This window comes from Protopterus annectens, chromosome 2.part2, assembly GCF_019279795.1.
Source record: "Protopterus annectens isolate FY-2018-M chromosome 2.part2, PAN1.0, whole genome shotgun sequence".
Lineage (NCBI taxonomy): Eukaryota > Metazoa > Chordata > Ceratodontiformes > Protopteridae > Protopterus > Protopterus annectens.
This window is the reverse complement of record NC_056730.1, coordinates 386,961,699-387,033,787: the sequence shown is the minus strand read 5'-3', so window position 1 is coordinate 387,033,787 and position 72,089 is coordinate 386,961,699. Positions and strand designations below refer to the sequence as shown.

Here is a 72,089-nt window from a genome sequence, read left to right as displayed (position 1 = left end):
CCTATTTATTGATGGGTTAATAGATGTTCGTCTAAGGCACTACTTAACTATGTTATCTCCTAAATTACCACAAGTATTTGGTATACCTAAAATCCACAAAGGACCAACTGACCCACCTTTAAGAGCACTAGTGGATGCAAGACAGTCCATTACATACCCTTGTGCAAAAGTTGTGGACTTACTTAAGAGATATGTGAGTAAAGAAACACAGATTTGCAAAGACTTGGTCCTTTTTGGAACAAATAAACACATTGGTATTTAGACAAGAATTAAACTTTCTTACAGTTGATGTATGTGACTTATATTCATCCATACCCCAAGACCTACTCATAGAATGGGTTATTGAATTTATGATGAATAAAGGGGCAATTGACAATGACCTTAGATTGACAAAACAACTTTTGGATATTATTTTGAAAAACAACTATATTTCTTTTAACAATAGACTGTTCCTTCAAAAAATATGGAGTCCCCATGTGGGGCAAGCTTCTCCAATTTAGTGATGGCATATTGGGAAACTAACATTGTATTCACAAGTCAATGGAATGAAAGAGTAGTTTTTTACACAAGGTTCCTAGAAGACATTTTCCTTATAATTAACGGGGACAGTTCCACAGCCGATAGCTTAGTGGAATTCTTTAACAAAACAGGGACCTTTTTGAAGTTTACTAAAAATTATCAAGAACACAAGATTCACTTCTTAGATGTGGAACTGTACAAAAATAAACAGGAAGGCAGATACACTGCAAAAATTTACAGGAAAAGTTCCTATTCAAACTCATTTCTGCACTTTTCCAGTTCACATCCCCTACACCAGAAAAAAATCAGTAGTAAAGGGGCAACTGGTACGTGCAGCAAGAATGACAAGCATGGAAAAGGACTTTAGTGAAGAATGTAGGACATTATACGAGAACGTTCACACACAGAGGGTACCCCAATGGGTTTTTATCAAACATTTTTCACAAAGTAAAAGTGAAAAGAAATACAGGAGTGTACAAACCCATTTTGGATAACCACATTGTCACACTAACAAGTAGTTCAACTGCAGAAGAAGCACACATAGTACAAGAAGTGAGGGGGACTACAGAAGGGCTAGATCAACCCACAGACACCAGTAAAAGTTTCTCCCTTTCATTCATTTTAACATATAGTCCAGTAGCCTTAGATATTCAAGGAATAGTAAGAAAATATTGGTACTACCTGTCAATAGATAAAGACTTGTTTAATAAAATAGGTGAGTTTCCCATTATTACTTTTAGGCGTGGTTTCAATTTGAAAAACTTACTAGAAACACCTTATAAACCAAATAGGAACAATGCGGGTACACACAGATGTGGCACATGTAAGTACTGTAGATATATAGACAGCGAAAAATGTTTTGTTATTAGAAAGGAGAATTTTTACATTAGAGATAAATACAATTGTAATACCATATCAGTTGTGTATTTAGCCCAGTGTCAACAATGTCCAGTATTCTACGTCGGTAAAACTGATCATAGATTGAGGGACAGGATTTATGAGCATATTTATGCTATTAAAAAGAAAAAACAGACAATACTCTGGCTAGACATTGTGACCTTAACATTGACCATAGTTTCAAGTTTAAAGTTATTATTCACATAACCCAAAAAGTGAAAAACAAATATACAGATGACAGCCTGATTAAACTGTTACTAGAAAGAAGTGAACTTAACTGGCAACTACGACTAGATGCCTGTAGTGAACCAGGACTTAACGAAACATACTCCATTTCATGTATATTGAAATCGAAGAGGTTACTCAGGTGAAAGTGATAACTTTTAGGTCTTTCATCTAGGTTCATTTTTTACTTAGAGTTAGTAATAAGACTATACGTACACACATACTGTTTTACAGATGCTGAGAGACGCACTTAACACTGTTTAAAGACACTATTCAAAGATACTACTTTTTAAAATACCATTAAAATATGATTTTTAAAAAATAATACATAAAAACCTCATAAAAATTTTAAAGAATGTTATATTAAAACTTTAGAAAATGTTATAAGAGTTTGAAGGAATATTTAAGGACTTTTAAGAACTGGTAGCATGGTTTTTATCATATTGAGCATTTTTTGAATACTTTTACGTATGTACAGTATATATTTATTGATACAGACAAATTGTAGATGTTACTACCATGTTGACTGCATATTATTTATTTATTTAAGACATGTTTAAGACATAGGGTACTTTATTTATGTATTCACCTATATTTGACATCAATTATAGGAGCGGTAGACTGGTTGCTGAGTCAAAGTCTGTATAGACGTATAGAGTATGTCTAGGACAGTAGGCTCGATCTTACAATAACACAAACTGCATAACATAATATTATAAAGCAAACACATGATCTAACCGAACGTGCATAGTACAATAAAATCAGACTACAGTACTAGTTGATAAACAATGCACTCAGTGAAACAGTATGTGTTTTAAGGTCGACATCCAGTTTAGTATTGTAATAAAGACAATACTAACTTCAGGTTACGCTCAAACGAGCAGTAAGGAAATATACCTTTAAACTTGTAATGTTACAATAGAATAGACCTGATAGGTCCACACTACATGATGAGTGTATTTAAGTTACAATTTGAATGCATTTTGATTGTCTGAAGAAGTCTGGATAAAATCCGGACGAAAAGCGCTTAACACAACATAGAAGAATAATTAATTTGCCTGCCTTTGTGGTTTAAAGTACTTTTCAGTACTATTTATGTGTGGAATTTGACAATAAAGGATTGTTTTACTGTTGCTGGAGCGTGGTGACTGCTGCTTATATTTTTATTTACTTAATTTCCATGAGGCTTCTTCTGGATATTGCAGATGGCACTGCTCACCCAAAAGACAATGGTATTACGCATGCTTGGATGTGTTTATGAAACTCTATGGACTGCTTCATGGTGTCCTTTCTTAGTGCTTTCTTTGATGAATCTACTCTGTTTGGATCTAAAGTAAAAGACACATTGACCAGGACTGAGTTCTCCCCCAGAAGACTGGGAATCCATCATTCCCTTTCTATTTGTTCCAAATGAGAATCAAAGATCCTTTTCCATCCTGAGACTGAAGAGTAGTAGCAAAGAAAATCTAACTGCAGTTTTTGAACAAAGTCGTCCCAAAGGTCCCACCAGACCAAAGAGAATCCAAGGTCTAATTAAGATTAATTTTAATGACAAAGAAAAACAAGGACCTCAGGCCCATTGTGGACCTATGCAAACTGAGCCATTATATGAAACAGACCAAATTCTGGATGGTGATAATGAAGTCCATTCTCCTTCTTCTGTGGAAAAATGACTGGATGTGCTTGAAGAACCTCAAGAATGCCTACTATCATATAAAGATAGTGAGGTGTTCTAGGAGGTTCCTGTGCTTCCAGCTGGGAGCCAATCATTATCAGTTTTGAGTGCTGTCTCTTGGTCCCACTACAGCCCCCAGGTGTTCACAAAATGTATCAAAGTGGTAACAGCCTTTTTCCTTACCTGGATGATTGGCTTCTTACAGTGACCTCTAATGCAGGCTAGGGACTATCTGCCCCAATTATGCCTATCCTTTGGCATCACATTGGACTATGACAACTCCAACCTAGAACTAGTACAAGCTCTGGAATTCACTGGATAGCATCTGGACAACATCAACCAAATTGCCAAGTTGCTCCATTCCAGACATCTATCATTATGAATTCAGGCCAGTCAGGTTCTACCTTCTCAGAGGCCTTCAGCTTCTCTAGTTCTATGGCTCCATGGCCTGATAGTAGCTATTTGTCTTGCACCATTGGCCAGATTTTTCATAAAGTTTTTCAGTGGACCTTGTCTGTCCAAAGGCCAGTTTTATGTCACCCTACAAACTTTCCCATTTGACTTAGCATATGCTGTCAACAAATTTCTTGGTCTCTGGAGTCTCAGCAGGTTCCAGTGGGTCATCCTTTTGTTTTTCCTCAGCCCTAGGCCATGGTTAACACAGATGCTTCTCTTCTGGGGTGGTGGGGGACATTGCAAGGGGATTCAGCTGAAGGTACTTGGTCCCCATCAAAGGTCTGTCTTCACATCAATGTCTAGGTGATGAGAGCAGTTCTCCTAGCATTCCAAGCCTTCCTCCCCAAGGGTGTGACAGCCATTCAGACAGACAACATGACATTGTTTTGGTACATAAACAAGTAAGGGGGAACCCGATCATACTCACTATGTCAAGAGACCATAAAGGTGTGGCAGTGGGTGATGTCCTTGCAACACTTTGTGATAGCAGTGCACATGCCAGGTAAATCAAATGTTCTTGCAGACAGGTTAAGAAGGAGGATCCTCATGCATTACGAGTGGTCCCTCCACCTGGCAGCAGTGGCTCGAGTGTTAAGCTGTTGGAGGCAGCCCGACTGCTATCCATTTGCATCCCCCTCCAATACCAAGTGCAGCAATTTCTTCACCCTGATGCCTTCCAAGGGATAGTCACTGAGGGATGCTCTGCTCCATGCTTAGCCCCCTGGTCTCCTATATTCTTATCCTCGTATGCCCCTGATAAACTTCCTACAGAAAGTAGCCCATTGCAGAGTGACTGTGATCCTCATAGCCCCCTTCTGGACAAGACAAGTATGGTTTCCCTTCTTGTGGCCTCATCTATTTGACCTCCTTGTATTCTGGCTTCTGTTCCAGACTTTATATGCCATCCTTTAGGCAAGCCTCAGATAAATCTCAAATCCATCAGGTTGATTGCATGGTTCATCCAATTCCAGTTATGGTCAGATATCCTAGGCTTTTTAAGAGGGATATTTATATTCTTTCTCCCTCCAAAAATCTTCAACCAGAAAGATTTACAATAGCAATTGTAAGAGATTTTCTATTTTGGGCTACTGCTAAATGTCTGGACCCCTTTTCTGCCCCCTTAGATGCAATTCTAGACTTTATGGTGGATCTTTTCCATTCTGGTCTCAGTTATTCCACTATTAAAGTTCTGTTAGTGGCCACCTCACATTTTCTTGTGAGTATGAGTGATACACCTATTGCTTCCCTCAAGTTATCTAAAGCCTTTTTGAAGGGTACCTTTTCTGCTTAGACCACAGATTAGGGACTCTGTCCCTCCTTGAGATTTGTCTAAATTGTTGCAAGTGTTGACTGTTCTTCCTTTACAGCCAGCTGCTACCATAGAGTTCTCTTGGAAAACTATGTTTTTAGTAGCAGTAACCTCCCCCAGGAAGGTTTCAGAACTACAGATTTTGTCTTGCTTTCCTCCTTACCTTATTACTGTAAGGACAGTTACACTGGGGACTAATCCTCATTTCTTACCTAAAGCAGCCTCTGAGCTAAACCCAAATCAGTTAATCCACTTGCATGTTTCTTCCCAAACTTCCGTAGCAAAGGGGATTACATGCTCCATTGTTTGGATGTTCTTCACCAGTTGAGATTTTATATAGCTAGGACTAAAGCTATCAGAAAATTCAACCAACATTTTGTATCATTTTCTAACACTAGATTGGGTAAAGCTATTTCTAAGGTGACCTTGTCCAGATGGTTCTTATTGTATTTCCTTCATATATTCTGTGAAAACATTTCTTTATCTGGTAAACCTCAACCAGAGCTGTTGTTACTTATGCTGCCTTTTTTGCTCAGGCCTCCTTAGATAATATTTGTGTAATGGCACTTAGTCTAATTCTCATACATTTGTAACCAATTACAGACTGGATAGTCAGTCCAGATCGAGTTCAACCTTGGCTCTCCTTATGCCCACCCTTTTCAACTGGCTAGGATGGACAGAAAAACAATATTGGATATGAAAGTTATGTACTTACCCTAACACTAGGTCTGTGCTGTCTTCCACCCATCTCAAACAACATTCCTCCTTTCTCCCTTCAAATTTGTCATCCTGTTATCCTAGTAGACTGTGCAGACCATCCCATACAGTCAGGAGTAGGGCAAATGAGATCTCAGGAGATTCAAAGATTTCTTGGTGCTGAAAAGTCTAAGCTGCCAGCTTTGGATCTGCTTTAACCCATGAGTTGAGATGGATGGAAGAAGACAACATAGATCTAGTGTTATGGTTAAGTACATAACTCTCATTTTAAGTGTATCATACTCAAAATATGTATCAGATTCAGTTAATCATTTGTGCGTCTCTTTCCCTGACCCTCTTTGTCACTATACTTTCTTTACATATGTGACAAAGGGAGATACTGCCAGCCCAGCTATCTGGAATTTTGTAAATAATTGTATGTCATTTGTGAATATCAACATGATTCATATGAGAAGTTTGTGTTACAAATGCATTAGAGTTGTAAGTCATATAAGATAGTTTCTACATACATGTGTGCAGAAGAGGTATTTTATAAAGTATTGTTTGAAATGTATTCACAGTGTACCCTACTGGAATAGAACAGAAATTTACATACATTATTGTAACTGTTTAAATGAATATTTTAACAGGGGAAACTGGAATAGAGGAGGTTAACTTGCAAAACATCAGAAAAATAGCTAAAATTAAACTACTTTATGACTAGGCCATAAAAAAGATGTTGTTTTTCAGTTTCAGTGCAGCAAGGAGACACAATGTCAAAAAATAAGGAGATTTCTGTATTGTCTTGGAAGTGTTTTATTGTTTTATGACTTCCACCATTTGCCAAATATCTTATTTTCAGAGGTAGATGTGAAAGTTATGTTACACTAACACTAGTCTGTGGGTGTTTTGTCCTTGAAGTCTCCAACAAGTGTAATGAGCTTTTAAAATAATGGAATCCTGTCCTTTAATACCCAAGGCTTATACATTATCTAGTCAAGTATTCTCTGCATGGCAACAACAGAAAGGCTTTCAATGTTGGCAATTCTTTAACAGTATGCTTATTAAAGCTTACTTGCATCTTACGATCTCAGACAAGCTTATCTTATGGTCATTAAAGCATTGCTACTTAAAAACACAGAGCAACAGGCACTTTGAGTAATAAGCATAAATCAACAGTACAAAAATATGACAGAAACCAGACCATTCTGCAAAATCAAGGACAGATGAAAGCCACTGTAGTACTTATGCAGTGTGTCCTCCCCATCCAAGGCAGATACAACTACTCCTTGCCTTGCTTGGACACATCCAGAGTCACTACATGGGGGAGTGGGGTGCAAAAAGCATGTCACAATTTGAAATCTCACTGGCTGACTGTGATGGCCCTGACACATTTGTCATACCTCTCAACCTCAAGAGCAAGAAATCTGGACAAAGCCATACACAGAAGTGGGACAAAGGCCCAACAATAAGGACAATTTTAAATATTGCTCTAATAAACTTAGAAAGATAATAGAATAGGTCTTGCATTAGTATGAATTTTCTGAAGGGTATAAAATCTGAAACTCAAATGTCTGTCATTTTCTAACTTCAGTCTTTAGTGATGTCACTAATTTGCCAAAAAACACAATTTTATGAAAATGGACAAAAACGTGATGCAAAAATATAAAATAGACACACAATACAGCTGCTACCTGTCAAAGAAGGGACACTTTAATATTAGTACTGCTACCTTGAGCAGCTGACAAAATATAAAAGAATCTACATGCATTTCAAGTAATCTATAACTTTGATTATTACAGTTATTTCTTAATTGTAAACCCTCCATGTTTCTTCCAAAATTGCTATTTTATGGAGGGATTATAAGGGGAAGAGCAACATTTTGAGCCAAAATTGGGGACAGTTGAGAGGTTGGCTATGCCTAATTCTATAAAGCAATTTATTTGCATGTACCTCTCAACCTGTTAATGCAGTAAATCAGAACAAGGCCAAATATATTGGGGCACATATAAACAGTACTAAAATTGCTCTTGTATAAATTGAGACAGTTGATACAACAGCTCTTACTTTAACATGCATTTTTCTGAAGGTTATGAAGTCTGAAACTTAGAGTGACTTCTGGCAAATCATTTAGGAATTAAAACTACAAATTTTATGAACAAACCAAAAATAAGAAGCAAAATCTATTCATTCTTTGAAAATCTGGACAGTTGGTAGGTATAGTTCAGCTGGGCCTGTCTGAGTTTGCTGCCCTTCCCCTGACAAAACAATGGTTGAATGGAGCCTCTGCAGCCATTCCAATGAACCATTATACTTGGCTATTTCACTCCATTTACCATAAACACTAATGTGCATACTGCTTTACTTCTATGATGAGTTGGACTTCATTTGAAAGTTTTATTTTGTATTTTACAGCACAAACACTAAGTCATCTGTTAAACAAAGCAATGCAGTCTCACAATGAAAACTTAGCATTAAAACTTCTCTGCCCTTGAAACTCACATTCATTGAAACAGCATTGAAACCCACATTCAAAGAAAATACATTTTGCCAGTGGCAGATAAAGATTAATTTTGGGCTGTTTTCGAATCATAGGCTCCTTGCATATGAAACATACATGTGCTCTTTGATACACCTTCCTCATTGTACTAAAATTATATTCCTTGTACAATACAGTACACTTGTTACAGGATGTTTTAAATTTGTTTTGAACATTTTTTCCAGTAAGCAATGAAACAAACCATATGCACCCATAATGGCAAAACTGCCCAGTTGAGAACATTTATCATAAAAAGTCTACTCAGACTTCCACAGTCCACCATTATTAGTAAATATACACAATTCCACAGTCCACCATTATTAGTAAATATGCACAATTCCACAGTCCACCATTATCAGCAAATATGCACAATTCCACAGTCCACCATTATCAGTAAATATGCACAATTCTACAGTCCACCTTTATCAGTAAATATGCACAATTCTACAGTCCATTATCAGTAAATATGCACAATCTCTGAAGTCAGTCATCTAAATAATTCCACATTAAAGAAATCTGTAACTAATGAAGTGGTTGCTGCTAGCAATCACCTTTATATTTCATGGTTTCATCGAAAAATAAAGTGTCTGTTGCCCCAAAGAGGAATAAATTGTCTATATTACATTAAAAATGATAAGCTAGTAATAATATTGCAAAAGGAAATGGATGGCAAACTGATAACGAACTCATAGTTAGTATCTTCACCAAGGAGAACATTCTCAGTACGGCAGCATCTACCCCTTGTGGGAGTAGAACCCACAACCTTCTGCATCAAAAGCAAGTATACAGCCTGTTGTGCTATAGTATTAACTTGGCAAAGCACTAAACTTCTATTCCCTGCAGCTCTCAGTTCCTTGTAAAATCTACTCAATACTCAACTGCATCTCAACTTCGCAGCTCAAGAAAACTGGAAAAAGCCAAAATGTATTGGGGGGGGGTCAAAAGCCCAAAAACAGGGACACATTAAACATTGCTTGTATAATCTTGGAAAGTTGCTAGAATAAAATGTTGTGTTGCCACCATATATTTTACTGCCAAGGTCCCTGAGCAAAAAACAGTCAGAGTAACATACCACTACGCCACATCAGCTGCTTTGTAAAAAAGAGGAAGACTGAAACTTAAATGGCTATCATTTAGTGAATTCAGTTCTCACCATAGCCGTCAACCTCTTAGTACAAAACACCTGGACAAACCCAGTAATGAGGGAATACAGCCCTCAAACATATTCAGTGAATTCAGTTCTTGCCATAGCTGTCAACCTTAGCACAAAAACCTGGACCAGAAGCCAATAATGGGGGAATACAGTCCCAAAAATAGGGACAAATTTAAAATATTCATCTTATAAACTTCGAAAATTGCTAAAAAAAAAAAAGGTTGTGCTACTATGTATTCTGAAGAACATGAAGTTGGAAATTCAAATGCGGTCAATTTTACTGCGGACAGAACAAAAACAATTTTCAGCAGAGACGAGGGATTAAAACTGCAGACACATCTTTGTAAAATGGCAGGGCACCAGAGCAAATCCACACAAACACAGGCAGGAGATGCACACTCCACACAGAAGCCACCCCAACCAAGAATCAAACCAGAAAACCTATAGCTGTGAGGCAACAATACTACCACCACACCATCAATTATGCAAGGAATTAAACATTCAGAAACCTGAAGTCTGAAATTCAAATGCCTGTCAATTTTACTGCGGACAGAACAAAAACAATTTTCAGCAGAGACGCAGGGATTAATACTGCAGACACGTCTTTGTAAAATGGCAGGGCACCAGAGCAAATCCACACAAATACAGGGAGGAGATGCAGACAGAAGCCACCCCAACCAAGAATCAAACCAGAAAACCTATAGCTGTGAGGCAACAATACTACCAACGCACCATCAATTATGCAAGGAATTAAACATTCTGAAATTCAAATGCCTGTCAATTTTACTGCGGACAGAACAAAAACAATTTTCAGCAGAGACGCAGGGATTAATACTGCAGACACGTCTTTGTAAAATGGCAGGGCACCAGAGCAAATCCACACAAATACAGGGAGGAGATGCAGACAGAAGCCACCCCAACCAAGAATCAAACCAGAAAACCTATAGGTGTGAGGCAAGAATACTACCACCGCACCATCAATTATGCAAGGAATTAAACATTCAGAAACCTGAAGTCTGAAATTCAAATGCCTGTCAATTTTACTGCGGACAGAACAAAACCAATTTTCAGCAGGGATTAAAACTGCAGACACGTCTTTGTAAAATGGCAGGGCACCAGAGCAAATCCACACAAACACATGGAGGAGATGCAGACTCCACACAGAAGCCACCCCAACCAAGAATCAAACCAGAAAACCTATAGCTGTGAGGCAACAATACTACCACTGCACCATCAAATACGCAAGGAATTAAACATTCAGAAACCCTTAAGTCTGAAATTCAAATGCCTGTCAATTTTATTTAACATTTTTTAATCAGGACAGTCTGACTTGGAACAAATAAACAATTTTCAGCAGAGGCCCAGGAAGAAATAATGCAGACATGTCTTTGTAACATGGGAGGACACAAAAGCAAACCCACACAAACACAGGAAGAAGATACAGACCCCACAAAGAAGGAACCCCAGCCAAGAATCAAACCCAAGAGCCAGCAGTTGTGAGGCAACAATGCTACTACTACACCATCAAATATCAAGCATTGCAGCATTTACAAACCACAGATATTATGAGGAACAGATCAGATCGAATATGAGGCAAAAATCTGAAATTTTTTTACAAATGGTGGTGGGTAGGGAACTCAAGTCTTTAACACCTGCATACAGGGTTCAAGCCTGAGGCATTCCCTACCACACCACCATAAGCACCTGGGGCATTTTCACACACACACACACACACACACACACACACACACACACACACACACACACACACACACACACACACACACACACACACACACACACACACACACTCACTCCAGTAAAGCACAAGCACCATACACAAACTCCAGTAAAGCACAAGCACCATACACAAACTCCAGTAAAGCACAAGCACCATACACAAACTCCAGTAAAGCACAAGCACCATACACACACAAATAAACATTGTAAATTAAAAAGCACAAACTCAATAAAATTAAACATTGTAAATTAAAGGCACCTTACCTGAATGAATACATCCAGTTAACGACATACATCCTTCCCGCAACACTGAAGACCCGAGATCCCAATGCTCCTTCCGACGCCGACGAGATCCCTAAGGCTCTGTCCCGAGTCCCTGCTGCTCCTCTTGCAGTCCGGACGCGTCCCATAATCCTGGCAGGTCTGTGCACTGTAAAAGTGCACAGACGTCTCCTTGTGTCCCCTATGGGACGGCCGAACTGCCTTGAGCATGCGCATAGACCGATAAGTTGGGACTCGGTCTATGCGCATGGGTCCGCTAATTTTAAAAAAATATTTTTTATTTTTCATTTTTTCTTTCTTTTTTTATTTTTGAGGGGGCTGCAGTCCGGCAGCCCTATGCCACGAGCCGCCCCTGTGGAAAACTATGTTTTTAGTAGCAGTAACCTCCCCCAGGAAGGTTTCAGAACTACAGATTTTGTCTTGCTTTCCTCCTTACCTTATTACTGTAAGGATAGTTACACTGGGGACTAATCCTCATTTCTTACCTAAAGCAGCCTCTGAGCTAAACCCAAATCAGTTAATCCACTTGCATGTTTCTTCCCAAACTTCTGTAGCAAAGGGGATTACATGCTCCATTGTTTGGATGTTCTTCACCAGTTGAGATTTTATATAGCTAGGACTAAAGCTATCAGAAAATTCAACCAACATTTTGTATCATTTTCTAACACTAGATTGGGTAAAGCTATTTCTAAGGTGACCTTGTCCAGATGGTTCTTATTGTATTTCCTTCATCTATTCTGTGAAAACATTTCTTTATCTGGTAAACCTCAACCAGAGCTGTTGTTACTTCTGCTGCCTTTTTTGCTCAGGCTTCCTTAGATAATATTTGTGTAATGGCATTTAGCCTAATTCTCATACATTTTTAACCAGTTACAGACTGGATAGTCAGTTCAGATCGAGTTCAACCTTTGGCTCCACTCTTAATGCCACCCTTTTTCAACTGGCTAGGGACTCTGTACCACAGGTTACAATGGACAGAAAAAAAACAATATTGGATATGAAAGTTATGTACTTACCCTAACACTAGGTCTGTGCTGTCTTCTTCCACCCATCTCAAACATCCTTCCCTCCTTTCTCCCTTCCAATTTGTCATCCTGTTATCCTAGTAGACTGTGCAGACCATCCCGAAGCCTATCTTTAGGACTCTTTCCCAGGTCTCTTAGTTTTTATACAGTCAGGGTACTTCCCAGTGACCTCTAGAGTAGGGCAAATGAGTCTCTGGAGATTCAAAGATGGCTGTGTGCCATGGGTGAGAAGGCAGAGTCTTGGTGCTGAAAAGTCTAAGCTGCCAGCTTTGGATCTGCTTTAACCCATGAGTTGAGATGGATGGAAGAAGACAACATAGATCTAGTATTATGGTTAAGTACATAACTCTCATTTTAAGTGTATCATACTCAAAATATGTATCAGATTCAGTTAATCATTTGTGCGTCTCTTTCCCTGACCCTCTTTGTCACTATACTTTCTTTGCATATGTGACAAAGGGAGATACTGCCAGCCCAGCTATCTGGAATTTTGTAAATAATTGTATGTCATTTGTGAATATCAACATGATTCATATGAGAAGTTTGTGTTACAAATGCATTAGAGTTGTAAGTCATATAAGATAGTTTCTACATACATGTGTGCAGAAGAGGTATTTTATAAAGTATTGTTTGAAATGTATTCACAGTGTACCCTACTGGAATAGAACAGAAATGTACATACATTATTATAACTGTTTAAATGAATATTTTAACAGGGGAAACTGGAATAGAGGAGGTTAACTTGCAAAACATCAGAAAAATAGCTAAAATTAAACTACTTTATGACTAGGCCATAAAAAAAGATGTTTTTCAGTTTCAGTGCAGCAAGGAGACACAATGTCAAAAAATAAGGAGCCTTCTGTATTGTCTTGGAAGTGTTTTATTGTTTTATGACTTCCACCATTTGCCAAATATCTGAGGAAAAGCCCTTGTCTATGTATTTTCAGAGGTAGATGTGAAAGTTATGTACTTACACTAACACTAGTCTGTGGGTGTTTTTGTCCTTGAATAGAGTCAGATGGAAAGAGATGATGTCATTCTGCAAGCTATCCCAGCAGTAATATTTGAGATATTAATTTAAGAACTCTCTGAGAAAGACAGCATTCTGTAGTCTGTCTTGGACCTGACCAGAAGACCCTTTCACCACATATTTGCCTTGTTCTGAGTAAGTAAATCTATGGAACAGTATAATTCTCTAAGATATATTCAGGAATATACCAACGCTTAGCTTTGATATTTTTCTTTATTTATTTGAGACTGTCCTGCAATGTTGTTTTAAATATTTCTTGTGATTTTGAACTCTGATGTCACTGTAAATATATATTTAGTATTGCCTTGCTCTTTTATTATTAAATATATTTAAAATTTCATTGTGGCTGATCTTCCTAGAGATATTTAAGTTCTGAGAGTACTTGCATATTTATTTGGTGACACTGTGGGCCACTCCTAATAGCCTCGCTCTTGGTCAAACTACCATTTGTATTGATAGTAACATTACACAGTAAGATTGGACACCCTTTGTTAAGGGATTTAAAGTAGCTGATAAGGAGTGGTTGGTGGCACTGATAACTACACTATAGTCTGGGCAAAAAGGGGCATAGTTAGTAAACAAGTGCCAGCCTTTCCCAGGTGTGTGTGTGTGTGTGTGTGTCAGCTATTTGGGCAGGGACACGAAGCACTGGTTGGATAAAGAGGGTGCTGGAGGTCTTGGCATGGCCACTCAGCTGAGATTTCAACTATATAGCTTAGTGGGGAGTCTTATTAGGGATTTGAAGAAAGAGGGAGAAACCAGCCCTGGACTGACTGTGGTCTCTGTGTGGTCTTAAGGGAAATTGGACTTAATGCAGAAAGCTGCATCTGAAAATATTGTATGTGTACCTGTCATCCTCCCAATGTACGTCCCTCACTGTCACCAGTGGTGAGGATTGAGGCTCCTTGATTACTGGTCCAGTGGTGGGGCATCACAACATACATATTTGTTTATTATTGTGGTTCTCTTCATTTATTTTACTATTGTAGTCAGCAGCATCACAATCTTCATCCATCTCTCTGGGAAGGCCTGTTGACCTCCCACAGGTGATAGTCGCAGCACCACTACAGACAGCACCAAATCCCCCAGAAGCAGTCAGCACATCTGAGTCACAGCCTGCAACCATTATCTCTATGGCACCCTATAGAAAAGTCAGCACTGGCAACACTGAGTGCTGACACAGCAAAAAAAAAAAAAAAAAAAAAGACTGAAACTGCAGAAGAATGAAATCTCATAGATCTTCTCCTTTAAACTTATTTTTGCAGGGGGACTGATGAGTCAGTAAGTCCCCACTCCCCTCACACTTATATATATATATATAGATATGCATATCAACTCTGAGATTGTCACACCTTGCAGAAAAGGGGATATTCTGAAAAATGGCAATCTTGGGCTTGGTATATACAAGTCTGTTTTTTGGTCCTTCAGTCTCAGTATTTCAGAATTCACTCATGCAGGCCCAGACATTTCAAATGGTTACCTATTTCTATACCTCCTACCCTACCTGCACCACCTGCTTCAGGTAGCCTTTAAATGAATTTTGGGACAGCTGTACTTGCCAGTAGCAGTGCCAGTGGAGGTGATCCACTGACAGGTGGCAAACATTGTGGTGAGATTATCAGTGGGATGTTGGATGCCTAAGTCAGCCAGATGAAGAAACCTCTCTGGCAACCTCTTGAGTTATATCCCCATGCAGCACATATCTCTACCATTTGAGATGGGGCCCAGTGGCAATGGTACTGAGGATGGCTAGTAACCACCCACTGGATATACGCTGGATATAACCTGGTGTTCCTCTCACATTTGTGTCCATGCCTACCCCTGTTGGTTGTTCAGTCTTCCACTCACCATTGTGTTCTCCTCCCTTATTGTCCCTTTACATCCCTTAGTTCCTTCCCCAACCGTACTTCTCTGTATGGATATAAAAATGGAATCCTGTCCACAACAAAACATTTACCTACAAGTTTCCCACCTCCATGCTGCTCATTTCTTAGTTGCTCACCTTCTATTCTACCCTCTACTTTTTTCCACTTTTCATCATTTTCCTATAGTCTCATTTCCAAATTTAATATGGTCAAAAAAAAAAAAAAGAACAAAATGAATAGACACACCTCACAGATGGCCATATATGACTTCCAGATCTTAAGATTGTTCTGCATGCAATGGTCATGAGAACACCATCAATGACCATGTGCAAACAATGAGGACTGACATTACTTATTGTATAGCAACTACTAGTACTGCTATTATCACACACTATATGTACTGGCTTCAGCTGGCATTGGTCATGCAAATGAGCTGCGTGTCATCATGTGGCAGTGTGAACATAAAACATAAGGTACAACTATTGCTGTTGGTGGGCTTCTTCTGTAGTTCAGCCTATAAAGGAAGTGCTTTGCACGGTGTAAGTGGAGAGGGCTGAGGGTTCAAGCTTCACATGGGTGTTGTAAGAGTTTTGTCAGTTTTATTTTTTATAGTCTGCAATTATGCAACAGACAACTGCTATGTGCTTCACTGAAACCTCTTGTGTGACTGCTTTGTTAGCCCAGATTGTAAATGAAGTGTTTTGTACAGTGTAAGTGGGGAGGGTTCAAGTCCCATAGGTGTTCCATATAGGCACATCATTATTACAGTAAAGTGTTTATTTCCTGACATTTACATTACAGTATAGGTACAATGATCATAATCTGCAGATGATATAATTGCTTTTGAGTGATATGTTGTTACTTTTCTCTAACTCGCTCATTATGTGTTGTTTTATGTTTTTTTACATTCAGTTACTGGACATTAATATCTGTATGTTTCTTAGCCCCTTATCTATTGTCTTCAACATCCCTGATTGACAAGACAGCAAAGGGAGATGGTGACACAACGTTGTATGCTTGTTTATTTGTTTGTATGGCCCTACCTCTTCCCCTACCCTTCAACCTTAATCATACTTCCTTTACAACTCTTCCCTTGCTACCTTCCACATGTTTTTCTGCATATATGTATCTTTGAGTAAAAAAAAAATACAGCTGCTCACAAGCCTTATGAGAATATAGGCTGGCCACATACCTTCTTTTCTTCACATAACTACATGCATGAGATTGCAATAAATAACTCTGATGCTCCTGCTCAGCAGAAAAGCGCTACTGCTTTCCATACTTTGCTGCAGCTGAACCATAGTCCTTAATGATCTTACCACAGGTCCCTGTTGTGGTCACAATGAAGATCATTCTTCACAAACTTGCCTGGCCACATTCATTGGTAATGCGAATTAGGGCTCATCATGCACATACATTAAATAGAGGAGCTGGTCTTGATTGCATCCGCAATGTTTCTGAATTCCTATACATGTAATTCTACCAATTTCAGCTTCTTTTAAATATCTGTATACATTATTAAATAATAAAGAAATGAAATGGATTGCACTGACAGGTGATTCTTTTGAACCAAGAATTAATATTTTTTTATTAACTGCTACATTTATTTAAGTTATTAACTAATAACATTACATTTTTTGTAATCAAATTTTTTATTTCTTTTTCATTTTCTGTGTGTGTGTGTGTGTGTGTGTGTGTATATATATATATATATATATATATATATATATATATATATATATATATATATATTATATCTATATGGTTTACCTTCTTATGTGCGTTTTGCACAAGGGCGAACAGCAGCTGTCCGAAAGGACATTTGCAAAGTTTGCAAATGCCGAACAGAAAAAGGTTTGAATGTGCAATGAGCGAATGCACAGTGACATTCGCTCATTGCAGATTTGGCATTTTGGGGCGGATTTCACTATAGTGGGGATCGGAAAATGGTCCCTTTCCCCACTGTAGTGTGATCTCGGAGTTAGAATATTAAAGTAGGGGGATATGGGGGTGCAGGGGGGGCTTGCCCTCCTATTTTACACATTACATTTTCTTTCTGACATTTATGTTCGAAAATCAACTAATCTGCTTTTCGATTTACTGATTTTCGAACATCGAAAACTGTCTCGGTTTTGATTTTCGTTGTTACGATTCGCTCATATGAGCAATCGCACCAGTGTGTTTCACTGTTGTAAAGCTAAACCTATATATATATATATATATATATATATATATATATATATATATATATAAAGAGAGAGAGAGAGAGCGCGCGCGCAAGAGAGAGTGGATATAAAAAGTTTACACACCCCTGTTAAAATGCCAGGTTTTTGTGATATAAAAAATGAGACCAAATTAAATCATTTCAAAATTTTCCCACCTTTAATGTGACTATTAACCTGTACAATTCAATTGAAAAACAAACAAATCTGTTAGGGGAAAAATATAAAAAATAAGCTGGTTGCATAAGTGTGCACAGCCTTAAACTAATACTTTGTTGAAGCACCTTTTGATTTAATTACAGCATTCAGTCTTCTTGGGTACACACCTGCCATCAATTAAAGAGACTGTTATTAACTACAAATAAAGTTCAGATCTCCCTAGTAGTATTTTCCTGACATTTACTCAGTTGCCTGCTACAGCAAAAGCCATGATTTGCAGAGAGCTTACAAAGCATCAAAGGGATCTCATTGTTGAAAGGTATCAGTCAGAAGGGTACAAAAAAATTTCCACAGCATTGGATATACCATGGAACACAGTGAAGACAGTCATCAAAAAGTGGAGAATATGTGGGACAACGGTGATGTTGCAAAGAACTGGACATCCCTCCAAAATTGAAGAAAAGACAAGACGAAAACTGGTCGGGGAGGCTGCCAGGAGACCTACCGCAATACTGAAGGAGCTGCAGGAATTTCTGGCAAGTACTGGTTGTGTATTACATGTGACAACAATCTCCCGTATTCGCCATATGTCTGGGCTATGGGGTAGGGTTGCAAAATGGAAGCCTTTCATTACACAGAAAAACATCCAGGTCCGGCTAAAATTTGCAAAACAATACATTGTCTCCCAAAAGCATGTGGGAAAATGTGTTATGGTCTGATGAGACCAAGGTTGAACTTTTTGGCCACAATTCCAAAAGGTATGTTTGGTACAAAAATAACACTTCACATCACCAAAAGAACACCATCCCCATGGCAATGCATGGTGGTGGCAGTATCATGCTTTGGGGTTGCTTTTCTTCAGCTGGAACTGGGGTTTTAGTCAAGGTGGAGGGAATTATGAACAGTTCCAAATAAAAGTCACTTTTGGCCCAAAACCTTCAGGCATTTGCTAGAAAGATGAAGATGAAGAGGAATTTCTTCTTTCAACTGACAATGACCTCAAGCATACATCCAAATCAACAAAAGTATGTCTTCACTAGAAGAAAATTAAAGTTTTGGAATAGCCCAGCTAGAGTCCAGATCTAAATCCAATAGAAAATCTGTGGGGTGACCCGAAGAGGGCTGTGCACAAGAGATGCCCTCGCAATATGACAGATTTGGAGCGCTTTTGCAAGGAAGAGTGGGGAAATATTGCCAAGTCAAGATGTACCATTATGATAGACTCATATCCAAGAAGGCTGAATGCTGTAATTAAATCAAAAGGTTCTTCAACAGAGTATTAGTTTAAGGGTGTGCACACCTATGCAACCAGCTTATTGTACATTTTTTTATTTTTTTATATTTTTTTTCCCCTAACAGATTTGTTTGTTTTTCAATTAAATTGTACAGGTTATAGATCACATTAAAGGTGGGAAAAGTTTTGACATGATTTATTGTGGTCTCATTTTTTATATCACAAAAACTTGGCCTTTTAACAAGGGTGTGTAAACTTTTTATATCCAGTGTGTGTGTGTGTGTGTGTGTGTGTGTGTGTGTGTGTGTGTGTGTGTGTGTGTGTGTGTATATATATATATATATATATATATATATATATATATATATATTTGTTTGTGTCTTTCAGCTTTTTCCCGGTTAGGGGTCGCCACAGCGGAACTCCGGCCTACTAATGATTGGTAGTGGATTTTTTACGTACCGGGTTACCAGCCCTGATGCACAACTTTCAACGAAGGCACGCCCCATTCACGTATGCCTCCAAACAGAAGACGCTCTAGCTGAGAATCGAACGGGACAACATCTTGCTATGTGGTGACAACGCTACCGCAGCGCCACCACCACAGTCTATATATATATATATATATATATATATATATATATATATATATATATATATATATATATATATATATATATATATATATGGGTCTACTACTTTACAACGAATTGTCACTTAACTGAAAACAAAAAGTAGAACCCCACTTCAACGAAACTGCACTTTCGCTGAAGTCTAGATGCTCGATCACCTCACAAATAAAAAAAAATAACAAAAACATGTTTTGTAGGGGGGTAGCCCCCCTGCACCCCCCATGTGGGTGGCTGTGCCCCCACCCCCTACTTAAATATTCCAACTCCGAGATCGCACTACAGTGAGGAAAAGGGAATATTCCCATTCCATGCTATGTTGTGATCTCTGTAGTCAGTTTTCGAAGTTTCAGTACTTCAAACAAGTGGGTTTGTACAAGTAAAGTTCGAAGTACTGAAACTTCGTCCAATAACAGTAAACTCATATAGATATATGTGTGTGTGTGTGTGTGTGTGTGTGTGTGTGTGTGTGTGTGTGTGTGTGTGTGTGTGTGTGTGTGTGTGTGTGTGTTTAGGGACATTTGATTCAGTCATGTGACCTACACTAGAGTATGTAAGTATTTTCGACTGGCTTATTTTTAGATAAGTACTGCTGATGCCATAGGGTATATATTGCAAAGCAGTTTACTGATTTTTATTCATTATTAATTTTCATTACATAAATATATATTGCCTCATCATATAAATATATCTGTGTGTGTTTTTTTTTCTGCATGTTAATTCCACTGTTATTTTCAATATGATTATCTGCTCCTTTTATCTGCTTTTGCGTGTGTTGTATAACCTTTTGGCCTGGATAGTTGTTGTAAAACCACAGAAACTTGTGACTTGTGATAATTTATTCCTGCAGTAGAATACAGTAAAGAAGTATGTCATTCTGTGTCTTTACCTTATATGTGATTAGAATAGACCTTGAAGAGTCAAATAACTGAGTAATTTCTGTACTGTTTTCCATATACATGACATGTGTTGAAACAATAGTTTAAAATGGTTTTGAAATCTAACTTTTTCTGTCAACTGGCATCAACACATTAAATATAACACGTTATACACTATTTATTTGATAGCAGTTAAGTGTTAGTTAACATTGAGTTCAATATAAGATCCGGTGCTTTTCTCTTGCTCTTCATCCTCCACAAGCAAATGTGCACATATAACTGAAAAACAGAGCAAAATGCAGAGTACTGTGAGGATGCTTGACACAGGTAGAGACAGAGAGAGAGAGAGAGAGAGACAGATGTACTTCTAAATTTTCCTTGTGACAAGAAGTGCAACTATGTTTTCCCTGAAAATCACATTGTTTCTTTCTTACCTGTGTCTAAATGAAAAGACCTGCCCATTCCTCATCCCGACAGACAAACCATACCGCTCAACTTCTTTGCTCAAGAATTTTAGCACAAAGACAAACAACTTGGGGACAAAAGCCCACAATCAGGGACAATTTTTAAATATCATCCTAGCTTACTTGAAAAGTTAACAAAACAAGTTTTGTATTAACATGTATTTTCTGAACAAGAAATGTGAAACTCTAATGATTAGCTCTATGGAATGACTGATTGTAATCCTGAGTGATTTACCAGAAAATCAAATATTTTACAAGGGATGGCAAAATATGTAAGACACAATCAGTGATGTTCTGCAAAAATCTGGATACTTGAGAAGCATGAGACAGGCACTAAAATATCATGAAGATTAAACTTTATAATTGATTTTGTATATCTGAAGTATTGCATCAGAACTGGCATATATGCACAGATAAATCACACATTTCAAACCTGACTCCATTTTCTAAGGATTTGCTTTGCTCAGTTGTCTCTAACTTGAGTCTGCTATTGAGTGGTATGAACATAAAGTCATTGTGTGGGCTAAACTGCAGTTCTCTAAACCACAGTGCCATCTAGTGATACATTATAGATATTATGGATCTTCATTTAGGAAAAAGGATCCTTTATAATAGCACATTGTGTTGATTAATTAAACAGAAAAAATATAATGTTCACTCCGATATCAGTAAGGAGGACAGTTAACAAATGAGTGTATTTAACAATGTAAATACAGCTAAATTAAAACACTCCTGTACATCTGTAATTTTACCACCACTTAGAAATTGAATAAATGAGTTGGAAAGTTACATTTCAACCACTGTTCAGATTTTATAATGTTAGTTTCAATAAATATGGAAGGCAGTAAAAATAAGATCAATACCCAAGCACTGAAGCAATACATGCTACTTTACTGATAATTCTTTCATGAATAAGTAGTAAACAGACTGTAAGTTATAGTACTGCAACTACACAGACACATAACTATTCTTCTGCAACCAAGTAAACAAATCAGAGTATGCCAAACATGAGACACTCTATGACTAATTATCTATATCATCAGCATCGACATGTTCAGCAATACTGTCCCTTATAGCTAATGAGATAACTTTACTAGGGAATTTGTTGTTTGTTACAGCTTTAATTTTGCAATTTTATATGAAATGTGTGTGAATATGGGTCAGATTTGGTAAGGTTTGGGGAATCTGGCTCATTATGCCAATATTAGCTCAAAGCTGCAGATAATGTAATATGTAAATATGCCACAGTGAACTTCGAATATCTTGGCGCACAACAAAGTATCTTAGAAGTACTGGTGCACTGTACGTCACTCGCAAGTAATTCATAAGTAACAAAAAATCGCAGTGAAAGCATGATATACATTAGCAAAGTTACAGAAAGAATGTCACAATCTAAGCAGCCTGACAGACATAAATACATATATATAACAGAATCTCTGCAGTAAGCTTAAGGATGACTACAGAATATCACCGTAACTCTGTTATTATTAAAATATGTTAGCTATCACTTACAGATTCTGACTGAATATGTACATTTTCTAATAAAAAATTAATAAAGGCAAAGGGCAATTATGGCCACATTGCCACAGCTAACATTAGTTAACAATAGGTGTGCGACATCTGTGGGGAACAGAGGTAACTCACAAAGTCAAGGAAACTGGCATATAGAAAAGAAAACATGGGGCGTGGGTGAACAAGAGGAACACACAAGAGATATATTGGAATAGAAAAATCTGAGGGAAAGTCAGAGGGGCATGGGCAATCCCCCTCTCTCCCTTTGGTGGTAATAGTCTTCATTTGTTTTTTTAAGAATAGATGGAAAGGTAAAGATAGGGAAAGAGGAGAAGAAGGCCATCACAGCTTGGATACCCATAGAACAAATATCACAACACATGACAAACAAAGGTTGGGAAAAAAAACAGTAAGGACAGGTAAATTACACAGGCAGCACAATACACAGCATGGCAATGGAAAGTTATTAAATGTAGAAGAACTTATTTACCTATGCACTATTGTGTTATGACATGTTGCAACTTGTGAGGTAGTCATAACTGATTGTGTATGACCAATGGCAGATGTGTGTTGTAGGGTAATAAATAAGAATCACAGTACACACGGGATAAATAAACACATATCCAACTAGTCTGTCAGCAGTGTAAGTGTAAGCCAAGCAAAATCACAGATGAACAAATGCAGATCTAGGTATGCTAGATAATTCCAACAGAGGGCAGAACAGAACCTCTGACAATGCATGTGAAAGGCAAGCAACCAAGCACAGTGCCAAAGAGTAGTACTGCAACAAATCAGCAAAATAGATGATAAAATACACAAGTAGGTGTACACAACTCAAACAATGTGTAATAGCAATACATAGTTGTAGGTGTATATGTATGACTGTCAGTGGCCTAAATGAAATGCACATGAAAGCAATGTTAATACACATACCAATGACATGTGAGAATATTTGCAGAAATCTAACACTACAGCTTAAAAAATATGTCAGGTTATGTACATGAATTTCGGAAATGTACACTGGTTAACATGCAAGCATAATGAGGGCAAGGATGTGTTGAAAGCAGTAGCCAGCGATTTATGTGCAGATGTCTTGCATCTGTTAAATAGCCATACAGTTGGCACATGTTGACCACATCAACAATGTAATACATGACAATAAACAATAACTGCAACAAAGGCAAACATATCTGCAAAATATATTACGTAAATATGAAAGTGGAAATGAAGTGGACAACCTGGGCCCACATCAAAGAAGACAATAATAAAGCAGGACAACAAGGTTAGTTTACACAGTGCAAATGCACTGGTAAACCACACAGGGTGCTGTTGAAGCCAATCTAAAATACATTTAAGAAAATGGCAAATGTATGTCATATGGGCAGACTAGATCACCGATGTCCACCAAAATGGGCATGTAAAAATCACACATAGACAGTAATATACAGTCATGTAACATCAATAAGCATAGGTAAGCAAGCTACGAATTTCAATCACGTACACATACACTGTCATGCCAATATGAAATATACAACCGCAGGTGTATGTCATGCACCTTGCTCATTATTAAGCAGAAGACAGTCCTGTGAGCATCATAACAGCACATCACATGTCACTGGTACAATGGTATTTCTCTATCAATCAGACTATGTTTACAGACATGTACAATTATCAGTTAATATGTACAGGTATTGCAGGAAGATGTGAACTTATGTGAATAAGGAGTGAATGTGGAAATGTAACATGCAGCAAACACGGCATACTGTACTGTTACTGAATAAATTATACTTACTACAGAGTATGCATTAGTGTTAAAATGATGCGTGATGCAGTCAGAAAAGGAGTACTGCCCATGGGTATGACATACCTTTATATGACCCTGCATAGAATCAGCATTGACAACACATGGCACACAACATGACATCATGCCCATGGGACAGCATGACAACTGTCATCCAAAACATATGAGTAAAGATATGTCCTTCTGTTGCACATACATGATATAGCAATACACAAATCTTAACCATACCAATGTAGTAGTGCTGGACTATGGACAACGTTTTGTCTGTCAGTTTCCCTCAGTAAAACACATTTTTACAGGGTAATTGCTGCAGCACCAGCTGCAGGTTAACTACTACAATGTCTGGACAGCTGAATGTGGAAGGAAAGTGCAATGGGTTAATGTGTGTCATGCACACATCGAAACATAATTAAATGTCACATGATGATATCTGCATGGTATGTTTGTACATGTAACACATAAGCACAGCAGTTACTTGGCATGCATGCACAATAGTGCACATACTGAATGAGTCACACATAGCCCATGCCATGTCCAGGAAAAGATTCCCCATCATGTCCTTTATCTGTGTTTGAAACACATCAGTCACCACTTCCCATCCATTTCTGCTCCCGATAATTGTCTCTCTGTTGTACCTAGCATCTTCTCCTCTGGGGTGCAGCAAGGATGATGGCTCATACAGTTGTGGAACAAGATTCTTCATCATCATGGTCATTGTCATCTGAGTACTAAGGCAGTGGCCTGGCATGAGCTCATCATCTGCATCTGACTTGGGATTATCCATGGCTCCCATACTTTGTCAAGATAAATTTTAACACAGGACAGAAATTACATATGTATACCTGATACTACATGTCTACATAACATACCCACTGTGACACAATAAACAGCTACAGAATAGTCCTCATGAAACATTAAAATACATTATAAGCATAGGCCAGTGTACCACCATATCAATGTATTTCAGTAGTAAAACCATAATAATGAAAAGCAAATGTCTATCACACTGCATATTACCATGAAGATCATAGCTGACCTTAAAATGAAACCGATGTGCACATCTGCAATCTAACATGCATTAATTAACATCCCATCCACATGTGAGTTCTGCACTTACAAATATGAGTCTAAAGGTAGCATACATTGAACTTTGTATTTAAAACACAGTTCAAGTTGAAATAATGCAAACATTAGCAAGTAACAAAATTATAATCAGCAGAACTGATGCTAGAGAATAGCTCCTCGTGCACACAGCACCTTCCCTATGTCACATTATCTATACTTATGGACATGTCCAATAACAGAACAAGTCAGGGAGAATGTAACCATTACACAATATCAACAGTTCAATCAAGGCTGTACAATGGCATGCATAACTCAGCTTACCAGTGGAAATCATGACATGTCCTGAACAGTTGTTTATTGGCCATCATTTTACATGGCAAGTAAATGCAAAGCAAGCACATGTAACATATCCTGACATTTGAATGGAAGCATGCCCAACACTGCATCATGTAGCATTGCCATAACTGAAATTTGACAAAATAAAAGCTTGTAAACTGCAAGATAACATTATTATCGGGATCTGCATTGTATAATAATGGTACCTGTCCAGTTGAGTGGCTGGATTTCATTATTTCCATTCTTTTTCCATTGCGTGTCCCTTGAGCAGTTATGTCTATGTGTGAATGCAATCTATAGTCTCTGCATGTAATGAGTCATATGATCAGCCACCAGTTAACACTGTTAAAATGAAGACATCATACATTTTCATTAAGTTAGTCAGGTACAGTACAGAGTATACAGTACTCATTTTTTCAGATCTATATCTGTTGCTATTTGGACATTTTCTGGTATCTCAGCATTCTATATACATGCAAAACACACATGTGAACAACAGATAGACATACATATATATCAATAATTTCAAAGAGAAGCCTGTAATGCAAGAATGTATGTGAGTGTATAGTATAACATTACATCATGTCAATCAAAGAAATGCTGACATAGGGACTAATTCCCAGATACTTGATCATAGTATAAGTGACCACTTACACCGAGAGAAGTTCTTTTTAATTTAGGTCACTGACGTAAACTTGCTTATCAACAGACTTCAGACAAAGCAAAGAAGCATAGTTATATGAACAGTACCTATCTTGGAACCTACCCCTTCATCTTCATTCAGTGTGTGTCTGACCTGAGACGTACCTCTATGGACCACATGAAAAGAGACATGGAGGAGTTCTCTGATCTTGTAGCCCAGGCAGGTATGACCCTAGCCCAAAGTAGCATCCTGCCATCTCCGAGAATGATATGACAGTACAAGGACAAAATGATTGACTAAGCTTTTGGTGTCATTCTAAGGGGATCCAGTATCTGTCTGCCTGGGATTACATGATCGACAGACCACGATGCTTTCCCAGAGATGGCCTGCACCTGTGTCCTTGGGATTCCTGATACTGGCTAAGGCTCTTGCCACCCCTATAGTGCCTTTTTTAGGCAAGGTTCAAATGACAAATTCACCACCGTAACAGGTACAAGCAAGCAAAATCTGAGGGTAATGCTACTCAATGCTAGAAGTCTAAACCTCAAAATGCATTCACTCACGGCACTCCTTAAAATAGAGAACATCGACATCTGTGCAGTGACAGAGACCTGGTTCAAGGCTCCAGAGACCACCCCTGCATTTCCAGGCCATAATTCATACCACACCTTTTGGCCACCTAACCTGGACCGAATATTCATTAAGGATAGCCACACCTCCAGGCTAGTTGCTCAGCATAATGCATCTGAGATTATCCAAGTGAAAATAACTCTGGGCAAGACTGCAATCCAAATTGTAACTTGCTACAGATCCCCCACCATGTCCCAGGATTTCCACTCCTCATTTCTTGATACACTGCAAAATATTAGGGTACAACCCAACACCCTAATAATGGGTGATTTCAACTACCTCACCATTAACTGGGAAAACTACTTATGTACAAACTCTTTTGCTGAACATTTTTTTGGAATTCATAAATTCCAATGCCTTGGATCAACTTATCCACACCCCCACCAGGGGCAGCAATATCCAAGACCTGGCCTTTACCAACATGGGCGACCGGTGTTTCACACCAGAAGTGAATTCCTCATTGGTCAGATCCGACCACAAGCTAATCACCCTAGACATTCACATCCTGCTCCCACCCTCCATTAGGGAAACCACTGTAAAACACTTCTCCAAGGTCAACTTCACACTTCTTAAGACAGAAGTGGCAACGTTCAACACCCATGCAGACGGGAGCTGAAAGTTCGACTGCAGAATCCTATACTAAGGCACTGTACGAGCACATCCACTCGTGCATGAATTGTGCCATCCCAAATAGAACCAAGACGCTCTCCTCCAAAAAAAAGGAAGCCAATCTGGTGGTCCCCTGGCATAAACAAACTATGCAACAGAAGGAAGAAACTGTTGCAGAAAAGAGGAAAATCCCAGGATGCAAAAAACTCCCTTACCAGCCTCAGTAAGAAGCTGAGATCCCTCATAAAATTCTCCAAAGTTAGTTATGAAAATAAAATTGCCAAAGATTCCAAAGACAACCACAAGACATTCTATATTTATGTCAAGAATCTAAATGGCAATGCTCAGATCTGCTCTGAGCTACAACAGAATGGCATTAAATATACTGATCCCAAAGATATTGCCAATATCCTGGCAGATCGATTTAGTGCAAATTCACCCCCCTCTCACCTCCTAAAGGGCCCATCTCAATACCAAAGACTGTCAAATTCCGGTAATCACGGCCACACAGGTAGAAACCGCACTCTCCAAAGCTAAGAATACAGCATCCATGGGACCAGATGACATCCCGGGCTGTGTACTACATGAACTACAAAATGAACTGGCACCTCACCTAAGTGTCATGTTTAATCATAGCCTCACCTCAGGCTTCAGGCCCACTGAGTAGCTCACAGCTACCGTTATCCCACTCCACAAGGGGGGGATCCACCTTGGATCCCGGGAACTACCATCCCATCAGTCTGACGAGCCTGATTTGCAAGGGCATGGAGCTCATTATCATGGAACTTATAAACAAAGACATTGGCAACCTTCAAACACTGGACCCCACCCAGTTTGGGTTCGTAAAGGGCCGATTTTGTCTCTTGAACCTGACTGACTTCTTCTAATCAGTCTCCAGAGCTGTGGACAAGGGTAAGGCAGTCCAGACAGCCTATATGGACCTCCCCAAGGCCTTCGACACCATCCTGCACTCTGGAATCATAGATAAACTTACTAAGCTAGGCATAAATCCCTACATCACTCGATGGGTTGCCAACTGGCTTACTGACAGAACCCAGACTGTAAAACTAGCCGACTCCAAATCCAGCTCCAGATGAGTGACAAGTGGAGTACCTCAGGGTTCAGTCCTGGGACCACTCTTGTTTGGCATCTACTTCTCTGAAGTACAGGCCAATACTAAGGGACTCTGGCTAACAAAGTTCACAGATGACTGCAAACTGGGAGCCATTATCGAATCCCCAAATGATGTGGATATTCTACAAAAGGGCCTTACAGAGCCATGGGCTCAAGCTTAATGCCATGAAGTGTATAGTTATCCCCTTTGGGAAAACCCATGTACCCATGAATTACCACATAGGTGGCAGTACACTAAACATCAAAAGTGTGATGAGAGACTTAGGGACACAGGTGGACAGTGGTCTCATGTTCAATAACCACATCGCCACAACAGTCAGGAAATCCTTCTATGTGGCACACCTCATCACTAAGGGCTTTTCATCCAGAAAAAAGAAGGTCATTGTCCCACTGTATTCATCCCTCTTTAGACCCATTATAGAGTACAACACCCCGTTTGGTATGTACCTCACAAGACATCAGCAACAGCTGGAAAGGCCGCAGAAATACCTCACTAAAGAAATCACAGTCCTAAAGCAGATGCCCTCTGCTGACCGTCTAAAAAAACTCCAGCTATATTCTGTGGCATATCGTCTACTCAGAGGCGATCTCTGCTTAACATACAAGGTCATATCAAACCCTGAGCTGTTGGACATGCTCCATTTAAAGAAATCCCAATCCCCCAGAGCCACACGCTCCAGAGATCTAAACCTTGTCATGACAATGAACAAAACATACTGGAGGGATATGTTCCTAACCCAGAGACTTCCCATACTCTGGAACAGACTGCCTATACATGTCAAGCAGAGCGCCTCATTGGCCCTCTTCAAAAGGAACCTTGACGATTGGATGGGAGATAGGAAATTCACCTCGGGGATCACGTCAGTCACCCTGCTAGACAAGGGTCCAGGGAAGTAAATATTGTGGGAAGAAATAACCAGGGAATTATTATGGCTAGGCTTGTATAGGCCGTAGGGCCGATAGCCTAGTACCAACCTATGAACCTATGAACCCTTCAAAGTGGTAAGGAAGGTCAGTGATGTTAACTACCTGGTAGAACTGCTAGGCAGGAGGCAGGGGCACAAATTGTACCATGTTAACACAATGAAGCCTTACTATGCTAGGGAGGCTCTTGTGCTGAGTATCTGCAGTGGATGGCAGGAGGAGTCTGAGGGGGATCTGGTGACTGATCTCTTCAGTGAGGCTCAGACTGACACCTCAGTAAAAGGGGTAGCAATATCCCAGCAGCTATCTCCTACCCAGGTTTGAGAAATCTGAGCAGTGTTACAGACGTTTTGGGACATGTTCACTGGGAAACCATGGTGCACCCACCTGATGCAGCACCATGTGGATACAGGGCCCCAAAGACTTATAAAGCAGGCTCCTTACAGGGTGTCTGAGTGAGCTAGACAGACTCTGAGGGAGGAGATACAGGAGATGTTGGAACTGGGAGTAATCCAGGAGTCCTCCAGTCCCTGGGCCTCCCCAGTGATGCTGGTACCAAAGAAGGATGGCAGCACCAGGTTCTGTGTAGACTATGGGAAGTGAAATAGCCACAAAGAGTCAGATGCGTACCCCATGCCTAGGAGAGATGAAGCCCTAGAGTAGCTGGATGGCACTAAGTATCTGACCACTACTGATCTTACCAAGGGCTATTGGCAGGTGCCCTTGACTCCCAACGCTATAGACAGAGGTCAGCCTTTGTGACTCCTTTCGGCTTGTATGAGATCACAAAGATGTCCTATAGGATGAAAAATGCCCCAGCGACTTTCCAGAGGTTGGTAGATCATATCCTAGCAGAAGTAGGAGATTATGGCCTTGCTTAACTGGATGGTATTGCCATCTACAGACATTCCTAGCAAGAGCACCTTCAGCATGTCAGAGAGGTGCTGGACAGACTGCAGAGGGCAGGACTGACCAGTTGACCATTAAGCCCAGTAAGTGTCAGGTGGGTATGGCAGAGGTTTCCAACCTGGGACATAGAGTGAGGAGTGGTAAGATCAGGCCAGAACCTGCCAAAGTTGAAGCCATTCAGGCATGGCCTGCCCCTGTTACCAAAAAGCAGATGAGGGCATTCTTATGGACAGTGGGGTACTATAGAAAGTTTGTCCCCAGTTGTAGTACCATAGCTGCTCCCTCACAGATCTGACAAAAAAAACAGGCCAGATAATGTAGTGTGTTCTCCAATGTGTGAGCAGGCATTCCAGAAGCTTATAGGAGCTTTGGGAGAACCCCCCTGTGTTAGCCAGTCCAGATTACAGCAAATAATGTGTTGTGCAGATGGATGCTTCAAACTGTGGGGTGGGGGCTATATTTAGCCAGGTTTCCTCAGAGGGAGAAGAGCACCCAGTGGTATATCTCAGGCATAGATTCCAACCCAGGTAAAAATGTTATATGGCCGTAGAAAAGGAATGTCTAGACATAAGTATGGGCACTGTGGAAACTTCAGCCTTATTTGTATGGAAGGAACATCACTGTAGTTACAGACCACAATCCCTTGAAGTTCGCAAATGACTGCAAACTAGGAGCCATAGTCAAGTCCCCAAATGATGTGGACATCCTACAGAAGGGCCTCGATGAGACAGATGCCTGGTGTCAGAGCCATGGCCTCAAGCTCAATGCCAAAAAGTGCAGTGTCATCCCCTTTGGTAAAAACTCTGTACCCATGAACTACCACATAGGTAGCAATCTATTGAATGCGTAATAAGAGACCTTGGGACCCAGGTGGACAGTAGTCTCTCCTTTGATAGTCACATCGCCACAGTAGTCAGGAAGTCCTTCTACATGGCACACCTCATCATAAAAGGGTTCTCATCCAGGAAAAAAGAGGACATTGTTCCCCTCTACTCGACACTCATTAGACCAATTATAAAGTACAACGCCCCTTTTGGAATGTACCTCACAAGACATCTGCAGCAGCTGGAAAGGCCACAGAAGTACCTCACAAAGAGGATTACTGGCCTCAAACAAATGCCCTACACTGACCGCCTCAAAAAACTCCAGCTTTACTCCATAGCATATTGCCTACTCCGAGGTGATCTCTGCCTAACATATAAAGCTATGTCAAACCCAGAGCTGTTGGACATGTTACACCTAAAGAAATCCCAATCCCTCCAAGCTACATGCTCTAGGGACTTAAACCTTGTCATCACAATAAACAGGACATGCTGGAGGGATAGATTCCTGTCCCAGTGACTTCCCATACTCTGGAACAGGCTACCCATCTATGTCAAGCAAAGTTGTTCATTAGCACTCTTCAAGAAAAATCTTGATGAGTGGATGGGAAATAGGAAATACACCCCGGGGATCACTTCTGTGTCTCTGCTCGACAGTGGTACAGGAAAATAACTTTCTTGGGTGGCATAAGCCAGGGAACCTTGTTGGCTAGGCTTACATAGGCCCTTGGGCCGATAGCCTAGTACCTACCTATAAACCTATGAACCTTAACATGGCTACATAGAACCAGCCAGCAAAATGCCAAGTTATTAAGGTGGAGCTTAGGATTGCAGGCATATGACATGACAGTACTACACCGTAGTGGGGTCAGCAATGCCAATGGAGATGGGCTATCAAGACAGGGAATGGGGCAACATACTTCAAGATAGGCTAATTTCTCTCAAGCCATGTTTCTCAAGGGTCACTTGAAAGACTAGTTTTAGTCTTCGAGGGGGGAGAGATGTGATGATATGGGCAAGTGTCAGCATAGCAAGCTAGAGGTTTGTAAAGACTGATATGTCCTTTGAATATCAAATTGATTTATACAAGATGCTTGTGTTACAAATGTATTAGAACTGTATGTCATTTGTATATCAAACTGATTTGTACCAATGCTTATGCTGAAAATGTATTTGTGGGGTTTACTTATGTTAAAATGTATCAACAGTGCATCCTGCTGGAATAAAAGGAAATGTACATGTACTATTTCCACTGAATTAAATGTACCAGTCAGCTTACTTTAAGAAAAATAAGGGAAATGTAAATGAGCTGTTAAACCATTAAAACGGCACACCACAGTGCTGAATAGGATTGGCGACCCTAGGTCTAGAAAAAAAAAACTTTGATCATTAGCTCATTTACTTCCATAAACATTTAGATGTGTATTGTAACCATCTATACTAAATTCCTGTCTCTGCTTCAAAGGGGAATACTGTGAGAACCCAGAGTCAGGTGACTAGATGAGGTCATTCTGCCAGCCCTTTTGGAAATTATATTTTAGATATTAAAGAGAGAAATCCCAGAGTGTTGAATATTCTGTTTGAGGGCCTGTCTAGAAAGACTGCTCACATATTTTATCTTGCCTTGCTCATGTAAGTTATTAGGAAACAGTAAATTCTCTTAGCTTCAAGTCAGGAATATAGTGAAGCTTAGTTTAGAGAGTGCTCTTCTTTATTTGTATGAGTCTGTCCATCAGTGTTAATTTCAATATTTTCAGCGATTTGAACTATGTGGTTTACTGCAAATATATATTCAATATTTTCATCTTTTATTATTTACTATTAAATACATTTAAAACTTTTATTGTGGCTGGTACTGGTAAAATGTATCTAACCTTTCAGAGCAATTATATTTATTTGCTGACACCGTGTGGGCCACTCCAGAAGTCCTAGCTGTCTTGGTCAACTACTATCATTTGTATTAATATTAACTTCACTCAGCATAATTGGATACCCTTTTAAGAGCCTTATAGTAACTGGCGGCAGTGCATCTACCTTATAGTCTGGGCAAAGCTGGTAGAGTGGGTAATGTTTGCCAGCCTTTCCTAGCTGTGTGTGTGTGTGTGTGTGTGTGTGTGTGTGTGTGTGTGTGTGTGTGTGTGTGTGTGTGTAAATTAAATCTTAAAGAGTGTGTGTTAGCTAGTTGGAGCAGAGAAACAAAGCACTGGGTTCACAGGCAGGGTGCTGGAGGACTTGGCTTGGACACTTGGCTGAGGAACTAACCCTACATCTATACCAGTAGGATGTCTTACTGAGGACCTGGAGGGAGACAGATACAGAGAAATCCAGCCTCCAGGCTGAGCACTTTTCCTGTGTGCTCTTAAGGAAAATTGTACTTGATTCAGGAAGGTCTGCATCTGGAAATACTGAGTGTATCCATTTGCATTTCAAGTGGACGTTCCCCTCCAGTGTCAGTGGTGAGGATTCAGGCTCCTTGATTACTGGCCCAACAATGGGGAATCTTGTTACAGCATTTAAAATGAAATAAATGTTGCTGAAAAATAAGTATTTTTATTTATACTGCCATAAACATACTGAAAAACAAGGTGATACATATGTTTACTGTGCTTCCCAGACAATACAAAAACATGTATATGTTTGCTGTGAATTAAATGGCAAAAATAACCTACTGGTGGCACCTACCAATATAGGATCTTAGCTCAGAAATTATTTGAAATAATCTAGCAAATTTTGTGGAAAATATGTCACCACATTCAGCTACAGAACACACTTAGGTGGATGAGATGTGGTACAAAGCTCTGTGCACAAGTTACCTTCTGTAACTTGGGTCATTTCACATGACTCTAAATTTGGGAAGGGAGACATAACCCTAGTATTAGAACAATGTCAATATCTGTGAAAATATATGATTCAATTTTGGATGCAATACCTCAATATATCATGGAAATGCATTGCATTCATCGTCTTGTTGTTCAGAACTTATCAGAAGCTCAGCAGGTCCTTTAATACTATAACCCTTGGAGCAAGTGTCCTCCTTCAAATACTTTGGTCTCTGGTTAGACCTCTCACCCAAATTCATCATTTATATAGAAGACACATGTAAAAACTGAATCCTCTTCTCTTTTAGATATAAAATATCTCATTTTCTGTTATACCCAACCAGAGCTGCAATATGGAAAGGAATCTAACTTCCTCAACTTGAATTCTGCCTCCCTCTTGTCTCAGCAGCATCTGCTACAAACTCCACTACCACTCAAACATTAGATCACAAAATTTGTAAATTTATCACTCATTTCCTGAGAAATGATCCCCACTGTATAACTCCAGAAAAAAAAACTGTCTCCCAGTTAAACAAAGAATAGACCTTCTACTAGGGTAACAACTGTTCAAGCTACTACACAAACATGTTCTCCACCTTTTAACCTAAAAACTAAAAAGAGAATCCCCTGTACAAACTCAGTCTCCTGAACCATACTGGTCCTTTAACACATATCCCACTTTTCAAACTTCATGCCTCTTACTATGAGGTCTCAATGCTTGGTCTCAAACTATGGGAGTCCTTCTTACCCAAAGTTAGGGACACTTCATCTTAGCTAAAGTTCCGTGGACTGCTAAAATCTCATCTACTTAATTAAGCTAAATGTTTCTGCAACACAACAGGCCACGTAATCTAAATTAATATCTGTCCTCTACCCTAACTGCTCTATTAGTTTCCATTGATTCAATTCCTCTACCTCACACTTCTGTATACCAAGCTTATACATATTGCTCTAACTTCCTAAATTTAAAGAAAGCTTTAGACCAAAATATATACTGATAGCAGTGTAACTGTATCCTCTCAGGTTTATGTACTTTTGTATTCTTAGCATAGCACATTCTTTGTATTTTATTTACTGCCGCTTCATGTTTTTTGTTATCTTATGTACTCTGCATGAGTGGTCAAACTATAGATCCCAGGTTGAGAATGAAATTGCTCAGAACTGATCAGTGTTCTACCCCAGTTAACAAATTTAGTAAATAAATAAATAGATAAATATCATAATGCTCTCAATGAAAGCATAATATAATGCCACATTCCAGACTGTCACTGCATTTGGTACCTTTGTATAACATACCATATCACAATCTCCCTTTTAAGGACCAGAGTAAAACTTTTAAGGAGTTATGGTTGGATAGACAGGCACAAAATGTACCTAATACCGCCACTATGTGTGTATATATTTGTCTGCATGTCAGTATGTGCTCATGTGTGTTTCTAATTATGCAGAATACTAAAAAAGCAAGTGAGTTGTAAAACTGAGAATTATATAGCCAAAAGAGAAAAGTTCAGAAGTAGTGTTATGAACAGAGCCAGTCTTAGCACATGTGAGGCCCAACTGGGCAATAGTGTAGCTAGGCATACTCAAGTCTACTAAAATCAGTACATCTCTTTCTGAGTATCCCTTGGAAATGTCAACACTCAAAATGCACAGAATGTTTAGAAATGTGTAAACAAACATCTGCAGTATAGAGGTATACAAATAATTATTGTGCAAAATGAACACTCCTCTAAAACTACCTTTTTATGGATATAAATGGTAACAGTTGAAAATAACGTTTCCTTTCCTATATATCTGGGGGTATAATTTTGAAGGTTGAGTACATTTTTAAAGTGGTAGTTGGGTAGTTGGGACAACAACATTAGGATTCAGTACAAAATGTAAATCACTGGTTACACCCCTGCAACAGGGACCATTTTGTGAGGCCTCTCGTGACCCCCTATCTACCACTCCAACCCTCCCTTCATGCTAGTTTCTTGTTCTTAAGTCTATTTTGGTTTAAGTGTCAGGAATATATGCTCTTACTATATATTAAAAATAAAACAATATATTTATTAGCTTATATTTTATGATAAGATATGTTAAAACAGAAGTAAACTGTTCAACTCCATAATTACCACCAGATCCATGATTTTATGTAGTCCCTCATTTAGGATCTGTTTATTTCACTTAGGTACATTATAAGGGTCTTGTTCAATGGACCACTGAGTCCCTGTGTCAACGTGGTGCTTTATCAGGTGGGTGCATCTTGACTTACCAAGTGGATCAGTTCTGAAAATTTATTTTTATTATATTAATTATTTCTTAAACTGGATAAGTGAATTAATACATGTAGATTTATTTCCAGCCATATTATAGGACACAAGGGCAACAGTAACAATTACATTCAGTGACAATAATGTTTTGGCAGGTGGGAAGAAATCAGAATAATATAGGCAAACACACGTGACTGTAGGCAGAACGTACAAAACTCACATAGTTTGTTTAATGTTTTATAATACACTTCCCCAAAAAGTTCTGCCCAGTCCAGTCCGACTATTTTCCTAGCCTTAAGCATCTGCTTCCCCTCCCCTATTTTGTATGGGACTCTGAAACCGCGATATATCCCTGCAGTACGTGCATGAATCAAACTATTAATGTTAATTTCTCGTCATTTTCAGTCAAGTGAATAATTTTTCGATCCATCTTTGCCTCCTACCACTCAGCACACACCCCATGTTTATTTTTTTTTCTGGGATTATTTTTTTTTTCCTATCTCTACATGCAACAAGCATTTTTCTCCCATATTGTTACATTGGTAATACTCTATCACTAGTCTTCGTTATCAGAAAGTTATCCAGCATCACAGTTTCTATTACTATTTTGTTTTGCTGTTTTTTATGATTACTAGTGTTTTTCATATTGTCTGACACTGACCATTCCACAGTTATTTCCAATAATTGTATCAGTTAGCAAGTAACCATAAACCCCAGGTCTGCAAGTGAAGGAAAAGAAAACACAGTAACACACAAGCACTTGTTTTTTTTATCTTCCAAGACAGTAAATAGAATGGTGCACAAAATCAAATGGTGAAAATTGGTTTGTTTTGTGTACAGGAAGAAAGGGCAAATAAAGAGATATATGATTGTGGAAAAAATATATATTATATGAGTGTAATAATGAAGTTTGAACACTGTATGGCTAAGTGGAAGTTATACTATTGGATGACAACTCTTGGGGGAGAAAAGAGAAGGAAAAGTGGGATTGTTTAAATTTTGAATGATAATGAATATATCATGTTTTATATTCTATCTAGAATGTTGAGGAGTATGTTTTACACTGTATCTTATGTAATGGTATGTATTGAACAGTATTGTATCAAAATGTTTATGATAAAAAAATTATCTGACCAATTTTAAGTTGAAAATCTTGTTGAGTTCTCAGATCAGCAACTGATCACTATGGTAACATACAAGAGGCATGAAGCTGCAGTTATTAATAACACTGGACTAGCAACTAGGACAGTGGATGCCAGGAAATTTTGTCAGCTCCACTAAGAAGACTTACAGCTACTTGGAAACAAGACTACCAGTAAGAAAACGCCTTGCGTTTTGCTGCAATGTCTTTCAGGCAAATCTCTGGAAAGTATACGGTATAATAATTGTGTCCCATTCTAGTGTGGTGTCCCCTGAGGAAGTAGGGACCTGTGGAGCCAAACTGATCCAACTGGCCAATGCATAGCTCTCAACCTTCCATCCCCAAAATGAGGAACACTAGCCCTCATAATGTGGAACAAATGGGCAAAATGTGGAACACATACTAATGGCTTACTAACAGCTTCAACTAGGAAGGTCATAGGATGGTTAAAATATGCTGGTTTTATTATAAAGATCTTTTAATGAATTAACATGATTCATTTATATTTACAATGGATTTCACTAAAAAAAATCCTAACTCTGAATGTGTGACAGAGTCTTTCAATGTGGAACTTTGAGGAATTTCGAGGAACGTGAACTTTTTAAGACCCCAAAATGAGATACGTTCCTCGTAATGAGGTACACTTGAGAGGTGTGGGTCAATGATTGGCCTCGAACCTGAACGTAGATTGCAGTTGGGATTTAGTCATTTCTTGAAGCCCCTATATAACTATGATTTTTTAAAGTTTTTAACTTCCATTTTTCTTCACGGCTGATATCAATCATCCACTCTTAAATCAGACTATTTATTTTCTCATTGACTGCCCTCCTTTCCCACCGCCCAGGTCAAGAGAATCACGGTATTACAATAGCCGAAATATTTTTGCCTAATACTCTGATTCCGTGCTAGGTTATGTGTGTTCTTTTCTGAAATTAAATTATTGTCTTAAAATGTTATCTCTGTACAGCTCTTTGTCGGCTAATAATTTATCAAACACCATTATGTACAAGGGTCAGGGTGACCTGCAGCCACCAAAATAACTTAAATGGATACCCGTACAACACAGACAAAATGATGTGAACTAATCCGCAGTTATCAAACAACACAAGGGCTGCTTTGACAACGGAGTCCATTGATAACGGACAACATTCTTCTTATAACAAGTCCTAGTGGCTTTCTTGGGTTTTCAGACTTACCGCGTCTAGGCCCGCCCTACGCCTACATCACTTTTCTATGAGCTTGGTATTTTGTGCCCGCCAGTTGCTTAGCCTATCGCACTTGGCGCGTGGTTCCGCGCACCAGCTCGGCTTCTCAGCTGGCTGTGGTAATTACTAGGTGCTCGAGGGAACACCTTACTGTCACTCACACCTGTCACCCCCGCCAATACTCCACCTAAAGAATCCCTCGCCATGATGTCATACTAAAGGCTGCTAAGCATCACCCAATTATATTAAACCGCTGAATGTTCCCGCTGTAACAGCTGGGCAATCGCTCCATATTTAAAGCAATGCAATCGCATTCAGTAAACAGTACACATGTTGATTAAGTCGGGGTGGGGAGTCGATGGAGTACTCATAAAGTGAGAGACTAGTGTAATAACTAGTTAACAACACCGAACATAACACGTTTTGCGGTTCTAGTAGGCTGAACACTCAACTACTGCACAGCACAGTTATTTAAAGTCGTGTGACCTTAGTGCAATAGTTCAGTACTAAGCAGTGTTTTATGCCAACTAAATGGACTGGAAATTGGAAAGAATGGCTGTTCCCAAAATCAAAACCGACGAAGATATGCTCTGGGTAAGAATTCACATTAATGTGTCGTTGTGTGTAGGCTTTTATTAGTTAGGGTTACTGAATGTGTAAATCGCTCTTTTTCAAAGGGAGTAATGCTGCACTCATATGGTTGTCAAGGAAATGTAAACAAACTCCCCGGTAACCCATTATGTGAACACACACGGCGGCATATATATATTTTTTCGTAATGGAACTAGCACATTAATAGAGGTAGCGTCAACTTTACATCTAAATATTGCACGCTTTTTAAAATGATTATATACCGCTCAACTGTACAGATTTTCGCAGAATGTCCAGATTTTTGCCTCATAGTTTTGGTCCGTCCCTCACTGTTTTTCTGGCATATCAGTGAGAACTGAAGTCACTAAATAATGACATTCATTTGAGTTATATCATTCAGTAAATGCATGCTAATACAAAACTGGGCATTCTAGTAACTTTATAAGTTTACAAAGAGCAATATTTAATTATGTCCCTATTGTTGAGCCTTTGTCCGCCCCCTCCCCAAAAAAATAGGCTTTGTCCAGATTTCTTTCACCAAGTGGTTGACGGCTATGATAGAGACCCTACATGTGTAGTGACTATATCTGCTATGCAAACAGAAAGAAAGAAATAAAAACCTGTGAAGGTAATTGTGCATGTGATGGTCTGCTGTTTGGGAGGGTATGCCTTTCAAAAAATAATGGGGGGGGGGTGCAGTTTTAATTATTCCGTTTTCATTGTTTTCTCTTATTTTTGCCATTTTGTGATGTATTGGGAAGGAATTCCAACATCAACAAACTAGTTTCAAAAGCGATGCATTGTCGGATCCTACAAAACATGTTAACCACAATGCAACTACCAATAAAGTATTCTAGATTTTTAAGTACGAAAATACTAATTTAATACATCTACATATGTCACAGGCACTTGCTGTCACATTTTAACACATGAATACTTTCTAATGTTTTGTGTACAGGAGAGTATAATGACTAAACTTGCCGAAGATATGAAGCGGAACAGAAGAATACATCAAACGAAAAGTACTGAGGTGAGTGAATGCACTTCCCCATCTGATGGTGAAGTAAGAATATCATGCAATCAACCATAACAGTTGCGTTAAAAGCTCAAATTACTAGTTGAAATACGCCTCCTAACTGTCTGATTGGATAATGTCATGACTTTTTTTTTTGGGGGGGGGGGGTCTTTTATATTTTTTCTCTGCGTGGATTTAATGATATAAAGGCAAAGCTATTTGAATTTTCGTCACTGATGTGTAGAAATATAATACTGCAGAAAATAGGCTATCACATTCCTCGACCCTTTTTCATACATAAGCTATGAGCAGAACCTGTGGCTTTTCGATATAACACTTTATATAGGTTGTCAAGGTAGATTATATAGTTAGATGGCTGACATTTTAAATATTATGATGGAAATATGTATTTGTTGTACAAATGCATTGATTTATTTCCATTACAATGTGTTAGTACTATACTGGTAAGCCTGTAGTGTAAATCATTATATGAATGGAAGAAATGTGACCCTGTTGTTGGAGAATTTTTAAATTTTCCTTATTATGAAAAACATTCTGTAGTTGGTACATCAAAAACACTGAGAAACTGCAGAATGCTTGTCATGTCCTAGTTAGTACAAAATGTTTGTAAAGTATAACATAAATGTACACATTTATAAAGTGAGCTTGGGAGTACTTAAATCACCAAGTGGTGGAATTAACAGAGTGGAGCATGTTGAATTTGAATGTATTTTATATGTATGCCCCCCCTGACACACAAGTGCACACCCATAATTATTTATTTCCTTAATTGCCTATACATTTACTTGTTTGTTTATATGTTTATATATATATATATATATATATATATATATATATATATATATATATATATATATATATATATATATACACACACACACACACACACACACACACAAAAGCCAGCTCGCATGACTGTTACTGCATCTTCAGTAAAACAATAAAAATAAAACTACAGAGACTAACAATTTCAAAATTAATTGATTACTAATAAAATTATTTTGACATCTAGAAATTTAAAGTAAAAGTTCACAATCATGTTGTGTATACAATTATGTATTACACAGTTTTTAGTGATACTGTGCAATATGCATATGTAATTGTTTTTTATATATAGACAGATATCAATAACTATAGATAGGCAGTTAATATAGGAGTGCTTTTTTCAGTTGGTTTATTGTAATGTTGATTGAATGTAATGTTATATATTTGTTGGAAATAGGTGCAACTGTCTGAAACTTCACGTTGATGTGTTTTCTCATAAGTGCTAATTATGTAGTAGATATTTTGCTATTCTTTGATTTCCTTGGCTACAGGTTTCATTGTATATGTGCATACAGTTTTTAGTTATGTATATTAAGTAAAACATAGCTATACTCTTATTGCTAAGAATGTTTGCATTTAAGAATTTCTGTTTGTTTTGTTGAAGAATATGAGTTGTTTTAACCATACACAGGAGTACATTTATATCTAAAAATGAAGTTATGAAAATTATCAGTTTTTAGTTATGTATATTAAGTAAAACATAGATAAACTCTTATTGCTAAGAATGTTTGCATTTAAGAATTTCTGTTTGTTTTGTTGAAGAATATGAGTTGTTTTAACCATACATAGGAGTACATTTATATCTAAAAATGAAGTTATGAAAATTATCACTACACTCAGATGCACTGAACAGATCAGTGAACGTTCTGATTTGGGGCTTCAGGTATGTTTGTATGTTAGCAAATGTTTTTTCCCCTTATTTTTCATTATAAATCATTATATAAACTCTGCTTATTAATACAATAAGGCATTCAAGAATGCATTTGCCAGCATATGGCTTCTACACAGTGCTTGATATTTTTCTTTTTCATTTAATTGCAAATTTTTTCCTGTGGACAAAACCTAGACTCTTAATAAGTGTACATTTGTAGAGCATAGCAAGGTGGCAACTTCCAGGCATGGATACTAGATTTCTTTGTACATCTGTGTATGCGCTCATGACAAATGATGTATGATTTCAAAGTCTATGTAGTGAATCTATTCATCCTTTATGTGACCTGCTTTACAGCAGTTACTTGAGATAACTTACAGGTGCAGAAACTTTGCCATTGCTGTTCAATGGATGTGGTTAATCCAAGGCAGATCTTTGAGGTTGGTCATGATTACCTTTTTTTTATATACCAAAGATGCAGTAAGAATGCTTTGCTCAATACATTGGCCAGATTGTAGAGGAATCAACCTTTCTGAGCCCCACAGACCAAAACCACCATAACATTTCTATTTACTGCTGTATAAACACAGACCTTGGGTATAATATCGTTCTTCTCTCTTCAGTCATGCCTGTGTGGCTTTGGCCACATTATGTTAATACTGGGGACTGTGCAATTTATTGTATTTTTGTCATATTTATATGTGCCCTTACATGTAAAAATACGTGACTATGTGCTATGAATTGGTAGATAACCACTTGTGTTATTGAGGGTCACAGTATTAGGAAGCCAAGTAGGGCTGATCAGACTTTCCTATCTTTTGCAACAGGGTCTAACTTATTCGTTTTATAATATAAGAACTTTATAAACCAAATCTCACACCTGAATAAAAATATCAAATGTTTCACAACATTGTGTAACAGTACCTTAAATAATGTTGTTTAAATTGTATACATCACATTCCTTTTTACTAATTAAATTACACCCATTTGTTACTTTCTTTACAAAAGTCTGCTAAATACAGGCCAAAAAAATGCTAAAACGCCTTTTAAAATGACATATTCTGCATTAGTAATGTCTCATTCTTTATGTTTAATGCCTTACAACCAGAAAGCAACATCTTAAATTCTTCCACTATATCTGATCAAGTTTCATCTGGATGATCTTAAAGTCCACTGTATATGTCAAAGTTTTCCATTTTTTTTAATTCAGCTTGGTACAGGAACATACCATTTGAAAATAATCTGCATTTACCTCACTGTAGTGCCAGCTGGTACTCAAATTCGACATATTTCTAGAAAACAGTTGCTTTGGATTGTGGTGCCAGGGACTGTCCAACTTACAAAGTGCAAAAATCAGCTTACAAAGTGAAAAGATACGATCTACTAAAGGTCCACTAGTGTAAGTTTTCACAAGTAAATCAGCTCATTCCTGAAATGAAGTGTTATTTTTTTGTGAACTTGGACCATTTATCTATTACAGGGTTTCCTTGTGTAGGATTCCTTTCATTAGCTGTATATATTGAAACCTGAATTTCAGCTTTATTTTATTATTTATAGGTTCCAAGTTATTATTTGTGCAAAAACTCATAAGCCACAAATTTTCTTCATACAGTCTACTCAAACGGATCTTACCTGAATGTATTCCCATAACTTTAAGCCGTGTCCTTTTATGCATACCTTGCTCATATTGAAGTGTTTAGCTGAATATTCCATAAATCAGTCAGATATATCTAGCCTTGTTAAACTGAGGAATGTCAGTAAATGCTCTTGCCACCCTTGTAAGTGCCACATTGTAGACATTAGGGATATAAGGTTCTTTCTTGTTAAATAGTGTTCCAAATAAAATTCTGTCTGTTTCTAATTCTGTTGGGTTCCACATTTTAGTGTCTTCAGAGTACATCAGTTTAATGTGATTAAATAAATTAACTAAAGTACAAAAAATGACCAAGTTGGTCTTGGAATTAACAGATCCCCAAGTTCTACCAGACTACTGTGGCTGTAACATAGCAAAGTATATTAGATCCCCCTCATCCCACCTTAACTTTTAAACTCATTAATATTTTTCTGTTAATTCTGGGATGTTTGAGGTTCCACAAAAGTCTGAGATCATAGTTTTAAAAAGTCATTGGGTATTTTGTAAAGAAGGCACCACAAGACAAAATAAAAATAGGGACAATTACAATTTTATGGTCTGTAATCTGTTGACAAATATGAAAGCACATTTTTTCCAGTGGAACATCTTGGTTATCATTTCTGGTAATGGTTCTTTAGAATTTCCTTCTACAATTCTCTAGGTGTAGTTTAATGCTTAGATATGTACAAATGGATGCATTTTTAATAGGGACCAGAAATTCCATTAGGTTTTGACTTACTTGTTTAATGGAAAGAATAATGTTTTGCTTTTATTGACCTTTAATCCAGATACCATTGAAAATTATTATATTGCATTTATAACTAATGATGATCACAGCCATATCATAAAATTGAGATACTGAAAAATGATAGATTGTATTTGAGGTACACCAAATGTGTTTCTCCTTTGAGTGTAAATAACAATGGAGATAGTGAGCACTATTGCCTGGCCCCTTTCTATATCACCTTCTGTAGTTAACCATGTTTTCAGCTTAGCATTCATAGATTTACATCTTTTTATGAACTGCATAGGGAATCCAAAGCTAGATGAGGTAGCTTATATGTATGGACAATTATAAAGATGACATGAGGGTTGACATAATGGTTAAGGTATTTAAATTAGACACAATATACATGGTTTGATTTTCACCTTTGGAGAAATTGGCTGGGCTTAAAATGGCCTGCAAGGTCAGGCAGCCTAGTATTTGCATATGAATTATGAGCTATGAACCATATGGAATGGTATTTGAAAGTCTAGTAAAAATGGAGCAAAAATGTTTTTCTACGTTTCACAAACTTATGGATGTTAAACCAAAGCTTATGGATGCCTGCACTCTCAGCTCTCCCATTTCAAAACATTGCTGTAGTCTTCAAATTAGTTGAAGAGATGCAGTCCAGGAGGCCACGAAGGAGCCTATGATGAATTCCCAATTGCGTGAAAGCACTATCTACTCAAGGTCACACTATAAGTAAATTCAAATAGAAAGATTCAAACCCTGTACCACTGGCACAGGAAGCCGCTCATTAACAAGTCAAAGGTTTAGTTCTCTGTGCTAACTGCCAGACATGCTGGTAACCTGACCCTGCTCCTTGCCAAATGGTGATCAGTTGTTGCACAACACCTCTCTTTACCTGAGTGACCATGAAATATAATCATGGGCCTGATGGCATGACAGCAAAATCAATCCTCTACCTTCTGAGCAAGGTGCTCAGATACTAGTACATTTATAACCAACCAATTGTTTGAACATGGGGTTCTTATGGAGAGTCTGTAATTAGCCCAGAAGTACAATAAGAGCTCCACATTTAGGTTCAGATCAGGCAACCTGTTTCTCCCAGCTTCACCCATACAAGTATACTCATCATTCACCATGTGAGCATTGAAGTATATCAATACTATTTAGAGAGGCAAAAAGTTTTGCCCTGTCAAGCATACATCCTCCAAGATGTTCAGATAAGCTAAATGGATATTACGCACATCTGCACAAATGCAAAGAGTTTTCCTTTCTGCAGCTCATGATCACAGTGAGGCAACCCCTTCATCTAGTGGCACAAACTCCAGTTATACAATGGTTAGTTGGGAATATCCCCAAACTATTCTAGGGCCTGCCCCCAAAAGAGGTATCCTCAGTATAAAAGAGGGACCATTCCTGAAGGAACTGTTTTTTCTGAAGAATATGAGCAGATAATTTTTAACCTCCAGCTTAAGATTTGGTTTCTTCCACAGCAGTAAAGTGATGTTACATGCTTCATGCACCAGTTTCCTTTGTCAGGCCCTTTTCACTATAATGTATTCTTTTCCTCTCCAACACTAAATTGGCAAAACATTTATCTTCCAATTTCCACCTTGTGATGGTACTCCCATATAGTGGCTCCATACAGCTGTATTGTGCTGAACCGGTCCAGGCTTCAGTGGTTATTTAGGTATCAGACATTTGCTGCTTAACACCACCTCCGTCCGTGGCTTCAAAAGTAGGCCTTGCTTTTAGACTTGGTATCAGGATTCCCAGCAGTGGAAATCAGTGCAGATAATCATCATGCTTCTTCAAATTCCTCCACAACCATCAACAATGTCCATACTCCAACTGGTGAACCTCATATGATCACCCATTCATACATGGACATCTTGATCAATGATCTACCTATGGTGATTGGGTGGCTATGTATCTTCTTCTAGCAGGTATGCTAACAGCTACTTATCTGGAAATTCTGGCCTGATTGTTTTTTATTTTGTTTGCTTAATTTTTAACATACTTTTTTATAGTCATTAGATTACATTTTAGGAAAGTTGTACTGGGGCAAAACTAGTAGCTGCATGCAAGGAAATGTGTCAAATTTGCTGGAATTACATGTTTTTACTTTTCAATAGTTTGTTGTAGTTTTGCATTTCTTACAATTGGTTGAATTCCTGTTATATTTTCTGTTATACTTCTGGATTCATTTATGATGTGCTGTTGGGTAGAATTTAAACATCCATGCTATAGAACAGCACTGTTCTGGCAAAATGAAAACTGCAGCTTTTGTTTAGCTGCATTCAATGACAAGTTTTTTCTTTTGTGGTGCTTCATCAAATTGAGCTGACCTATGTTTTTGCACTACATCTGTGTTGCTCAGAAATGTTTAGAAGTTTGTTGAGACTTTATGGCTGTTCTGCTGCAGTTCTTGATGCCACTTGAATTTTGGCTTGTTCTGGAAAAAGTGTGCCATTTTAGCCCCTCTTTTCTCCATATAGTTGCATAGATCTTTGCTAGGGGATTGTAGACTTACATAGTCCTGTATTAGATATTAACTACAAATAGTGTTTGTGTTACATCTCTGAGTCTCTAGTATTACTCTGAGCTGTATGCCTCCTTTTCCAGTTTTGTCGATGTACAGTGTTCCTGTGTGAACTGTTTGAAAACTACATCCATTTTATTCCTTGGCACTTTTCTGGCAGTTATCTCACAACTGGACTGTTTGCACAACTTGAAACTAAATTCCATGCACATTTCTGAATGTCATTTCTGTTGTCTACTAAGTTATGGCACTGTCCTTAACTATGCATATTTACTTTAGCATTTATGTTTAACTTGGAGACCTTAGTCATGAACTTTTTGTCAGTTGTTACCATATACATTCTGAAACCGTTTTTTCTAACTAAGTGCAAAACAATTTCTTACAGATATTCACAAAAATGGTGGATATTGGTGATTCAGTGCCCAGTTCTGCATCTAGCTGCACTCCAGTTATGTCTAGGGTAATTAGTATGTCTGTAGGCCACACCTAAAAACTAAGTGCAGACTTTCCAAAATGTGCAAGTTTCTTTTTGCCCAAAAGTTTATTTGTATTTTCAAATGTGTGTCTTGTGTAACAAAAGCACTATCAATTATATATGATTATCATCAGCTCTGTGACACACATAAATGAAGCTCTGAATGAGAGCCAGGTGACTCGCATCTGATTAGTGGTCTTGACACTCGAGGGACTGAGAATGATTGCCCACCAAAAAGTCAGTATGTATGTTCTGCTTGAGGAATTGCTCTGTTGTTGTGGGGCTACACTTGGGTCACTCTGAGAGATAAGAAAATTCATGGTTAAAAAGACAACTCTGACCGCCTAAATAATTCTTGGGGGGAGGATGGACAGCCAATGTTTGCCAGACAGCTATAGAAATGAAACACAATAATAAGCAATTATCAATTTGTCTTGTAAAATTTAGTTTTGAAATGTGCATGCTTCACTTAATTGCAAAATGTCTTGCAGATATGGAAGCTTCAGATAGTACAGTTGTGTACATTTACCATAAATGTAGATGTTCGAGTGTATTCACTGTTGCAGTCATCACATTTGGGTTGTCTGCTTGCAGTAGTCCTCAGTTGGCCTGATTATCAAAGTCTTGAGTCCTGCGTCATTTGCTGTCTCATCTTCCGTGACGTCAGGTAGTCAGGGGTGTAATGGCATCGGCTGCATGATTTATATCAGTTTTTCTTGCCCCAGATGTCGGGTTCCCCCCTAATGGGAAGCAATTTAAAAAAAAAAATATATATATATATATATATATATATATATATATATATATATATATATATATATATATAGATATATATATATATACATACAAGGTTATACCTCCAACAAAAAAGCAAATACACCAAAAAGCTTTTAAGCATAGTAAAGGAGAGTAGAGGTATAGCCAAAAGAAGTCAGGGGGCTGGAGGGAGGGTAACCAGGACTGCAACACTGAATACACTCTAACATCTACATTTATGGTAAGTGTACACAACTGTACTATGTTCTTTGTGTTTCATTGTTGCAGTCATCACATTTGGGTAGATACCCAAAGCTAAGGATGGGAGGTGGAATTTAGATAGCATTAGGACCAGCTATAAGGCCCTGCAAGACTGCAGTGGCAAAGCCAGCTCTGGATTTGGAGAAAATTGGTAAATGGCAATGCTTGGTGAAAGTAGGGACACTCTGAGAAAGACTGTAGAGGTAGATGCAGCCCTGGTTGAATGGGGTTTAATCCCTTGTGGGATAAGTTTTCCATGGTGCTTATAGCAGAAATGAATGCAATGGCCTATCCATTTAGAAATGGTTTGTTTTGAAATAGCCTTCCCCACTGCCACTGCAGCAAATGCCACCAGCAGTTGTTCAGATTTCCTTTGAGGTATAGTCCTGTCCAAGTAAAATCTAAGTTGTCTGTGTACATCTAAGGAGTGCAGTATCCATTCCCCTTTGTTTTGTGGATTAGGAAAGAAGGTTAGCAAATGAATGGACTAAGCGCCACACTGGATACCACCTTGGGCATGAAAGAGGGATTGGTCCTGAGGGACACCCTGTCCGCATGAAAGATGATGAAAAGCTCCACTGCCATAAGGGCCTGTAATTCAGATACTCTTATTGCTGAAGTAATTGATAAAAGGAAGGCTGTTTTCCAAGAAAGGAATTTTAACTGCACTTGCAGGTGGCTCAGAAGGAGGAAGAGTGAGTTTTTCCTATACAAAGTTAAGGTCCCAGGCTGGAGTTGGGGCTCTCCTGGGTGGTCTTAAGTTTTTGGCCCCTCTGAGGAACTGCTTGAGCAGTGGATTTGAGAAGAGGGGTGGTTCTGTGTTGTAATGAGCTCAAATAGCTGAGGTGTGAATTTTGTTGGATGAAAAAGAAAGGCCCTTATGAAGCATCTCAATTAAGTATTGAAGAATCTGAGGTAAAATGGGCACTGTCATGCCCATCCCTTGAGTTTGGTTCCAGGCACAGAATCTTTTCCATTTTTCAGCATAAGATTTTCTAGTACTAGGCCTCCTTGCCTCCAAAATGACAAACACTTGTTTACTGAGGGATGGTAACAAAGAGATGAGGTAATTAGCCAGGCTGCCAGGTTCAGGGTTTGAAGCTGAGGGTGCAGAATATGACTCTCCTACTGTGAAAGCAGGGTAGGTGTCTGTGGCAGGTGCCATGGAGCCAGCAGTGACAAACTGGGCAAGAGGGGGTACCAGTGTTGGCATGGCCAATCTGGTGCTATCAGTATCGTCCTTAGTTTGTCCTGTTTGATCTTTAGTAGTACTTTGGAGAGGAGAGGCAGAGGAGGAAAGGCATAAACTGATAGATTTTTCCAGCTGAAGGACAGAGCCTCCACTTTCCAAGCTTGTTTGTGGGGAGTCCTTGTGCAGAATTTGTCTAATTGGTAGTTCTGGGGGGAGACAAACAGGTCTATATCTGGGCTCCCCCATTTGTTTATCAACATGTTGAAAGTCTTTGGTTCCAGTTTCCACTCATGTGGGTCCATGAGATTTCTGCGTAGTTCGTCTTCCAGTGTATTTAGTTTTCCTGGCAGGAATTGAGCCTGTAGATGCACTTGGTAGCTAAATGCTGTGTTCCACAGAGCCATGGCTAGTCTGCAGAGGGGGTAAGAATGGGTACCCCCCTTGCTTGTTTATGTACCACATAACAGTGGCGTTGTCAGTCTTTACCATTAATTGTCCTGGAAGAATGTTGTCCTTGAAGGCTGTCAGAGCATTCTGTACAGCTAACATTTCTTTTTGATTGATATGCAGGTGCATTTGACTTGGGTTCCATTTGCCCTGAATGCACTTCCCTGCCAGGTGAGCCCCACATGCATAGTCTGATGCGTCTGTTAGGGTTTGGGCGGCACGGGGTAGAGTGAATGGTATTCCTTGTTTTGGTGTTAGGCCTCTGCCCACCAAAGGAACTCTAACCATAGGCAAGGTATGATAGGAATCATTGCTTCTAGATCCTGAGAATGTTGACACCATAGGCTTTTTAAATACCATTGTAGTTTCTTCATATGCAGTCTTGCATAGTAGAATGCAGGAGGCCATGAACCCCATGGCTTGCAGTATTTGCCTTGCAGATAACAGGGTTTTTGTGGCCATTAGTTTGAAGTAAGTTGTCAAATGAATTTGTTCCTCTGGGGTGAGGAAAGCCATCTGGGAAGTTGTGTTCAAGCTTGCTTCCAGGAATATAATTTGTTGACAGGATACCAGATGTGATTTCTTTTCGTTTAAGGTGTACCCCAGACAAGTTAGCACCTTTTGTCCAAATGCCAGATGATTCAAAAGTATGTCCTGGCTTTCTGCCTGAATTAGACAATCGTCCAGGTATGGGTATATTTGAACATTTCTTTGCCTGCAAAATGCAATGACTGGAGCTAGGCACTTTGTGAATACCCTGGGCGCAGTAGATAAGCCAAAGAGCAGTGCAGAGAACTGATAGTGCATGTAGCCTGCTTTGAAGCATAGGTATCTTCTGCAAGTTTTCCTGATTGGGATGTGCAGATAGTCTTCCTTTAAATCCAGTGTTGCCAACCAGGCATCTTTGCCTAGCATAGGAAGTAACTGGTGAAGAGTTAGCATCTTGAATTTTGGAATCACCAAAAAGGTGTTTAAAATAGAAAGGTCCAGGATAGGATGCCATGAGTTGTCTTTTCTGGGTACCAAGAAAAGTCTTGAGTAGAAACCTTGTCCCTTTTCCTCTTCTGGTACAGTTTGAATAGCCTTTATGCTTAAGAGAGAGAGTACTTGCTTTTGAGCCTCTGCCCACTGATTTGGGGGTAGATCTGGCCAACCGTTTGGGGTTGATAACATGTGGAATTGAAATATGTATCCTTGGAAAACTATATTTAAAACCCATTTGTCTTGGGTTGGAAGTGGGAGCCCCCCACTGCTTAGTCCTGTGCGTACCCTGGGACTGAAGCCTGGGTGTTGAGTTTGGACTGAGAAGGCCTGGAAGAGGCAGGAAACTAACAATTCTTGGAGGGCCAATGCCTACTAAATCTTGGAGGCTGTACTTGTAGGAAACCTTTAACAGTTTGCACAGATTTAGTTTTTTTCTTCCATCTTTTTAAAAACATCTACTTTGTTGCCAAACAGGCGGTCCTGATTTAAGGGAGCATCCAGCAATTTAGCTTTAACATGATCTGGCAAAGATTGCTCCTTAACCCAAGCATGCCTTCTAAGTATAGATCCAGTGACAGCAGCCCTGCAAGATGCCTCTAGCGAATCAAAACCACATTGCAAAGTATGCTTTCCAACCTGCTAAGCAGAATGCATTAAATCCTGTAAATCCTTATTTTTAGCACAGTCCGGAATCAACATCATTGTCTGTTTAAGCAATCCAATAATATGCTGCTGATACCTTAACATCTGAAACTGGCAGTTTAAGTTGCAGAAGTGTATACTTTCTTACCCCATCTATCCAGCGCCCTGGAGTCTCTATCAGAAGGTGTAGGATTTTTGGCAGTAGTAGCTTTAATGCCCTTGGGTCCCTGTGAAATGGTCTCAGGATCTGCAGTAGGATTTTTAAAAAGGAACTTGTGAGAGTCAGGAACCCTGTAATATCTATCAGGTTTTCTGGGAGCAGGAGGTAATGAGTCCGGGGCCAAGCTAGATTCCGAAAAGGCATCATCAACCATGTCTAGTACAGGAGGGATAGCTAAAGGCCTGTGTTGGGGCAGGAGTAAGAAATCCCTAAGTCTCTTTTTAGAATCAGAGTAATCATGGCTTTCCCAGCGAAAGTGCTTAAGAGTATGCAGGGTTTCACCAAAAGAGAAATCCTCTGGGGAGGAAGCAGAGGGAATAGAGTCCTCTGCATCAGAATCCTCATAGGTAGATAAGGGTAAATCCTGGTCATCAGAGGAAATGAAATTTCAGAATCCTGGTCAGAAGTATCATAAGCAAATTCAGTCCTAGATCTCTTGGAGGGGGAAGGTTGGCTTCCCCTGATTAAAGTAATAAGGTCTTCAGCCATTCTTATTTGTTTTTTAGGCATAGAGGCCTGACCATGCGGTCTGGGCGTCTGTTTTCTAGGCATAGTTCAAGTTTTAGGCCTTGAATAATAATAAGAAGAAGATGGCATTGGTTTAATATGCAAGTCAGTAGGCTTGAATACACCCTCAGAAGCCGGTGCCTGCACAGCGGTTCTGGACCCATCCAAGGTAGAGACATCCGCAGGTTCCACAGCTGAGGCATTTCATGGCACACCAGACTACGAATGGGTCTCAGTAGAGGCCTGCAAATCTGAAGTAGCGGGTATCAGAGGCTGTGAAAGGGCCTCCCTGAGTACTGGTGAACTGGCGACTGGCTTAGGAGAAGCGTCGTCAGCAGCTTTGGACCTAGGCGGCCTGTTTGTCTTTATCTTTACGTTTTTCCAGAATGTCGGTAGTTGGATGGCTTACCGAAGACATATCTGGATAATTGAACCGAGTACCAAAATATTTAGAAGCGTAAATATACCGATGACTAATAGTTCGTTGCTTAAATAAGGCACAAAACCGACAGCGAGGTACGTTGTGGTCAGGGCCTAGGCAAGGAATACAGTACAAATGAAAATCTTTGAGGTATTTGCTTTCCACAAGAAATACAATTATTGACATTTACTGACATCGGTTTAGAGCAAGAAAGTTTCCCCAATGGGGTACTTAGCTTTAGTTGAAGACCTCAGTTCTGAAACCCGAAAACGAAAATTTCAGGAATCTGCCGACCGGCACCTGCGAACTGCTTCTGTTTCGGGCACCGCACGGCAGGAAAGACTGATGTAATGGTATCGGCTGCATGCTTTATACCCCTGACTACCTGATGTCACGGAAGATGAGACAATAACTGATGCAGGACCCAAGACTTTGATAATCAGGCCGACTGAGGGCTACTGCAAGCAGATAACCCAAATGTGATGACTGCAACAGTGAAACATGAAGAACATGCATAGTTACATAGATACACACATATACACACACACACATATATATATATATATATATATATATATATATATATATATATATATGGGTTCTCTAATGACCGAAAACGCCGATTAGCCGACAGTGAAATCACCGAAGAAGCGACGACCGACGCTGCGTTGACCGACCGCTCGCTCCGACAGCCGGACGGAAGACGACAAGGGGAATGTATAATGCGACCCGGTAAGTATGCGATAGTGAGGGATTTAGGTGTGCAATACTCAGGGATGTAGGGTTAGGGTGTATGATAGGTGAGTGTGCGGTAGTGTAAGTGAGTTAGGGTTAGGGTGCAGGTTTAGGGTTAGGGCTAGTGGATATGTGTTGTAGTGTACTGTGTTGTTGGTGATTTCTGTGTGTCGGGAAATCGTTGGTTCGGTCTTTAGAAGTAGACCCATATATATATATATATATATATATATATATATATATATAAATATTATCAAATGACATTTCTTTACTTTATCAAATAAAACATTTGTTTAATATGGATATTAAAAGTGAGTGCACATAAACAGACATAATTGTTCTGATATACCTGCTTAATCCATATTGGTTCTGTTAGTAGCTTCTTTAGTAAAGATTCATAATAACATACATTTTTATTTTTGTTTTGCTATAAATTCAACTCTTTGTGAATCCATCTACTTATATTTCCATATACCGCTAAAATAATATATGGCATTCTGGATGTCACTGCCTCATTTTACTGAAAGGTAACAGTTTTAGTATTTTTTATATTCACACTACATAATGTAATATTCCTAGTCTGACTTTCATTTTATGACTCCTTCTCACAGAGACGCTAATCTCTGGATTAATTGTGGAAGAGGTATCCATAGCTGAAGACTAGAAGTGATACAAAATCTCTTATTGTCCTTGATAGATCAGTACACTTGAACTATTTTTTGTAATCATCAGAGATATTGTGAGACAGAAACATTTAGTTTTCAAGTTAAAGTGAAGTGGCCTTGATAAAGGAGATAATCCATGAACAAACATATGCAAATATATATGCGTTTTAAGCACTTCTGAAAAGCAAACCTTCTTTCTTAATGGCCTAAATACATTTCATTGTAATCATCGACTGATGGATCTCCTTGTTAAAGCCACTGCCTGCGTCTTTGACTTCTACACCTACTTATATCATTTTACTGATAAGGCAGTCCCCATACACTCCAAATGTAATGATAAAATTTAAAAACAAATCCCTATGATGAAATACCTGTATAAATAAATTATATAGCAATTATGATGAGAAATTACTTAATGCTTATAAGTAATATCATTTTGCTTACATTAAATGCAAACTTAAATAGACCAGTAAAGAGCTTAGAATAACCATTAAGAAACTCAGAGTTGAATACGAACTTAAATAGCCACTAAAACCAAAAATTAATAGATGCTAGAAAGTTAAGAGGCTAATACCAACAACGTTCAGAGCTAGTTTTCAATAATATTCCCCACTATGCCCAAAGGAAATAGCTAATACCCTGTCTGACAAATTTAGTGCAACTTGTGCTACATCCACATTTACAGCTATTCCACAGTCACAGCCATCCCCTTTAATTACATTCCACAGTTACAGCTGTTCCACATATTCCACAGTCACAGCCACCACCTTTAATTGCTATGTAAGAAGTCCTTTAAGTCCTCTAAAAAGCTAATAATGGCTCATCTATTGGGCCCAGATAACATATCAAGCTGCCCTTTACATCAGTGCCAAATATGGTTGATTTGAAGCCCTACTTAACTTTCAACCTAAACATCTCTATTGGTTCCATTCCTAAAACCTGGAAAACAGCTGCTGTAATGTCATTGCAAAAGGGTGGTCCAACAATAGACCTTCAAAGTTATAGGCCCATTAGTCTTACTAGCTTCATATGTAAAGGAATGCATCATTGCAGATTTCATTAATATGGACATTGAAATTCTGTTAGCTGAATTGATGAAGGTCCAGGGCTATCTTAAAGGAAAGTCCTAATTCATTAACCTCATTAATTTCTCTGAAAAAAGTCACTGAAGCAATGGATAGTGATTATGCAATACACGTAGCATAGCTGGGCCGGGCCAAGGTGTTTGACACTATTCCCCATGCAGATATTATTGACAAACATATATAAATCTGAATAAGAGGCTTTTTCTTTTGCATTGGAAAACTAAGTGACTGACAGAATCCTTTAGAGGGATGCATTTTTTAAAAGCAAAAAGTTATCAGTGGTATACAACAGGACTCCGTGTTGGGCCATCTTCTATTTGGCTTTTATTTCTCAGACCTTCAGAACAGCACGTCTGAGCTGTGGTTATAGAAGCTTACAGATAACTGTAAATTGGGAGATGTTATTTGATCTTCCACTGCCTCACAACTGCTCTAACATGGGTTAGACAATGTTAATTCATGTACAGACAATGGACTTAAATTAAATGGAAAAAAAATTGTAGTTTAGTTCTGGTGAGCAAAGCATGTCCCATGCCATGTAGGTGACATACCCCCTCCAGTCAGACACTGTCATAGGAGTTCTAGGCACTCTTAATGCTAAATCTTGACCATTGCAAAAGTTAGACAAGTCTTCTCTCTAGCTTATCTAATTTCCAAAGGCATCTCCTCTAGATCCAGAGAAGTCTTAATCGCTCTTTACTCATATCTCATCGAACCCATTATTGGATATAATACCTCTTTTGGCATGTATTTTCTAACCATACCACCACTGGAAAGATTTAACTAAAAATACTAGTTGTCAGGCCAGACTGACAACCCTCTTTCTAGACACATTTTCTTTATACGTTTCCATGGGGGTCTGTGTTTATTTAGCCTTTCAATCCATGAATGATTGTCTTCTTTGACCTTCTACTCCTTCACAGAACAAATTGTTCCTCAACTACCAGGTTAAAGGAACTAAACCTTCATTACCAGATAAGTACGACTCATTGGTGTGATAGATTCATATCCCAATGTATCCTCCACCTTTGGAACAAACTTCAGCTGAATGTCAAGCACAGCAGCACACATGCCACCTACAGGGTACACTTAGATAATTAGATGGGTGGGCCTCCAATTCTCCCCAGTCTACTTTGCATTTCCCCTCATTAAGGCTGGAGGAAACTTTCAAATGTGTTTTTTTTTTTTTGGGGGGGGGGTATTAGGTTTGCATATTTCTGCAGACTGACTAGCAGTTACCTGTGAACCTAAGAGGTGTTTAACGTTTGATTTATTTCAATGTAACCAGGCAGCTATGTCTGCAAAGACTAAATCTGCTAGGTCTGAGGTTGTTGCACTTCAGATTAATAAGAAGAGGGGGGGCATAGTCTCATTTACGCAGCCTCAAGACTTTTGCAACAGTCACAGAAATGCACTTAGTCACATACACACAAACATAGGCACACACATACACAGAAATCTACCCACTGACCCACAAATAAAAAACTCCAAAAGCACTGTATAAACATACCTATACTGTAAGGCATAAAAATACACCTGTTACAAAATATATTTCACTGAACATTCACTGAGAATCCCAGCACTCGTATCAGTCAAGATCAGATTCTTAATTCTTCCTATTTTCAGGCCTGGCAAACATAATGTAAAGAAACATGACACATATCTTGCATCTCCCTTTTTTATGAAACAAAAATAAATTACCTTTTTTGGTAGAATTTTGTAATGTAGTTCGATAAAGTATACATATTTTATGCTGTTTCTTTGATAATGTGCTTATATTTTTTCCATCATTTTTGTTGCTCCCTGTTTTTTAAATGTTTTTTTAAGGGGTATTCCACATGCCTGCTGGAAATGGGAAGAGTTGTGTGCTAGCCGATATTCAAATTTTATGCTAATTAGATATCCTGATCTTTTTTTTATCTGGATGGTCCTATTTTTCAAAGATCTTTCTTCCTATTGCCAGTGTCTGCAAGTTGAGAGATTTGATCAAGATCTGTAGCACTATTCTTACTCAGTTCATAAGGAAATGGCCACAGCCGACATGAACTACAGCACACCATTGTGCCGTATAGTAAGATGTAAGAGTATACCAAAAATAACTGGCATGTTTTAATGAGAGACGATACATGTAATAGCTGGGGGATAACCATTCAATGTCCATGTCCATATGGAATGAGACTATCACAATTTACAAGTCACAGTTATATATTAGTAAGGTAAGTAGAGCTGTTATGATTGTAGCATTAAGTGGATTAGCTGAAGAATGCATTATTTCTGTTTCGTACTTCTGGAGGGAGTTTCCATTATTTGGCCAACTTTAAGTTAAGTTTGGATGAGTTTTATGGTGACAGTGTCTTATTAGACTGGTAGAAGAGGTCATCACCCCCTGCCTGAACCTGACTTTATCATTGTATAATTTTTGAAGATGATAACTGCCATTCTGCTAGAGGAGCATACATTCTGATAATCTGTGTAAACATTTTTGGAAGACCTTCTGTTCACTGAATTAGTACTTGTTCAAAGAGGAATTATCATAGTTTAGTTTGTTGATGCCGGTGTTCAGTCAAATGATACAGATTTATTTCATTGAGCTCAAGTAACACTGGGATAAGGAAGTTTTTTTTTTTCTTGCCCCAAATGGCGTGTGTTCTAAGAGTGAATGTGTTTAGAGATAGATACAAGGGTGTGGGGGCTCTGGAGACCACAGTCCCTATAAAGACACAGTTATTTCATTTTTTGTTTTGTTTATTTTGCCATTGTTTACATTTGTAGTTTTTATTCATGCGAGGAGATGCAATGAAAGGTTCATATAATGTTTAACAATATACACGTACCTACATTTTTATATAAATGAATCTCCAGGAAAGCATGAAAGTCAGATTTTAGAACATATTAGTCATTAAGACTGGGCAGCTTGACATTTGATTACTGTGGAGCAAAACTGGCCAATCTATAAAAAAAAAAAAAATATATATATATATATATATATATATATAAATATGTATATATATATATATATATATATATATATATTTATAATGTTATAATCAAAAATGTTGAATATTCATTAGAAAACCTTATGTCAGTGTAAAAAAAGAGAAACTGCACATATAAGTGAATACTCAATTGTGTAAATCTAATATGGAAGAATTCAAGTTTTTTGTAGTGCAGGTAAGGAGAGTGCAGGAAATGAATGACTGAAAAAGGTGAGTCATTATAGCAGTTAGTGTGTATTTCTGAGTGTTCATGGGTTAAGGTTAGAGTAAGGTCTAGGTCAGAAGATAGATTTGGTGTTGTACCTGTTTAGTGTCGTGTGTGTGTTCTGTGTCCTTTAATCTTGTATAGTGGTACTTTTAGGGAGAGGATTTTTAGTAACAATGTATAGGGCTGGGGTTAGGGGCAGAAGTAGGGTTAGGGTTAACACACAAGTAAGTTGGTGCAGGACGGTAAAGTAGATGGGTTTTATGGCTGAGGTTTACTAATACAGGGCTTTTTAATGGATAGAAGATTTATTGTGATTCACTCTTAGCAGGGTTTAATTTTTTTTTTTTTAGTGATTTTGAAGTTTATGCTTTTGTATTTTCAATCTATAATTGTTTTATATGTATGTGTTTATGTGTGTGTATATATGTGTGTATGCATGTATGTGTACAAGTGTGTATTATACAATGACCCCCCATTAATATTCCAAAACGTGCACGCTGATTGGTCAGCGTGCACGTTGTAAATCAGAGTTATAGTAATGGAAAAAGGTCTGGTCGGCTGGACTTTTTCCATTAGTACAACTCTTTTTTTTTTTTTTTTTACAGCAATGGAGAACGCAAGATCTCCTTTGCTGTTTAGACACTGTCTCGCTATGTTAAAGGATTTTAACTTAGCGAGACAACTTTAAAAAAAATGAATGGAGATCTTCCTATCTCCGTTGCTTTTTTTAAAGGTGTCTTGCTATGTTAAACTCCTTTAACATAGCGAGACACTTTGTAAAAAGCAATGAAGATCTTGCTTTCTCCGTTGCTTTTGCCCACAGCTGTGATGTACTGCGTAAGTATATGCATGCGCAGTACATCAGAACTGCCGCAGAATACCAGCCAGCTGTGGAAGGGCAGCAAGGAGGCATTATAAAAGGGCAGCAAGGAGGCATTATACAATGCCATTACTTAAGAAAAATAATAATTTTTTTTCTTAAATAATGTCATTGTATAATAGCAATAACCCACTTCTGGGTGTGGATAATGCTGGATTTACCCACGGTTGTCACTCGGGCTTCACCCTCATGACCAAACCACACCAACCATGGGTAAATCCAGCATTACCCACACCCAGGCGTGGGTTATTGCTATAATATGGCATGTATGTGCATATATGTGCATGTACATATGTACACACACACACACACACACACACACACACACACACACACACACACACACACACACACACACACACAGTCAACAAGGATTTCTTTTAAATAACAGAATGAAAACAATTGTGTATTTTTGAATTCAGTAATCTTTCTTTAACAGCAGAGTGACTTACTACTGGTTTGAGGAAAGCCAGGTATGAAGGATTATCAACATAAATGTTTTTTTTCATAAAGTATTTCCAGTGCATAGATGTCACTAATATTTGCAATATTTAAAGTGTGTGTGTCTTTATTAATTTATTGTACCCCAATGCATGCACATACACATCCAGAGGTGTATGCACGCATGTGTAAACACATGCGGATGAACACTCAACATGCGCACCCAAAACAAGTATATTCTCCCTTTCCTCGTTTTTTATAGAATTCCTGTTGAACTTCGGTAGTGATCCTTGGTATGTGATTTAGTGCAGTCATTCCATTGTACTGCTTCTCCTTGTCATGTTTTTACAGAACTATAGTCTGTGAAGTCACCTACAACATGCATCTCTGGTCTTGGTAATGACCGAGCTGCAGAAAGCATTGCTGTTTTCAGTTTTCTCTGTGGTTTTTCCATGCTTTAAACATTAGCATGCACATGGTCCGTTCTGAGTCTTTTTATTTTTTAATTGCCTAAGGATCACCAGAGTTTGATGGGTCTCTATCACATAGTCGAAGTTTTGTAAGTTCGAGCACCATATGTTCGAACTTACAAAACTTCAACTATATATAAAAAAAAAAAAGGGAAACTGAAATAAAGGGTTGTAAGCAGGGGCAGGCCCCTTTACCACATTGTAGTGTGGTCTTGGAGTTGGTATATTTAAAGAGCGGGGTGGGTGTGGGGTGCTGGGGGGCTTGCCCCCCTGGTTACAAGTGTTGGGTAAGTTATTTATTTATTTTTATTTTTTGCATTCGAAGTATGACAGCTTCGAACATATGGTCTCGACCATATAGCATTCAAAGTTGTCATACTTTGTGATATAGACCCGAGTTTAATATAGATGTTTCCCTAATTATTTCTTGACTGCTAGTCATTTTCACTTGTCAGTGGACTCCAGCTATGTCATTCTTCTTACTATGGACTATATTTGCATCCCACACTCTTAGCTGCTGCAAAACATTTTGCATATTTTCTGACTGACCCTCATATTGAGGCATCAGTTTTATTTGGGTCTATATCACATAGTCTAAGTTTAATAACTTAGAACACAGAATGTTCAAACCATCCTGTTCGAAGTTAAAAAAACTTCGACTATGGATAAAAAACAAACAAAAAAAGAAAACAAAATAAACTGTAAGAAAGGGGGTTCAAGCCTCCTTGTACCCCCCCGCTACTTAAATATACCAAGTCTGAGATCGCACCACATTGAACAAAACGGAAACCTCCCCTTATGGAGATTTCTGTTGAAACGCTCAGACTTATGCAAATTCGAACTTATGGTCTCAACCATATGAGGTTCGAACTTGCAGAAGTTCGACTATCTGATAGGAACCCGTTTTATTCAATATCTTAGTGTCATCTATAACAGAGCACACATATTCCTTGCCTGGCCATCATTCAAACTTTACCTGGGAAAATACAAAACCTAAAATAATGGTAAATGTAAGATGCAAAGACAATGATGAAATGTATCAGTAAGGCAGTGTAGTGCTAGCTGGCTGTTTTTACCTTTGATAAACTGGCAGCTGCTAGATACACGCCATATTGCTGCATTGAAGACCCATCTTCTTGCAATAATTTAAAAAACATGCCAGTAGTGTATACTGCACTCCTGGAAAAAACATGCTTGAAATAGCTTCTTTGCTTATACTGTCAATAAGGGAGGAATGTTATAGCTAACATCTTGTGTAACCTTCGCCAGTGAGTTACTGATGTGGTATCTGTAAATGTGCCTTTTCCAATGGTGTCTGCATCGGACAGGCAGTGTATTGTTAGCTGGCTGCTTTTTGTTTATGTAGCAGTCACTACTACTCTGCCACCTGCTGCATGACAAGCTCACCTTAAATAAAGCACAGCTACCTATGAGCGATTTGTGAGGAGATATTTTTTATGCTTTAGCATCTTGTGTATAGTAATTGAGCAGTGAGTGTAGTTAGAAAGCATGCAATGGTTATTTTTTATGCTTTAGCATCTTTTGTATAGTACTGGAACAATGAGTGTAGTTAGAAAGCATACTAAGTATGTTACTGAATCATAAGTGGTGGAATTGAAAGAATACATGTCTAATTAGTGTGACATTTTTATTTGATTACCTAGCCAAGGAAGCTAGCAATGAAAATGCTGACAAGCTGACAAACTGACTAGAAGAACTGAGAATGCACCAAATGGATATGTACTTCTGTGTGGTGGTCAGGCAGTGTAAAGTTAGCTGGCTGTAATATGCAATCACCCCAGCTAATGTGATGCTGTCATATTACTGCACGTTCTCTAAACAACATGACTCTGAAGACTGTTAGATGTAATATCCAAGCTAAACTAATATTGAAATTCCACTGCCAGAATGAAGGCAAGGAGGAGAAGAAAAGCATCCAGAAATGAAGAAAATGGGTACGCTGACCACCCCAAAATGTTCATGAAATCCAGTAAAAGGAAACCAATTACAATGTCAGGAAAATGTAACTTGGATGAAAATATGTTGCATTTTGTTTTATGACCTACTTTGTTTTGTGATTAAACATATTTCCCTTATAAATAATAAATGTATTTATGTGCATTTGTTAACCAGAGAAGAGCACTGATGTAAATGTAGTTTTTTCATGCTCAGCCAATGAGTACTATGTGGCTAAGTGGCTTTTTTAAAGTCACACAGTATATTAAACACAAGTAAAACCAATAAGAACAGAAGGTACGGGCACACAGTAGGCAAATAGACATTGAGAGAATCAAACCCTATATGACAAGAAGTGGGTTACGAACAGCTCGGGCCTTATTGCTCTGCACTAACTGCAAAAGTCAAGGACTTCGCCCTTTCTAACACAGAATACATTCTGTCCTGGTCTGGGATTAAAATGCAGCTTTTAGCTTGCTTCATATTCTAGGCAACTTGTAGTCTTCAAAATAAAAAAATGCTTTTTGCTGTGGTGTGTGAGTTAGTGGCATTACCATTCTAGAGAGATTGTTTCTTCGGTTTTGTTCCCATTCCTTCATTTCTGTCCGTGTCAAAGATTTGTTAACACTGTCCATGCCTGCCACTCTTGAACAAATAGTCTTAGGTTGTAATGCATGATCCTTAGTACTTACGTGATCAGTGTGATGGTAAAAGGAACTGTCGCCAACAAATTGACTAATTACAAGCTTGTCACAGTTCTTTTTCCTTGTGGTCTGATTTTCATATAAATGTTTATAATTGCGTATCATACTATGGCTTAGTTTCTACATTGCCGATAACAGCTGCACCAGATTGAAGACTGTCCAAAAATTTGTATTTAGGCATATACATATAAATATATAGCAGTAACCACAATAAAATGTGAGCACTTTGGTTTATTGGAAAATGCCAGCTACAGACCACAGTTTCACCAAAAGGTCTTTGTCAAAGCATCTACCAATTACAGTAACAAAAAAAAATTCTACATTCAAAACAATCACGTGACTGTTTAACAGTGAGTTGTTTGAAAAGTACATTGCTTTTTGAAGAATTGCATCAGCAAGATTCGACATAACAGTAACAAAATGTAAATGAAACGTACCCAGAGATTTTGTAAATGAACGAACATCCCAAATCAAAAGTTTTCATTCCAGTTTTTGAGAGAGCTTGCTACAGTTCCTTCTCCTTGTAGTCTGATTTACACAAAAATGTTTATAGTCACTTACCAGTCTTTGGCTTAACATATCTACAAACGTTAAAGATGGGTTAAAAAATAATTTTACATTTTATATATATATATATATATATATATATATATATATATATATATATATATATAAAACCACTCGCATACAGGTGCACACAAACACATGCATAGATATGAAAATGTATATGTATGTGTGCATATACATATGTGGGGGGGTCTACTTAATAGCCAAATTAACGAAATATCAGCATTCACAACATCAGTCATAAAGCATCAGCACTGCAAACATCAACTCACTACTGCACATTTGTGCAGTAACACAATAGGTGCACACAAAAATAAAGCTTTAAAAATAAACAACTGTTTTTTGCATAGAGAAAAGCCCCTTGTGCCCCCACATCCCCTGATAATTATATATACAGATTGTACAATATGGGGGAAGGGCATATTCTCCTACCCTGAATATTGTGTAGTCTATGCTGAATATACCCCTGCCCCGAATTTTGTGCAGTCTCGCACACATGTTATCTGCTTAATCGACCAAATTCCAGATTTAAGACTAAAATAACACGCATACATGCATGTGCACATGCACACGCATACATATGTAATTATATATATATATGTATATATATATATATATATATATATATATATATATACGTGTGTATGTGTGTGTGTGTGTGTGTGTGTGTGTAATATATAAATATATATATATATATATATATATATATATATATATATATATATATATATATATATATATGTTTGCCTTAGTGAGAGCATGTGAGTCACTACTTCTGCAATGTGACCCTTCACAAAACCTTCCCTCCCACACATTTTCCAGGTAAACTCCTCTATCTGTTGTGTAGTTTCCATTTGGGATTCTAATACTGAATATGCACCCCAGACATATGTGCTCATCTCCCAACCGAGAGCATCAAGCAGTCATTACATTGTTACCAGCTCCTGTAGTACCAAGCCTGCTAATCAAACCCAAGACATCTAGTCATAGCTATGGCTTTATCTCTCTGTAGCATACTGTTCATATCCAGAAAAATAAATTCCTCTTAAAAAAATATAGCTTTCATTGCTGTTATTTTAAAATAAATGTGTATAAGTGCAAAATTATTCATTGTAAAAATATATTGTTTTGGTGATATCTGCTAGTTTGTTTGTTACTACTAATCTACATTTAATATTATGTTTAGCAGCTTTAGTTGGTAGTTTCTTCATACTGAACTTGTGTGCTATTGTCTGCTTTAGCGGAGAAATATTTCAGGCCACAGACATATGAAGAAATAGCAACTAAACCTAGTTTGTAGTATGTGTGGTGATTAGGCAGTGCATTGTTAGCTGGCTGTGATGTAATAATCAGCAGCTACGTGCACTTCCACATCAGCATATGAATACTCATCACACTCTAGAATGCTTCATGCAGTTTTTCTGAATTTGAAGTGCCAAGCAATATGATTTCAAAATGTCTACTTTGTAAACTGGGCTTGGCCTTTTTTGTTTCTTTTTAAGTTTACTCGTTGTTGCCTGTTAGATGTAGTGTGATTTACTTTGCTTTCCTTATATATGATATATATTTTGGGAAATTGTATGCATTAGATTGCTTCTATTTGTTTAAATCCTAGGGAATTCTGTTCATTAACCATATTAAGTCAATGTTAAATATGCAAGGACAGTAATTTCCACTTCGTAAAAATGAAATTCTATTTTCCTTGAAATGATATCTGAAATTATACCATAATTTTAAGTTGATGGTAAGCCATTATCTTGATTAAATTACAATTTTTAGTCTGTGTGTGTGTGTGTGTTTGTGTGTGTGTGTGTGTGTGTGTGTGTGTGTGTGTGTGTGTGTGTCTGGGGATGCATGTGATCATGGGTTCTTTAGCTTACCGACAAAGGAGACCATCAAGAAACTCTGCCACATCCCTCAGTTGTTGGAGGTAGACTAGCATTAACTAGACTATTTGCTTATGCAAAATTGAAACTGACTCTGGGTGCAGAATAGTCATTAAAGCAAACTAGCAGTGTTATAAATAGTAAATATAAAAAGAAACACAAGTTATAGTGACTGTCAACTTATATTGTCAGCAAATGACAAATAAAGAAATCTGACAGCCTATCTATCTGTCTATCTATTTAGGTAACTATATACTTTTGTTAACTGCTTGGGTGAATGGGTGAACTGGTTTAAGCATCCATCTTCAGTCAAAGGCCAGGCCATAACGTAGAACAAGCAAGAATTAGGTATATTAGATTACGCAGAAGAAGAATTTTACAGTACTAGTTACACTATAAAATTTATATATGTTATAGGATAACTTGGAACGTTTTTATTCTGGTTTTATATTCTGGCCTACCAGCCATCAGTCCTCTGCTCAATATGACATGACTAATTCATTTCTTTCTCTGTAAACTCCAGCCAGACTCAGGATGAGAGCTATCAATAGGGGGCTGTCGTTCTGGTAGTATGAGGGTGTTTATGCTGTCAATGGCATTCCAGCAATTAAACCATATTTTGTAACAACCACCACTAAGTCAGGAAACATGCTATCCACATCACTGCAGAGGCCCATGATGCTTTCAGATGTGGGTGTACATTTCTATCACCCATATTAGTCTACTACTAGGCTCTGGTTTGGTGAACCTAATGCCTACCCCCAGGCCTCACATTTGCATTGTTGCTTCTGAGAGGGATTGTAGTAATATATGGTTGGTTCTGCTTGACCTTTCCCCCAGGAAGGACATGTGCATTGTCCACTTGCAGCTTTGTCTGGCACTGAATACCCTAAATGAACTCAGATTTCCTTGGTCATGGTCATGACTTCACAGGAAGTGGCAAGGACATCTATGTGCGTAGTCACTGTGCAGAACAGAAATCTAGTAGCAAAAACAAATCATTAACAGGGTAACTTAAAAAGAAAAGTATGAACAGAGTCAGTACTAGTTTAACTACTAATGGAAAATGACAAAAAGAAAGTCAAGAGAAAAAAGAAGTTCTTACCATAACGTTCCATGTGAGTTGTTCATCTCGCCTTTGTTCTTTACACATGGGTTCAGAGCCGATCCATCGGCTCCGAGTCGGCCGCTTTCCAAGCTCAAGATCTTTGAGTTAGCTCGGGGCACAGTCCCTATCCCATGATGCTCTCCTACCAACCCCAGATCTAGTTTGCTAAACCAGCAATAAAAAACACACTAAGCAACCAATTATAAACAATGTACAAAGTACATAACTATTTACAATAGCTAAACAATAATCTGGTTGGAAAGAAGGACATGAGCAAGACCAACCAGACCACCAGTCATACCTGTTCTTCCATAGCCTGGAGGGGGAAGGTGGGAGGGAGTGTAAGAACAAAGGTGAGATTAACAACTCACATGGAATGTTATGGTAAGAACACAACTTCTTTATGTGAAGTTGTTAAATCTCGCCGTTTGTTCTTTACACATGGGTAGCGTCCCAAGTACCCTAATCCTGGGTGGCTCAGCATCCCAAGTACCCTAATCCTGGGTGGCTCACGGGAGTATATTCCTGAGAATGGTGGAACCAAAGGAAGCCCTGTCCCTGGAGGCCCTGCCCACTTTGTAATGAGTGATAAACATATGAGGTTTGGACCAAGTAGAAGCTGCACAAATGGTGTCCAAAGGTAGACAGGCTGCATGGGCTAAAGATGTAGAAACAGCCCTGGTAGAATGAGCTTTCACCTCGCATTCTAGAGGTTGTTTAGCTGAAGAATATGCAAGTTTTATACAGTCAGCAGTCTATTTGGACAATGTAACTTTGGATACCGACAAACCTTTCTTATTGGCTGCATAGGAGACAAATAGTTGATCAGATTTCCTAAATTATTTTGTTCTGTCTAAGTAAAACCTCAACTGTCTGAACATCAAGCTTATGTAACATGTACTCCATTCTACAAGTATTTTTTTGTGTCTTTCGGCTTTTCCCATTTAGGGGTTGCCACAGCGGAACTCCGGTCCGCTAATGATTGGTAGTGGATTTTTACATACTGGGTTACCAGCCCTGACGCACAACCTTCAACAAAGGCATGCCCCATTCACGTATGCCTCCACACAGAAGACGCTCTAGCTGAGAATCGAACGGGACAACGTCTTGCTATGAGGTGACAATGCTACCGCAGAACCACCACCACAGTATTGAAAAAAGTAGGAAGGTCAATGGACTGGTTAAAATTTGCCTCTGAGGAGACCTTAGGAAGTAAGGTAGGATTCATTCTTAAAGACACTCTGTCAGGGTGAAAGACTAGATATGAGGGCCTGATAGAAAGTGCTTGCAGTTCAGAAACTCTACGAGCCGAAGTAATAGCGACTAGGAAAATTGTCTTCCAAGAGAGGAACTTCAAAGGACAAGATGAAAGGTGGAAGAATGAGTTGAGAGCACCAAATTCAGATTCCAGGGAGTAACAGGATGTCTGATAGGTGGTCTAAGATGATGAGTCCCTTTCAAAAAGGCTTTACATAATCTGTGTGACATAATGTTTGAGCCACTGCATCCCACATGGAAGTTAGATATGGCAGCTAACTGAACCCTTATCGTAGAAGCTGCAGCACCACTGTGGAAGAGCAAAGTCAAGAATTCCAGAATACTATGAATAGGGGCGACATAGGGATCAATACCATGCTGAGAAGCCCAATGAACAAATCGCCTCCATTTGCTATTATAAAGTTTCCTGGTGGAGACTTTGAGAGGAAACTAAAATATCTTGAACCGCTGGAGACAAATCATGTGACCTGGCTAGGTTGGGAAGTGGAGCAGCCAAGCTGTCAGTTTGAGGAAGATGAGAGAGGGGTGAAGAACTCCCGATGAATGAGTCAGAAGTTCTGGCACTGGGTCCAGAACCCAAGGTTCTTCCACTTGGTATTGCTTTAGGAAGGGGAACCATATCTGCCGAGGCCAAAACGGGGCTATTAGAATAACAGTCCTTCCCAGGCTTTTGGCTTTCTGTAAGAATCTGGGAATCAGAGGAATTGGAGGGAAGGCATATAGGGGACCCGAGGGCCAATCGTGTACAAGTGAGTCCCTTGGGCTGTCCCCCCGGTGGAGGGTACAGGGCGAAGTAGCTTCTGCATTTTGCATTCAGCGGGGATGCAAAAAGGTCGCAGTAAGGCTGGCCCCATCTGCAGAATATCCTTTCCGCCACTGGTTCTTTGAGGGACCACTCGTGGGGCAACAGAATGGCTCTGCTCAGTTTGTCCACTATCATGTTGGATGACCTGGGTATATGCGTTGCTATCAGAAAGCGCCCGGTGGATACAGCCCACTGCCAAAGTCCTAGGGCCTCTCGGCATAAGGGGTAAGACTTGGTTCCCCCTTGCTTGTTGATGTACCAGACTACCAACATGTTGTCTGTCTATATTGCAATCGTCTCTCGAGGTAGAGAGTTGTGAAAGTGCTGCAACGCTAGAAACACTGCTCTCAACTCTAAGACATTGATGTGCAAATGAGATTCCATGTCTGACCAAGTGCCTTGGACAGTTCATCCCTGAAATAGCCCCCCCCACCCTATCAGGGAAGCATCCATGGTCACTGTGGCTGTGGGGGGGTATAAATGGGCGATCTACAGTAACTTGGTGGCTGTTCAACCATCAAAGAAGGTCCTTTTTGCAAGCATTTGTCAGAATAATCTTGTGTGACATTGGAAGCTGTTGATAAGACTGTTGTGTGAATATTGGAAGCTGTTGATAAGACCATTGTGTGACTAGTAGCCATTGGAGTATCCTCATGTGCATTTGTCCCAGAGGAACCGCTATAAGTATAGCTGCCATGGTGCCTAGCAGCTTCAGGACCTGGAATGCTGGAATTCTCCTTTCCATTAACAACTGGGACACTTGACTTCACAAAGATGTTACTCTTTCTAGAGGCAATCTGACCAGGGAGGTGGTGGTGTCTAGCTCTGCTTCTATAAAGGAAATATGCTGCAACGGCAATAAAGCAGATTTTTCAAAATTTAAGGTTATGCCCAACCTGGGACACAGGTTGATAGTGTAATCTCTGCTGCAAATTAGTTGATGCCTGGTGGTGGCAGTGAGGAGCCAGTTGTTGATATGGAAACACCCGGAATCCTAAATGTCTCAGGTGAGCCGTGACGACTGCCATACATTTGGTGAACACTCTGTGGGGCTGTGGTGAGACCAAAAGGCAGAGCTTGGAATTGGTAGTGACTAGCCCCTGCTGGAAACACAAGTTATCTCTGAATGGACTGGCCATTTTGATGTGGTAGTACGCTTCCTTGAGATCTATAGAGCACATCCAATCACCTGTTTCAAGAAACGAAAGTATCGATTGAAGCATGACCATCCGGAACTTTTCCTTTTTGACAAAGGTATTTAGTTTGCTGAGGTCTAAAATGGGCCTCCAGTCCCCTTCTTTGGAACTAAAAAGAACCTGGAGTAAGTTCTGGATCCTATCTGGTCCGCCGGGACTGGCTGGATGACTTTTTTTTTTTTTTTCCTAGCAGCCTTTGAATTTCTATGGTTGCTAGATTCTGCAGACTGGGTGGAACATCTGGGATTCTTGTACAAATGGAAGGGGATTCTGAAAAGGGAATGATGTAACCTCTGGTAATTATGCTTTTTACCCAAGAATCTGATGTAATTCCTAGCCAGGCGTCTGGGTATAAAGCTAAGCGACCCCCCGACTGCCTGTAGAGCAGGACAGTCGGGCCTCCTCTCAGGAGCGCTGATAGGGCTTGCCAAGGAACTGCTCCCCGTCACCCTGGTTCTCCGGACCCCCTCTGCCGCCTGGGTGGCATCTACCATTATACCCCCCTCCTCTGCCCCTGGAGGGGGGTTCACTATGTGTGTTCTGGAAAGCTCCTTGGGACTTTCGGAACCACATTTTTACACCTTTCTGCCCTTTGGGGTATGGTCTAGTGGGGGTGGAAAAACTGACTCCTACAGCAGATAGTCTTTCCTTCCTGCTCACACCTAGTGAGTGTCTCCTTGACTTTAGGCCCAAACAAGGAAGAGCCATCAAATGGGGCATTCACAAAGGAAGACTTGAAGGCTTCTGCAAAGGAGCATAAGCGCATCCAGGATTGTCTCCGCAGAGCTATCGCTGAACCTGCTGCCCGGCTGGATCCATCGGCTGCATAAGAAATAAGCCGGATTGACAAGTTCACAATAGAATTAAGGGTGTTAAGCTGTGCCGTTACTTTGTCTGAAACAGCATCATCTGTTTTGCCCTGTAGTGTATCTCCAAGCTCTTTGAGGAGATCTCATTGAAGACGAGTAAAGTGGGTCAAATAGTTGAGTGATCTCATTACAAATGTTGCAGAACTAAAGATGCATTTCCCGTATCTGTCCATAGTCCTAGAGTCCTTATTAGGAGGATGAACAGAAGAAGAGGTTTCTGACATCTCTTTCTTGGTGGCCGCTGCCACCACCATGGCATCAACGGGGACTCCCTTCATAAGAAAAGACCTGTCTTGAGGGGAGGTGATAAATTTGTTGGGCCTCCGAGGGACCGGTTCCATGGAATCAGGAGACTCCCACGCCCTTCGAGCGACCAAGTCCATTAATTCGTCAAAGGGCGGAGTAACCCAGGAGGTGGAAGGTTGAGACCCAAAGGCCTTCAGGAGCACAGACTTATCCTCAGTAGGGGTGAGGGACTGCCAGTCACCCCTCTGCCTTAATATTTTTAGGATATCTGCAAATGAGACATCTTCAGAGGAGGACCGTAGGGACTCTTCTGATTCCTCTAAGTCAGTGTCTGATGTTAAGGATTCCTGAGGGGAATCTAAATGCCTCCTGAGGGGAATCTAAATGCCTCCTCTTGCACAGTCTTTTTCTGGGGACTTCATCAGTCTGGTAAAGTGTCAGTCAAGCCGGGGTCACCCAATAGGGTTACCTGAGGCTCTGGGTCTCAACGCTTGGTGGGAACCTGTGGTGTAGGGACAGAACGCAGCTCTTTAGGGGAGGAAGAGGAAAGATCTGAAGAGGTAAGGGTCTTAGCAGACATGACCCTCCTCATGTCATCGAAGGCACCGGTTTCCCGACCCAAGGAGTCCGCCAGTTCCGAAGAAGACTGCAACCTCCCAGGGGCCGAGATCACAGGCTCCGAACCAGAGGACAGAACCAAACTCATCTGCACCGAAGCCCCAAGAGGGAGAGTCTGAACCAAAGTGTCGGTTCGACTCTCTCCCCCAGAACCAGTGAGAGAGTCTCCTCCGAGACTCTTCGATCCGAACCAAAGAAGTCATGGTCAACTGAGCCAAGGGCACTGAAACAGGCCTCGGATCCGTGGGTTCCACCACTATTGGATCTTCTTTCCTGCTCCGAAGGCTCAACTGGCCTCTGAGGAGGAGCAGAAATCATAGTAGGGGTGTCATAGGCTTCGAAGCCAACTGGGTCGAAGCTGAAAGCAATTTGGCCAGGGCCGGGTTCACCAAAAGTCTCTGCAGCACACGGTCCACATCGATGTTGGAAAGGGTACCGGAAG

The 72,089-nt window shown here is 39.0% G+C and overlaps 1 long non-coding RNA gene across 1 annotated transcript; it reads left to right on the top strand.

The window, feature by feature from the left end:
* Positions 1-39,140: 39,140 nt before the first annotated feature.
* LOC122796021 lies at positions 39,141-62,668 on the top strand. Its single transcript, XR_006363889.1, has 3 exons — positions 39,141-39,392; positions 40,348-40,419; positions 62,079-62,668. It is a non-coding gene; the product is annotated as an uncharacterized LOC122796021 (long non-coding RNA).
* Positions 62,669-72,089: the final 9,421 nt, after the last annotated feature.